Source organism: Corvus kubaryi, unplaced genomic scaffold (assembly GCF_017639235.1).
Source record: "Corvus kubaryi isolate FWS band 111438036 unplaced genomic scaffold, C.kubaryi_AGA036_p1.0 125, whole genome shotgun sequence".
In the NCBI taxonomy this organism is placed as follows: Eukaryota; Metazoa; Chordata; class Aves; order Passeriformes; family Corvidae; genus Corvus; species Corvus kubaryi.
The window spans coordinates 947530-1019618 of NW_024580660.1; the positions used below are offsets into that span (position 1 = coordinate 947530).

Consider the following 72089-nt stretch of genomic DNA (forward strand, 5'->3'; position numbering starts at 1 on the left):
CGCAGAAGACAAGATTAAAAACAAACCAAAAAACAACATATCATTAACATCTAAATAAGAAGCAGAGCTGTGAGCATCCACACCATTTTCAGGTGGGTTATTTATCTTCAAGTACACAGACTCTGGGCAAAGATTTGCAAGAAGGTGGCAGGCCAACCTTCAGTTTTTATCTGAATAATAAGAGAACTTTTATGAATCACTGGTCAATCTAACTCCTCTGACTTTGGGCTAAGTATAACGTAAATTGCTTCAGCATGAACAGAGATTGATAACTGCTAGTTAAGAACACTCCTTGAGAAAAAGGTTAACTATGGGACTAAACATTCAAAACTTCTGTCCATGCAATGCTCTTCAGAAGTGCTGGACTTCATTGTTAAGCACAGCAAAAACATACTTTCAAAAAAAAAAAAAAACCCTGAACCCCCCAAAACCACTCACATATACAAACTTACATGACACTGCTAATTCCTACCATGCAGGTTCCCTGGTTTTGCAAATGAAGGCACTTTAACATTAAATTTGTAGTTGCCACCTGCAATTTGGGGCAGGCAAATTTTATCCTCTTGGAAAAGACACGCCGTTACCCCCATGTATTCATTTGCCTTTTGCTGAGTGCAAGTTTCCAAAAATGAATTTATATAAAGTGAATTAAGGATCCTAAATTTTCTGATGTTGAAGAAAAGGCTCTGTTTATGCATAAAATTACACATTAAGGAAGGTATCATAATTCCATCTTGTATTTCTTCACGCACCTGACAACTGACCTGAAATTACCCATCGTTGTATTCATTTTTTCTTTATATCTTCCTAGATATGCATCATAGACCCACATTTTTTAATGTGCTTTAGCAGGTCTCCATTAGCAACAACAACTTACTCATACATTTCAAGGCCTGTGACAACCCTTTGTCTGTATCTGTCTTATTGCATCTGCATCCCATTTCTGCTGTGCCTGCAAATCAAGCATGCTCTGGGCAGCACTGGTTGCTGAAGCAAGGATTAAATTTGTACAGGGGTTGTTGCACCTCCCAAGAATCAGCTGCACATTCAACATTTCAAATGAAAAGGATCAGGGAGAAGAGGAGCAGCCTAGGATGGGACAGATCTGGTCATCAGAAATCAGGGATGCTGTCAGGGCATGTTAGAAGTTCAAACAAAATGAAAACCAGCACCAAATCCAGAGCAGGAGAAAGCCAAAGGCCAGGCACAAGAGAGATGCTCTGGAAAGGAGCCAACAGCAAACAGCTCTGTGCATCATGTCAGACAAGAATCCAGGGGAGAGCAGCCACCTCCAGTGGGGTTTTTGCTTCTGCATCAAAACCTGCATCTGTCCATAGCAGTACCAGGGAAGCAGAGGGAAGAAACAGGAGAAAGCAGATTTCTTAAGAGAGGCAGGTAAATAAATGCCTCACTTGAATTTCAAAGTTACAGAGATCTAACCCATAGGATATATAATTTTGATACTTCCTAGTCAGGAAGAAGAAAAGACTTTGTCATGTAAGATGTTGCTGCTAAGAAAATAAAACCTGTGTGGTAAACCAGCTCCATTTATATCAGCTGGTGTAACAGACAAATGCTGTCAGATAAGTGAAATTCAGGTTCTCTGCAACTTACTTTTTTCTTTCTGTTCTGAATACAGGAGCACACACTGAAGTAATAAACTGAGGTCTGAAATTGTGACTACCCTAATTGCTAAAAAATATTTAAAAATTTGAAACACCAATGACTGATGAACAAGTTGTTCCTACCACCTGGAGGAAGAAATGTTTCCATGAGTTATGCAGAATTCCAGCCATTTTCACACTATTTTGTTTATTTATTAATTTTTAATTCAACTACAGATTATTTGCATCTTTGGCCACATTGACCATGTGCCTTAGAATAAAGGATCACATTTGTATGAAGGATTACTATCTCTTACTGGATAAATTCAAGGGCATTTCTACCCTAAGTAGTTACTTTCCACTTTTCTGCCTCAGATTCAATCATTAGAATTCCTTTAAGAGAGTAGTTATTGATCACGTTTCCCACAATATTCAATTATTTGAGTAACAATTAGGAAATGTAAATAACTGATTGTGCTGTCAGATGAATCCCATATTTTACAAGTGCAAGACTGAAAAAAGCCCCCTATAATTGATGGGTTATTTCCACAGCATGCTGTGAGACACTGGCTATTAGATCAATGTTCACTTGTGCATTTCAAATTCTTTGAAAATCCAGTGCCTTTATCAAATGACCCTCCTCAGGCTTTACATTAATGAAAGTCTTTTCAGAACATTTTCCCACTGGTTAGATGATACCAAATCCTCTGTTCTTGGCAGAGTTTGGGTTTTTGGGGGTTTATTTATTTATTTTATAATAGCATTTACCTTTTTCTTTTACACATTTTCAAGCTTTTTTTGTCTTCATTTTTAGCCCTGCAACCCAAGCCTACACAAACTCTCTACCAGGCTTTGCACTGCTATCCCTTTTCATTCTTTTCCTTCCTTTCTTGTCTTCTATGGCAGCATTTACACAAACATAGAATCTGCAGAAGTATAAAAAAATTCAAACTGGAAGAGCCCTGAACAAGACCAAAACGGATATATGTCACCAAGCAGGAAAAATGCTAGCAGCTCACTGAGACTCACATGTGTTTATCACTGTAGAGCATTCACACTTCTCAGAGACTACTGGGAAATAAAACTTGCATCTTTCATTTTTTCTGTGTGTGCAACTGTCTCGTTTTTTATGAAGTTTTTTTATATTAAAGCCTATCCTGAAAATAGAATTTATAAACTGTGTGCAGTCTCACTTGCATAAACTTAGGGATCTAAAATCAGTGTGAGCAATGAATTCACACTCGCTAGTGGGTGAACACAACAGCCAAGGTGCCCACACGGGTGGCTCTGCCTCACACCTCTGGAATGAGCTGCCCAGGCCAGGTGTTCAGCACCTGAGCATTCCTGTTATGTGAGCTGAGCTCCTGAACATCCACATGTTAATCAGGGCATTTAAGGGGTCTAAAGGGAATTCAACAGCTTTCACATAGGAATGAATATCTACATGCACCCCCCTCCCTTGAAGTCAACCCCTGACTGTCCACAGGAGTGAAACCAAACCCACCCTTCCAGCAACTGCTATTTGTTTGTTGTGTTTTTCCTAAAGCTGCTAAAATACACACTTCCATCCACCTATGCCCCGACAGGTTAGCAGAGAAAAAACTGTAGGCACAAATAAATGAGCCATCACAGGATAGACAGAATTTCCAATTACACAGAACACAAGGAAAGCAGCAACTGCATTATATATATCACACTGGGTTCATTTATTTAGACAAATGTAACTGAAATGTGTACAAACTTTTAAATTGCAGAAGTGTAATAAAAATATCTTCTTTGTTGCTGCTGTCTTGCAGTTGGAATTCCAAAATTATTCCCACTGGGATTTTCCAGCTACTGCTGAAGTGCACTGACACATGATTGAGCTGCTTCTTTCATAAAAAAATACTATACAAGGATTTTGCCAGTGGAAGAATAAAACACTACTGAGAGATCATATTTATTGTTCCTTACAGCAAGACTTTAAGCTCATTTTTCCTCACCCAGCAGTCTCAGGTAACCCAAACCCATCTTTCTTGCTTTCCTCACATCACGTGAAGCAGCAGAATCTGATTTTGTCGTAAATCTTGGTTCTAGGTAACTTTTCCATATCCTTGTGTGTGCACACACACACAAACCGAAGAGTTTACCATTTTTGGATATTTCAAAACACTTATCAGCAGTCAAACATAGCATTTGAATTGAACACTTCCCAGACATGGACAGAGTTTCACTGAAGGCTGTAGGTCTGCTGTGCGTCCTTCACTGAAAGGGTGATGAAGAGGGACCGCGGATCCTTTCTGTTCTTGCGGACTGTGATCTTTCCTCTCAGGGCCTCTCCTGCAAAAGTAAGAAGGAAATTGCTCTGGTTACAGTATTGAATGACTCACAGTAACCAAAGATGCATTGCAGCCATGTTGCATGAGAAGCTGTTACCAATCAATCAGAATTTTAAAAGTCTACAAAAGTTTAAGTTTTCGAAGCTCTTGATAACAAACCTAAGTCAAACTAACTGCAGTTAAACGTGGAGAAGTGCTGAGTTGTGTTGGATGCTTCACTCCTCAGAGGTTCACCCAAATTGCTGATATGCCAAATATTTCACTCGTGGCTGGGGAAAGCCACTGTATCCCTTGGATACAGTCACCATCTTGGGGTGAAACCATGCAGGCACAGAAGCCTATTCCCTTCCTACTGTATGGGCCATGTGGTTTTTATTTGCACTGCATTTCATTTAAGTTCTGACTGGGTACTTTTTTTATCTGGAAGGAAACTACCACAGAAATCTCTGTGGCATTTCAAGTATATACATTATTAATTGCAGGTTTTGTTTTACAAAGTGTCAATGTCCTGAGCTGATAGGTATGTCCTTCAGTCACATCCAGAGCGAATGCTTTTAAAAACCTACTCTCAATTCCTTTTCAGTCCTTATTAAGACCTGTCATTTAAGGAATATTTGTAAATTAGGAACCCATCAAATAGAAACACGCACATTTGTAAATTTGTACATTCAGGAAGTCCACTGCTGAGCCACCTCATCCCATCATTTCATACCCAGAAGAGCTACATCCTAACAGATGATTTGCTGAACACATTACAGCAGGCCATGATCCCAAGCTACAGCAGTAAGTTCCCTGCTCCTCTCCCATCAGGCCTCCCTCGCCCCATTCATCTTCATCCCTCACACCAGCCACATCCACTGCTGCTACTTTTCTATCTCACTGGATCCAAAGTATTTTCCAGCTGTTCATTACTCACTGTGATTTTAAAAGCCATTGCTAATATCCTGCTAAAAAGCTTTCTTACTGCAAAAATGAAAACAAATAGCAATTTCAAAACTAAGCTGGTTTCAAATTCAGGAAGAATTTTGGAGGGCTCCATTTGGCAGAATTCTCAGCTGCATCCACAAACAGTAAACTGTCAGAAAGTTCAAATTATGAATTATAAATGCAGGACATTTTGTCAAAGGCTGCAGTACAAATATCAAAGAAGGCTTATCAGCAAGAATGACTGTAGTACCAAGGATGAGGAGAAAAAAATTTTTTTATCATTTTGGTTTTTTTTTTTCTCATGTGACAGTTAGCTGGAGATTCCACTACAATTCCTGTGCAGTTTTGTTATGAGGAATCAAAAGACTGACATCACACAATGCAATTTGCAGAGAATTGTGAAAATGGTTTCACAGATTATTTTAACAGAGACAGGTTTGCCAGACATAAGGACAAGATAAAGAAAAAAGGGCATTATAGTCTCACTCCAGCTAGGAAATTTAACCGAATTTGAACACACAGATTTTCAAAACTGCTACAAAATTACCTACTTGATTTATTTTAACATCCTGTGATAACAATTCAGTAAGAGTAAAGAGCCTCTGAGAACTAAAATTCTATTATTTCAATTAATCCATACTTCAATTTTCCCATTTAAAACATTAATACAAAACAATAAAACAAAGCAAAAACTTAAATGTAATTTTTATAAATAGCTGACTTCATAGGACAGAACCCCCAGATTCTGCTTGCAAAAACAGTTAATGAAACAAAGCATTCCATTCAATTTTCCCCAGCTATTCCTTATGCTGTAACCACATTAAATCTGCTTTTCTGGGCAGCCTTTTCCAAGGGCTGAAGCAAACAACAGCAGTAACAGAAAGGCAGTTCTGAACAATTAATCAATGTCATGTAGATAGAAAATGACGGATGTTTTCCCCCATTCTCTGTCCTAGGAGCTGCCTGGAGGAAGCTGTCTCTGGGACTCAGCTGCATCACCTTGCTCTTATCACGCTCAGCTGAATGCAAGTAAACCACACAGTGCCATTGCAGTTTGATTAGGACAAAACTGAATCCATTACCATCCCCTCCCTGCATTTTTATTATCCCCTGGGGAGGCTTGAAATTTTTCCCCAAATGGAAAAAGCACAAGAGTTCAGGAGAAGTGCGGTATAAGCTTGGCAAGTGCAGGAAAAATACACCCCTATGTCCATACTGACTCCCTGTCACATAATGCATGTCTGGTTGCAGGCTCTATAGTGCACGTGCTCTGGACACTCAAACCAGTTTATTTTGGTTCTGACTTTTACCACCAGTAAAACTGTAAGCAATTGCATCTGTCACTTATGTTTGTGCAATACAATCACACATGGGGCCAGCCTGCAGTCTGTGAGCCAAGGTCTCTCTCAGTGCAGAGATCCCAGGATCACCAACAGTGTTCAGGCCCAACAAATCGTGTTTTTTCAGTCTATAAAGGATTTGATCAAAACCAAAGATTCTACAGTCCCTTGCATGCATATCCATAACATGCACTTAAAGCTTGAAAAGCCCCATGGCATGTAATGTGAGGAACTACCCTGCCTTTCAATACAACTTGGTGTCTTCTCCCTCTTTGATCACAAAAAAGACTCAAAGAGTTACCAAAGGCAGCCAGCAATCAAGGTCTTTCAGGTTTCCTTCTTTTCTTCCCATGGAGGAGTTTGATGAAGCTAACAGTGGGACAAGTAAGAACACAGTACTCAAACCATTATTTATTCTGAACCCCAGAAATTAAATTCTTAAATTCTGAATTTAAGAAACTTATGAAAGAGCTCACTGGAATTGTTTCAGAGAGCCGCTAGAAAACTGCACTGGCTTTGGGCTAAAGACACCTTAACTACTGAACTGCTGGTGAAAAGTACCTTTACAAATCCCCTACACTGTAAAGAACCACTGAGTGGGTTTGTGCCCTCCCAGTCACAAAGCAGGAAGATTTGATACCGCTCTTCACAGTGAGGTTGTCCTTGCTGGAGGCTAACAATTTAAACACAATCTAGTTGAAATAACTGGACCTGCTATCTAATGCAACACTGAGCTCTAGCATGCAACAGAAAAACCAACAAGTCTCAAAAGAGTCTGGAAGAGCTGGGTAGAAAGCAGTTTCCAGATACCATCTATCTTCTGAAAATGGAAAACAAGAAAAGACTGAAACAGTTTGTGGTGGGACCAAGAGCATTTCCCTTAAACTCAGGAACTTATCCTTAATCTACCCATTCATCTTCTTAACCTGCAGGCACCTGCAGCTGTGCAGAGACTGCCACCTTCCCCTTTGGCCACTTCTACTGCATCTCCAACCCAGCGTGATCCAGCGAGCAGTTTCTGTTCTGAGCAGCAGCCACTGCCTTTTGGTACCATCCATCTGATCTGTGATAACCCTTCTGCTGGGCTGGCTACTTTTATAAAAGTTACTTTTGTTTGCCAAATCCTTTCTGTTGCATCACTGTTCACCCTCTGCTGAAACTATCCCGAGGTTCTGTCTTTTCCTTTCATGCTCTGACTATATTTTCTGAAGAGTTTTTGCACCAAACTGACGTGTTGCAACTGCTCAAGACAGCCTAGGAATGAGGCTGCTGTGAAGAAGTCTGAACTGCCAGCTGAGCAAGGCAAGGCAGGCTTGTGTGGCTGCCTGAGGTAACCTGTGTGCACTGCAGGTGACAGAGAATCCCAGACAGCTCGGGTACCACAAAGAGTTGCCACATGAATGATGAATGCAAGGTCCTCCTCAATGTAGAGCTGCAGTGGCCAAACTCACTCACCTAGAACTAGGCTTAATTCACCACCTTTTGTAGTGGAGATTCTAAACTGTATAGCCTTGTCCCAAGCTTCCTCTCAGCAATGTGACAAAATTCCGAGAAAACCAGATTGTTGTTGCTCTTTGAACCATATTCCCTTGCAGCTGCAGAACTTGCAAAGGGAGGCACACAGAATGGCATCTGTGTCATCAGTCCATCCAAGTTTTCCTGTCTAAATATGGAATTTCTATTATCTTTCAATGAGACAGAACAGCCATGGGAAGAGATTCTTTCAATTTAGTGCCTGAAACTCACTAAAACACCTAAAAATGTTTCTGAAAAGTCAGCAGGATCATTTTAAAATGCAGATTTTGATAAATACAACATAAGACTTGCCAGACTTAGTGTGACCTCAAAATTCAAGTTTTAACATTTACTAGATTTTAAAAGCCAGCATCACCTTTGGAGGTGCCACTTGTAAATAAACAAGAAACAGAATTCTATAGACACCATGTTGCAGCTGGAGACAAGCAAAACAGACACTAAAATCTTAATTAGGAACCAAATTATCCAACTGGGATGCACAATATTGAAGTATTTCAGTATAGGATCAAAACGTTCAGACAGAATAATCGTGCCGGCATTGTTTTCCTACTTTTAATAGTGCTGTCTAAGTAGACAAATCATCATTTTTTCAGTCTGTAAATTTACAAACAGCTTTCCAATTACAGAAACTGGGGAGTTAAAGACAATCAAGGATTTTACAGGAGCTTAGTCATGTGAGTTCTGCTCCAGCTTTGCCGTGCTAGCCCCTTTAACACCACAGAAAAACAAATCAAGGTTTTATTTTCACTGCAAGGCAATATCAAGAACAGGAAATGCCGACAATAGGCTGTTTTATTGCTAATAGAATTTGCCTGCATACAGAGCTGGGTTTTAACTTAATGCATTGTTACTGAAAAGATTCTGTGGGCCTTTTAAAATAGTTTTTGTAAGCATTTAATTTATTTACTAAATTCTTGAGACAACCAAACAAGAATGATGTGATTTTTTGTTTGCTTAACAGGAATATTTCAACAAACAACAAAAGGAAGAGACTCATTTTTGGACCACTAACGAGAAAAAGATATTGCTTTGGCATCTCAATTTCAATCTTCAAAATAAAGACATGTTCAAGCTATTAAAAAGGCTCTAAGAGAAGGCTGGTACTCTGTGGGGGGTCTACAATACATCACTGTTTTGTCTGAGAAAACCCAGGATATATTGCTTCTTTCTCCAGTTTCTTTAATTTTAATTGCTTGCTAAACAGTTAAAGCATATCCAACATGCTGATGCTATTTTGTTTGACTTGACTGAAAATCAGTTTCAAGTCTCTTGTCACAGTCCATGAGGAAGAAGACTGGCTTTTCAGAACACGAGTAGTAAGAGGCTATCCCCCACTCACACATTAAATCTACATTAAATGAACAGAAATTATCCATTAAATATATCCATTATATACAAAGCTATCTACCACAGGTATCAAGCTGAAACTCAGCAGCAAATCATAAGTATTAATTAGGTGTAGATTTTATTGCCTCTCTCCAGACCTTTGGACCCACAATTAACCTCTCCCACTTTATCCCAGAGATGTATAAACATCGAACATGGAATGCAGGCTGCAGCAGGACTGGCAAAGGAGGCAGGATGAGCTCCAAGGCCCATCCTTTGGCTTGCAACTGGCTTGATTCTGTTATCATTAGGATAGATCAAAACATTCAGTATTTTTTATGGCTGAGAAAATAGATCTATTTTTACAACAAATAACCTGGCATCAAACAGCTGAGAAAATTAGCTAGTTCACACTGCAGAACAAAACAATTTTGCCATGGCATAAAGGAGCATTTTCCAGTTAAATACCCAGCAGGTTTGGATATCTGTAAGCTCAACCTCTTTTACAGAGCAAAACCAAATACAATCAGTGCTTTATAACCACTCCAGGCATAGCCCCAAAAGCTATAAAGCATCTGATAAGGGACTTTTAGTCAGCCTTACTATTTTACTTGGAATTAAAAATCTGAGGGAACCATTTTTCTTCGCTGGGGAAAAACAGCCACTGCCCTATCTGAAAGATGCATTCAAAAGAAGAAAACATACAAAATGTGTTTTCTACCAGCAAATTTCTCTTTCACAACCTATTAAAAAGCTACAAGCGAATGCCATCATGGGAACACTGGTCAGATTATTGCAAGAGTCCAATTGCATTATTTCTGTTTATTTCCCCATATTTATCAGAAAAAAGAAGAGTTTATCTTGACCAATGGCATTCTGGCTTGGATCTGCAATAGGGTGAACAAAGGACCAGGGCAGTGACTGTCCCCCAGTTTTGGGCACCGCTGAGGCCCCACCTCGAATCGTGGGGTCAGTTTTGGGTCCCTCACTGCAAGAAAGACTTTGAGGTGCTGGAGCGTGTCCAGAGAAGGGAACTGAGCTGGGGCAGGCTCTGGAGCACAAGTCTGAGGAGAAGCAGCTCAGGGAGATGGGGGGGCTCAGCCTGAAGAAAAGAAGGCTCAGGGCTCTCTGCAGCCTTCTGGCTTCTCTACAACTCCCTGGAAGGAGGCTGTAGCCAGGTGAGAGTTGGTCTTCTCCCAGGTAATGAGCAACAGGACAAGAAGAAATGGCCTCAAGTTGCACCAGGGGAGATTTAACTTGGACATTAGGAAAAATTTCTTCATGGAAAGGGTTGTAAAGTACTGGAACAGGCTGCCCAGGGAAGTGTAGATGTGGCACCCAGTGACATGGTTTAGTGGTGCCTTTGGAAGTGCTGGGTTAATGGTTTGACTCGATGATCCTAAAGGTCTTTTCCAACCTTAATGGTTCTAGGAATATATTTAGTCACAAGTGCATCTTCTTTGCTGTTTCTCCCGCGGCCATAATGTATTTCTGAATCTAAGAATTTAGACAGAGGGCTGATGAATGCTGGCAAACACAGGGATGGATGTAAAGGCTTAAGGGATGCAAATGTGTTTAATCTAATACAGTTACTTTTGCCTCCAGTTAACCTGCATCGAGGAAAGCCCTTTTGAAGACAGAAAGTTTCCTCAAAAGCTCAGTGCACTCAGAGTGGAGCTCAGTTCAACACACCAGGCTGAATGAGAAGTGGTAATAAGCAGTGCTAACTCATTAACAAGGGGGACAAGAGAAACAGCTGGAAGTGCAACTTCAAATAGATTGCAAAATGAGTTTGAACAGTTTGCTTAGTTGATAAAATGGAAAGACTGAAGAAACAAAAAATACAGCTAAGCACAAATTATCCAGACGAATATTCAAGTCACTATTTTGACAAAGAAAAGAATATAAAAAAGTAAGATAGGGAAATCTGTACTTACAACAACATGTCTTGAGGGAAAAAGATTTTTGGAACAATGAAGGAGAAGGATCAGAGTCAGAGGGAATGGCTTTTCCAGAAAAATCACATAAATTAACATACATTCCTATGTAAGTATCAGGAAGCACCTTCTGCTTGATGGGTTTATGTCACCCATGAGCAACAAATATCCCACAGAAATTAAGACTGGGATTACAAAAGAAAAGGAAATTACATCAGGAGTTTCTCTCAGAGTCTTCTCTAACACTAGAAGCAAAAGGCAGACAATCCTAGATTTAAGTGGTAATTTCATAGTAGATATAAAACCAGACAGAATGGGCAAAAGGATGGGAAAGGGGAACTCAAAAAAGGACAAAGAGAAGGAGACAGGCAAAAAGAAAGAGAAACAGCTGTAACAAGATTTGTTATGGGAATAATGTTAAGAAATATGAGCTAAAAAATAGGAAGGAGGGAGTTACAGCACAAGTCATCTTGAAGGTCAACTTGGTTGTGTTCACTGCTTCAGAGCACATTGTTTCTGCAGCTGCCTTCAGAAAGTCACCACACCTAGACTAGAACTCTAGGCTGGGGCATACCTCCCAGTAATTTCACAGATCTGAAATATGTCAAATGATCTCTGTAATATGAAATAATGTGCATATTTTAACAAATGTCATTGCACTTTAAAAAAATTCACTCTATGACATTGAGATTTAATGAGTAGCAGCAAGGGGATCTTAGTCAGCCTTGTCTAGAAACAGAATCTGAAGAGAACACAAGCCAACTATGAATGCACAAAAGCACGGGTGCACCCCAAGTGACAGGACCTAAGAAAGTGCAAATAAAAATTGTTTAAGAATATAAAGTCAAAGCACGAAAGACAGAAATTATTTCAGATATCACAGACCTCAGTGCCTTTAGGAAAGAAGCTCCTGGTAAAAAGTTGTCATGTCTGATAGCTGGAAGAGGCAACTGTGGAAGTTCAACTGAGTGCAGAAGCATCCACACAACTTCTATTCCTTTCCCCCAATACGTCTGGTCTATTTATGAACTGTTCAGGTCAGGACCACTTATTACCACCACTTTATTAACTGCCCAGCAGAAATGAGCCCCATTCTGAGGCTCCTCCTTTGGTCCTGCGAGTATGTAAAGAAAAATGGCCCTCAAAGACAAGTGATTCATCACTGGGTGAGAGTTCAACAGTGGTGAGTAAATATCTAGTGGCCAACTGGACAAAAACAAAATAACAGCATAAAAATTTAATTACTTAATTTCCTTTGATTATAAAAAGACTGTGAGAGTCTGAAAGAAAGTTCTACAGGAGTAAGAGGTTAAGGCTTATAATTCTTGACTTGTTGTACATCCATCCTCTTGCATGACCATTGTATGAGGGTCATGGATAGGGGTCTCTAAAGCAAGGAATATTTGACTACTTGTATAAAAGTGCTTTCAAGACTTCACAAATAGAACTAATTAAACCACTAACAAGCATCACTTTAGTCTTCAAAACCTCACCTCAACAGTTTATCATCCGAATTCTGTTCATCCCTGATGACAACAAAAACCTTTTTACTTGCATCAAATTCAAGGTGAAACTTATTACAGTACTTAACCAATTTATAAAAATTTACAGTGTATCAAACTAACCTATTCAATACTTCAACAGCGCAAGTTCATGGCTGTGAGTTCTTTAAACTGTTTTCATTTTACAGAGTAACCCCGCCATGACAGATACAACCTATGCATATATTCATGATCCTTTTAAACATAGGACAGTTCAGGAGGGCTACAAGAAATCCTGTTCAACCACTTGACAAATGTGACACTTCAGAATATTAGCAATGTCAAAATTAAGAGAATGTCAATAGCAGTGTTCTGGTCTTACAATTTTCTGCATCAGAAATGCTTTGATACAGAACTTTTCTCACCAAATTTACAGTATGGAGCTATACAAGTATAAGATATATGCCCACTTACAGGGTACTTATGCATACATTTATGTGTAATTTTAAACAAGAATTTTGTACACAGACACTTCCCTGCTTTGCTGAGACAAAAAAATTCCTCCAAGAGCAGCTGAAAGATTTATTTACTAGTTCTTTTTGACACTTACGTAATTTTGGAAGTATTTTGTATCTAGATTTAATGGTAACAGCACTGTAACACAACCACTGTTGCACCACAACTGAATTTAAATATACCTGCTTCTACAGGAATTGGCTTCTCCAGGAGAAAAACTGTCTGTTTCCAGTGTGTTTTGGTACACTGGGGACCAGTTGAAAACAAGACCTGCAATGGGAGAGTTCAAGAGTTTGATTAAAAACAACCTTTTTCATATCATACCACATCAATCAATTACCAAACACAAATGCATATGAAGTCTTACAGCAAAACAGACCCACTGCCAAACACCTTGAGGCAGGTGAATAAAATAAAATACACCACCATCCTCATCTCTCAATGATATTTTTAAAATGCATAACCCCAAATACTCACCTTGTTACAGCAGTTCTTCTCAAAAAATACGTCAAAGTAACCAGCAATTGCCTATAAAAAAAGAGGTGAAAATGTGACACTCAAATTCTGGGATTCATATATGCACTTCCTGGAATTTCTACTCCTTTTCAAGTGTTTACCAAGAGGAACAAGCTTATATTTATGGTTTCAAGTATGCTAGTAATCCTAAGTAAAGGAAAAAAAAAAAAAAAAAGCTGCCATCACACCTTTGCTCTATTTGAGAATATTCAGCCCACTGTAACTGCATTTTATTTCGTACCAGATTTTAGTATCAGTTTTCAAAACAACCCACACACCTTAACTGCAACCAGAATCATATATAAGAAAACAGCCTTTCAGATGTGCAAACCCACAAAACTCAGTCCTTGTCCTGTCCATGACCCTCAGTAAACACACACCAAGTACGAGGGATTCTGCATGATTTGCTCACTTGCTGTGTGGCTAAACAGAATTTCCACAGGAGCTCCCTGCAAACAGAGGCAGAGCAAAAGCAGGCAGGGAGTACTTTTCTTCCTCTTCTACATGCACAGATAAGGAAAAACATTCACAAATGCTTCCTGCTGGCCCTCCTAGCAGCTAATAGTTTGTAACTCTTCATATGATTCCTTCTCTGTCCCTCCTGCCATCTGACTCCTAACCTCAAGAACCCCTCTCTTCAGTGCCTAATTTATTAGTGGGACTTTTCTTCCAGTTTGAATAGGAAAAGAAAACATAGACTGGTTTGGGTTGGAAGGGCCTTAAAGATCATCTTGTTCCAACCCCCTGCCATGGGCAGGAACACCTTCCACTAGACCAGGCTGCTCCAACCCCATCCAACCTGGCCTTGAACATTTCCAGGGGTGGGGCAACCACAGCTTCTCTGGACAACCTGTGCCAGGGCCTCATCACCCTCTCAGGGAAGAATTTTTTCCTGATACCTAATAGATACAAAATGTTCACACACAAAGCAGCATATCAACGCTATTAGTCACTCAGTCTTTTAATGCTGGACTGCTTTTTGGACAAAAAATGGCTTGTGAGAGTCCAAGAAAGCCCAGATAAACAGCTGGAAGATGCTAATAAAATATCCACTCCAGTTTCACCTGTGAAATCCTGTCCATGCTCACCTTTATTTGCTTTCTCCTGTCCTATGAAAAGGCTAAAGCACATCAGACCCTGGTGCCAAGGCCAAGTTGGGCTTTTCTATCACATCAGCCTGAAGAAATGACCCAGAACAGAGCTTTTGAGTAACCACAGCTCCACAGCTGAGCTGAAGTTACTCAGCTGGGGGACTCCCTCTGTCCCTGTGATGGGAGGAAGGGACTCTCCCCACATCAGCTGGAGAGCATTCAAACAAAGTATGTACCAGTGCAATGATGGCAAGCCTGTTCCATGAACACTCACTGCAAACAACCTATTTTAACCTCCCTCTTACTGCACTAGGGGTTTTCTCCTAGTCCAGGACCAGGAAACTGGTTGCTCTGAAGAGTTAAAAAGGACAAGTTCTGTAGCACACTCGTCATACAGATTCACACACAGATTGTGATGGAAAAAAAAGTCAAACATGCTTACAAAATTAGGGTATAGGGTTTTATCATGATGAAATACATAATATAAGTAAGTCATTCTGGTATTTTTCCTCTCCAGTATAAATCCAAACCAGATGTTGCCAACACGGTGGAGAACACCATGCGCTAAAGCAGTAAAACTGCGCTAAAGCACCTGCTTTTCAACGAAGGGCACTCCAGACAAGCCTGGCAAGTTCCAAATTCCAGCGTGGCTAAAGAGTTAAAATACAAAACTTATGAAGACACTGAGAGCCCTTCATGACAAATGAGCATCAGACAGTGGAAAGAGTGACTCTTCCAACCTTTTAGTAAAGTCCTATCACTCAATCTGAGAATCTCATTCCCAAGTGAATTAAAGCCTTGTCTCTAACATGCCTTTTGAGTAAAGACTGAGAAGGTTTTGACAAAGTTCTATTGACCCATCAGACTACTTTCATTGATGCACAATCTTTTCTGGACATTAGTCAGAGATATACCAAGTCATAAAAACATTTTTCAATCATCAGCTCAATACTGCTGGTATACTTACAAATAACACCTAGGATATGATTACTGCAGGAAAACAAGGTTGTGACAACAAAAATACATCGAGGAGAAAAAAAATCTGGCTTTCAGAGAAAACAAGACAATTAAGCTACATCTTGGATCAAAAAGCCAAAAGCTTCAAGCAGACAAACCATAGCTAAAGTGGATGCAATTATCCATACACTTGGTAACAACAGGTGACAGAAACACCCTACATGCTACCCTGAGAAAAGGCCCCAGATAACTGTTTTTTGGGGTCAAGTTCAGGTTGAAAAGAAACTCAGCTACAAGCAAAGAAAGCGTTCCCTGCTGCCTCCCCTGCGTTAAGGGAAACAGGATTTGTACCTTTTGTAAATGACTAGGATAAATAACTGTTTTATTCTTTATAATATCAGTGGTTTCCCTATCTGAAACAACCTGAAACACTGACTTTGAATAGCTAATCCACAGTAGTAATAATAATTATTACACATCACAAAGATTGCCTTAATCAGAGCTCCAGGGATTACAGAGAACAAGAGTTCTACATTGATCCATTAATTTCTTCTTGTTATGTTCTAAAATGGATAGATGTCCTTCAATATTGAACACTGAAATAATCGTTGAGCCAAAAGAAATCAAAACTAGAAAAATATTATTGCTCAAGTTCCTGAGGATATGCTCCTGTGAACAGCTCTGGGCATTCTCCAAAATTCTGTCAGTTAAAACTGGGCAGTGGAGGCACCCCAAGACCAAAACACACACTCTGGTGAGTTGTGTCAAGAGGCAACCCCAGCCCTGCTTAACTGGACAGAAATTATATTTTTAAATACATTGAGGAGAGAGTTTAAATGACATTTTGAAAACTAACTGTAAGAGCACCTATTGCAATCGAGAAATCTAATGAGTATCTTTCATTAATAATTTTCAAAATGTTTTTGAACCAACTAAAAGAACCAACCACACACACGGTTTGATGATCTTTCTGAAAACAACTATGCAATTGGTTTTTACCAACGGTGTGTTTAATCTCCAACTCTTCTCTCATATTTTAAACCTGTAGGAAAATAAGAAGTCTAATACCAAACCCAGCAGTTACTGACCACCTGCAAAATTTGTCTAATACTCCCTTATGACAGCTATTCTACAAGCCAATTACAGCTGAGGAACTACAGAAAGCAAAAAAGCACAGAATAAATACATCTCACTTTGATGCACATAGCCTGTGGCTCACCCTTTTAAAGTAAGAAACTGAAAAAGTTTAAACCTGCTGTTCAACAGAAACAGTTATTTGCATATATCCAGGTAATAACATCCATCTCAACTCTATGCCAAAGCTTCCCAGTAACTCCAGCCTACATTAACTACCTCCTTTTCCTCTCCCTGATTTCACATGGAAGATTTTGAGTGTTAGACTGCATGTGTCACCCTGCCAGTAACATCACTTTGAAAGGCACTCAATTTATCCAAATAAGACATTATTTTCATTAGGTAAGTTCAGTTTTATTTCTGAACAGACACCCTATAGGAAATACTAAATTCACCAACTGTTCTCATGTTTTGCATGGCCCTGCATAGTTTGTGTACATTCATATGCTCATTCAAACACAATGCTATGCTTAAAATTTTAATTATATTGTTCGTGTTTTCAGATATTTCTGCTTTTGAGCTGTTTTGTCCTATTTTGTGTGCCCCAGGCCAAAGGGATCTCAAGCCAGCTACACAGATGCCTACAGACTCCTTACAAAGAGCACACCCAGCCTTCCTAAAACCTGCCAGGTGATTCTGTAGAATGACAAAAGAAAGACTTGGAGGTGCTGAAGAGGCTTCAGAGAAGAGAATGGAGCTGGGGCAGGGTCTGGAACACAAACCTGATGAGGAGCAGCTGAGGGGCCTGGGGGTGTTTAGTCTGGAGAAAAGGAGGCTCAGAAGGGACATTCTCACTCTCTACAACTCCCTGAAAAGAGGCCTTGAGAAAATGGCCTCAAATGGCACCAAGGGAGGTTTAGACTGGATATTAGGAAAAATTTCTTCACCGAAAGGGCTGTCAGGCATTGGAACAGACTGTCCAGGGAAGCGGTGGAGTCACCATCACTGGAGTGATTTAAGTCATGTGAATGCAGCACCTGGGGACATGGCTTAGTGCTGGACTTAAAAATGCTGGGTTAGTGGTTGGACTCAATGATCTTAAAGATGTTTTCCAACCTAAACAATTCTGTGCCTCTGGAAAAGTACTGAAGGATACAAGGGGCAACACAGTTCAAATTATTTGTCCTCTCGGTGTTTTGCAAAAGGCTTGATACAAACCATTAGAATTTCTGGTTTTGCATGAAGCAGTGGGAGTCACAGAATATTCTGGGTTGCAAGGGACACACAAGGATCATTGAGTTCATGGCCCATATGGGATTGGTGCCTCAGCCTTGGCATTATTAGTACCATGCTCTGACCAACTGAGCCAATGGTTCAGTCTTCCTTGAAAGAGCTGTGCAAAACTAAAATCTCTGACAGCATCACACAGGTCTGTTTCAACACACTCCAAAAACCCCTAAACCAAAACAACCAGCACCACTCTTACGGCGTGTTACTGTATGCACTGCACCACTTCAGAAATGATCTGGTATCCCACACTGATGTACTGGGGAAAAGAAGACAAAGAAGGTAGAAGTAAAGTACATGCAGATGATACTTTCTTCAATTTTATCTACAATCACTAGTCCTGTTAAGTTAAAAACAAAATCTCATAAATCTAAAAACCGCCACAAATCACAGTTGAAATACTTGAAAATAAAAAACTAGCTGTAAAATGGTGGGCTTGTTTACAATCTTCTTTTAAGGAATTGATACCTTCTTTCTTTTTGTAACTTGGTGTTTTATGTCAAAATGCACAATTATGTATCTTTTATGTTTGAGTGCATTTCAGAAAAACACTTCTGTAAAAGTGAAGTCCAAAATACTTTCCTTTCATTTCACTTTTGAACACTATCCCAAACTGCAGTAGCTATAATAATCACAAGCATCTATTAAATATGCAATACTACAAACAAAGAGATTTCCAATGCTTACAACTTGAAGGAAGATTAGGTCCTCCCCTCTTGTATAATTTATCACATGCAGCAAAATATAAGGAAAAAAAATCACAAGTGGCACACTCGAAGCAATCACAGACACATGCATATTAAAATGAAACATAGGGCTGGCCAGATTTTCATTAAAGGTTTCTTTTACAAGAAGTCAAACTAAAGAAAAGGAACAAGCAAATAACTTCCCCATAAATTCTAAATGATGCTTTACAACTACTGCCTAGGATTCTTTTCTTCTTGTTTTTAATTTTTTTAAAGGATAATGGTAACAGTTATTTCTCCTTCTGCAATTTCTCTCATCTTTTTGCTACACCTTTGACAGCTCATTTACAACTTCACCTACAACTAATCAGTAAGAACTTAAATCTTCTCTGGAAAAATCTTTCAAGTGCTAGTCTCCTGAATACCATGAAAGAGGAAAACAAAAATAATGACTTCTAAACTGGTAATAAATAACTACAACACCAGCCTGACACATGCTTGAGCCTCAAAAGACAGTAAATATTGGGAAACACTACCTAAATATTATTCTTCTTGTTCTCAAATAACTTGCCAGGAGAAAAGCCGAGCTACGAGGACAAAAACTCCAACCCCAGAACAAAGCCAATCTATTTACCCAGGGAACTAAGGTGGCCAAATAAAGAATGAAGGAAACATTTAGGATCAGATATACATTAATAGATATACATTACTGAGACTGCACAGCAATATCCTATAAAGGTCAACAAAGAGTTCCCTCAACTAAGAATAAAATATTCCTGAAATTAAAATAGCAGCCATGAACTCCCACCCGATTTTGTCGACCACACATTTTGATGAAGAGTTCATGCAGTTTAAGGTCTTCATCCATCACTGAGGGTTTCTAAGGTGTCCATGCAAACATATGAAAAACCTGTAAATTAAGCAGGTCCTCCCACTAAGATTCACCTGTCTTCAAACTGTTTTTCTTCCCTCCCAGATAAATGATTTCAAGACTACTTTTCCTCCCCATTTATTTACGTAACATGCACCAAATATAATAAAACCACAAAAAGCTTTAACATACAATAAATGAGTATTAGTACATATTATTTACACTCCTCCATTCAGAGCCTTTAGGTGAAGTGCAAAGAAAAGTCTAATTTTAATTCAAATACATCTGAATGCTAAGGTTTTTTTCCTAAAGAAAATGGCTGGCTGTACGTGCAGCATTTTAACAGAACAAAACAAATGAGACTGCTCAATTCCTTATGAGAACTCACAGGCAACCTTACTAATTCACTTAGGAACCAGGAAATTAAAAATTATCATCATCACTATCACCTACAGTGAGTAATTTATCATTCTTGCTCTTCAGTAGTATCATGTACCAACAGTGAGTGGCTACAACAAATACAATTAGACAGCTGGCCACAGAAGTGGGAGATAATGTGCTTTTGATGGAGTTTATCCAAGCATGGAGATGGAATGTTTGTCATCCATGCAGCAGAGTTGCTGTGGTTTTATCACAGGGAAAAGAAACCCCTGGCAATTAAAACCCAGTGATTTTATGTTTTCAAGATTAATAATCTGGAGATCACTGCAGAGGAGGCTACAGGTAAGTAAAGAGCTGAGAAGGACTAGACCTGCTTTGTAGCATGGTAGAGTAGTATTTCCTTTACTTAGAAATCAGGCATTTGAGCTGGGTTTAACTGTGGTACCCAAACCAGATTTCTAACTTAAAAAACTTAGTTTCTCACATAAGGTTGGAACCGAAGATTCCTATGTTAATACTTCTTGTTGGCTGCCAAGTGGAAGACCAGATATTAAGAAATGAAACTGCCTAACACTTAAAGAAATTTTAACCAGCAAAGATTTTTCTATAATCAGAATAATTTTCTCTAGTCAACTCAACTTCCTTTTTCCTCCTGAAGGTTTTAATACATCAGTCACGTCCTCTAGTTCATTATCCTTCTTTCACCCCCTTCCTCCCTCCCACTTTTTATACACATCCCCTGCTCTTTGACAACATCTCCTGGGAGCAATGAAGAGATACTGCCATTTTCCTCTCAGGGGATATTGTTATTCAGCTAGGAAAGATCAACCTTGATGGACTCACAGGGGAAATGCTTGCAAACAAAAGAGAAAGTTTGTCAATTGATTTCTATACTGAGGGTAATCACCATTATATTTTATCTCAAAAGCTCACACAGTGATCAACTTAGAATACAATTAATGAAGTATTTTTCTAGCAGCATCTACTAACTGATATTAGCCAGATGTCTCATTAAAATCAGCAGTGACAAACCCTAGCTCTTTATTAGGAAAATGCACTTCTGCAGGCTAATTAATTTTTTTTTTTTTTTTTTTTTTTTTTTTTGCTATTATCTTTGTAGGACTGAAATCAAGTCAACTTGCAATAAAAGTGCTTTGGAACAATTTCATATAATGATTCCATGCAACCGTTTCACGCTTTGAAAATCTTCAATCTTTGAAAGCTAAAATAATGATAGATAAAATTAATGCTAGAAAATACTTCGTTGTGGCAAAGCATGTGAGGAATAAAGGAAAAATTCACAGAAGCAGTGTGTGCTCTGAAAAAAGCCTTAACTACCCCACCTTGTCCCAGGACTTCTAAAAGACTAACTAGCATATACAAGGTCATTTTAAAACATTTATTTTTGCTTAATCATTTTGTATTTCTTATACACTTTTTTTTTTTTGAAGACTTACTTATTTTCTTGAACATCTGGAAGAAAAAAACTATTTAGAGCCTAAATCATTTTTTAGGCTATGACTCAATGTATTACAGGATCATCTGCAATACACTCAAGATGCACCTACAGTAAGACATGAGGCTGATCTCTTATGAGCACGACTTAATACTCTGCTAGGGTGTTTTTTTATTTTTGGTCATAAAAAAATATGAGGGTAGTTTCAAATAGGTGGAAGGACAAGCAAATCAGAAGCATCAATGCTATGCTCTTAGTTTTGTGAACCGCACAGCTTTTCTATTTTACACAAGCTCACCATGATGGCTGGGAATTCAATGTCCTCAGTACACTCAATCCAAACCCAGAAAACAGTCAGCTGAGGAAAAACTAAGGACAGATTTTAGAAGAATTTAGCATTGTTTTATGTGGGCAGATAGTGCTAGGACAAGGGGGAATGGTTTTAAACTAAAAGAGGACAGATTTAGATTAGTTACTAGGAGAAATTATTACTGTGAAGATAGTGAGGCCCTGGCACAGGCTGCACAGGGAAGCTGTGGCTGCCCCATCCCTGGAAGTGTTCAAGGCCAGGCTGGTTGGTGCTTGGAGCAATCTGATCCAGGGGGTGGGATCCCTGGGCATGGCAGGGGGTTGGAACTAGATGATCTATAGGGTCCCTTTCAAGTCAAAGCATTCTATGATTTTGCCACAGAAACATGAAGTGAAGCCTCTCCTGACTGAGGAGTCCTGGGGGTGTTCCAAGTCATGATCCGAGCAAATGTGGTAATGAGTTGCTAAAACAACTACATTATGGTTCTGTCTCCTGCCAGCTTTTCCAGCATCCTGTCCTGTTAGCACAGACATGCAAACAGGCTGATGGGAAGAAGCAGCACACCCTGATGTGGCTGTTACTTCCAGAGATGCCAGCTGAGAGTTCAGCTCTTCAACCATTAACATTATGTTGCACATTCCAACCAGAAGAGCCCACAGCTCTCTTTTCTAACTGCTTGCTAAATCCCATCAGTGCAAAGCTCCTGCAAACCTAAGTTCAGCAACAGCAGCCCTGCATTCCATGCTGCTGACACACCTCAGTGTAGCAATGTCTCCCTCACACTGTGGGGCATGCACACAGTGCCGTGGGAGGGAGCATGGAAACCCACCCCCCACAGCCAGGGACACTGCAAACCAGGAGCTGGTCTGCAGTAGGATCCCCAGAACAAATAACAGAACTATGTGCCCCTACATTTTCCAGCTGCCTGGTTTCTAAGGACAGATTATTCAACAGAACCAGTCCTAGCTCTGATGGTAGCACTGCTCTGGTATTAGCAATGCTGATGGCAACACCAGGAGGAACACGACAACCAAATCTGCTTCCACACTTCCATGGCTGAGGAAAAGCTGCTTTGAAATGAAATACAAGCATATAAAGATGGATTTCCTAATTGCTGGTTTTGTGGAATATTTTTTGTAAACAAAGCGATGTTCATATTTAAACACCCCCCTCCCCCCAAAAATCGTAAGAGACAAGTACAAAATCCTAGAATTTTGGGAAATGTAGGCAACTTTCTCTTTTTGTGCAGAAAATGAAAAGCCAGCAGAACAACAAAACACATATGCAAATAAGAAAAACATCAAATATTATTTTCAAAGAACAAATTGCAATCTTAAAGCATCTCCTCAAAAATTCTCAACATAAATAATGGACTTTTATTGTTCATTTACTGCAAGGTTAGGCAGCCTGATATGATGGATGAACTGTCAACCCTCAACTAAACTTCTACAATCCATCATAGAAACTGTGGAAATTTCACTCTAAGTGTCAATAAACCTAAATTATGAACTGCAAAATACTTTACAGCATTCTGATCATTTTTTAGAACCTGCATTCGCTGCAAAATTTCAGAAACACTGCTCTTCCCCCCCTTCCCTCCCCTTCTTCTTGGAAGTCATAAAATGCAGGTATACATCTTGATTTATACGCCAATGATACCACAGAATCACAGAACAGAAATGAAGTTTTTGTAAGAGCCTAGTGCTGGGGAAAACAATATTTCTAAAATAAGCTATTTTGATTTACCCAACATCAGAAAGACAGCCAACATTGTGTAAAGATCTCTGCTTAATCAGTTACTAAAATGTGGCCATATTAAGAAAATTAAACCAGGGTTGCAGGGGAGCTTGATCTCAAATCAAATCTGACCCTGCCCTGAGGCAACTAGATTATCCTATGATATCTTAAAACAGGAGGGTTTTTTTCTGTATGCACAATAAAATATACATATTTCCATTTAATAAAACAAAAAATGTTACTGTGTATTTACTTAATTTGGTGATAACTGACAAATAAATATGAAGTATTTGTACACACCTACTAATTAAAAATGATAATGATTGTAACGACATACATTGGAAAATTCCACTTTGTAACACCAGCAGACTCTTATGCAGACTGTTACACTGCAAAAACGCTGGCAAACGCAGCAGTATGAACTAACATCCAAACCAGGAATTACATTGCCTGATGCAGGCATCCAAGATTTTGTCATCAGCCTAAGCAATTTATATCATATAGAAACATATTCTTTGTGTCCATGTCAGAGGAAGCCTGCAGCTCTTCTTTGTATACTCGTGCAAAAGCCCAATAAACCTGCTCAAGCAGACTTAATCTCAATATATTAGAAGTAAGTTTAAAATTACCCCTTTACACTTGATTTTATTATGTGACTTAAGCTTGAAACTCCCAAAAGTTTCAGAATACTCCAGACTGCAAAAATTTCAGTTTTTACTATAGATTTCAGAGTGTAATGCAAACTTTTGTCAAATTTGATTAAATTGGTAGAAAGCACTTATAATTTGTATTTAATATAGAAGCAAATTAGTGAAATTACTGTAAAAATTAGGCCATCCTGCCTTTGCTTATAACGTAGTGTTGGAAAACTCAATGCATTACTTAGCCAAGCTAACACCAGACTTTCTTGTATTTCAGAAAATGGGCTAGAGAACAAAACAGAAAGATCCCAGTGTTAAGGCTCCTTACCCTTCCCTTTCCTCAGCTACCTGTATTATCCCATAACACCATTACTGGAATTTTACATCCATCTCTCTTTATAGAAAGAGCTCATTTGACACCTCTATACTGCAGAAATTAATGTTTCAAGGCAAGGACTGATGATAAATTAAGGATAATTAATACATTGTCTCTTAGTCCAATGTGATACCGACCATGTATGAAGAAACTAAGATTGTCTTACCGTACACTGTGTGCTCATTGTAATGCTCAGGGTGAAATCTGAAGAGAATTCCAAGTCTGGAGTGGATGCAGTATTACAATTGATATGCTGTCAAAAAGGGTAATAAAATTCTGTCAGTGACAGTGAGGAATGCCACTTCAGATCTCCCTTCAGATGAAGGTTGTTCAATTGTTCTCATTATGAGACAACTTCTATACGGCAATACTATTTCAGCTTTCCAAAAAATGGGAGGAGACTAAAAAACTACCTAATCCCATGTGACAAAACACCTGAAACTCTTCTTCCTCACATGCCCAAATAAACAGACCGTTTGAGTAGTAGTGGTATGGAACTACACATAGTAGCTCAGTCTGTTCAGGAAAGTTGCTTCTTGATGGCAGCTGCCCGTTGTTGAGAGGAGCAGTTTTCACAGGCATCTTGACCTTGTTCATGTAGTCACATGGTAAACTACAGCATAAACTGGTACGGGTTAAAACTGGGGGGTTTTGATTTGCCAAATTGGCTTTATATCTATCACAGAATAACTAGTTTGAAAGAGACCTTTGGAGAACCCCCTTTGCAGTCATTCACTGGACTCACTCCAGGAGAGTCATCTCACTCCCACACTGGGTAACCCAAGATTGGACACAGCACTCCAAAAGTCATCTCCCTGGGATGCAAGAGAAGATGAATCTCTCTTGAGCTGCTGGTGATAAGTCCTCTTCCTAATGCAGCCTAGGATGCTGCTGGATGCCTCTGCCACAAGGGTGTGAGTTACTGGCTCATGGTCAGCTTGGCATCAAGCAGCACCCCCAGATTCCTCTCTGCAAAGCTGCTTTCCAGCCAGTAGGCCCCCAGCCTCTTTTAGTACATGGGGTTATTCCTCCCTCCTCTCTGCAGGATTTCTGAATCCAGCTCTGGGGTCCTCAGCACAAGAAGGACATGGACCTGTTGGAGTGAGTCCAGAGGAGGCCACCAAGATGATGCAGCACCTCTCCTGTGAGGAAAGGCTGAGAGAACTGGAACTGGTCAGCTTGGAAAAGAGAAGACTTAAGGGTAATCTAACTGTGGCCGCCAGCACCTGAACAGAGCCTACAAGAAAGATGGAGGGAGACTTTTAAAAAGAGCATGGAGTGACAAGGGGGAATGGATTTAAACTAAAAGACAGCAGGTTTAGATTTGATATTAGGAAGAAATTCTTCCCTATGAGGGAGGTGAGGCCCTGGCACAGGCTGCCCAGATAAGCTGTGGCTGCCCCATCCCTGCAAGTGTTTGAGGCCACACTGGAGGGAGGTCTGAGCAACCTGCTCTAGTGGAAGATGTCCCTGCCCAAAGCAGGGGAGTTGGAACTGGATGATCTTTAACCCAAAGCCTTTTATGATTTTTCATGCTGCCTTGTCTTTCTTTAGGGAATGTTTTCCTTCCTGAAAAGTTACATTATGAACTATACAGAACAAGCAGCACACCTGATCTGAGCAAATACACAGAAGTACCTTCTGTAATAATCATAATGATGAATTGGAACATTTTAAAACTTTCCCTACAAAATATAATCCATTTGTTCTGTGGGATAGCTATTGATTAAAACAATTTACCTATAATGCCACTGTTCCTCAACTCATTAATTTTACTGCTTTGTACTGTAACTCCAGCAAACGAGCACATGCATTGATTTTAAGTTATGTTAAAAACCATGATGGCTAAATGAGAACAAATGAGTATAAAGCCATTCAGCACAACAGTTATGCTATATTCTGCATGATGACAAAATTTGATAAGCACCTACACCTGAGCTGAACAGTGACTGCTTGCGACAGCATGTATTAGAAAGGGACATGCATGCACTATTACCAGTAAAGCATAAAGTAAATTTGGTTTTGGATAGAAGAAATCATAGAACAGAACAGTCTAAATGTGGGAAAATTACCTTACTAAAAGCTCAAAGTTGGCAAAAAAAGCAATTGATACAAACCTTCCAGTCTTAACAGCAAGAACCTTACTGCACTTCTATAATTTTGAAGATACCAAAGTTTGTGTGCCATGTGAATTTTTGCCCCTCCTCCATAAACCAAGGAAACTTCTAATCTGCCTACTAAGCATTAGGTAATATGGTACCTTAATGACACTGGCTGTAGATATCAGTGTGTTTGGATCCAGCACCTCCACAACAGCTTCTGGAATGACAGCCTTCTTCATACAAGACATGTCAAAGCCATACACATCTTCCCAGAAAAGTAGCTTGTCCACATGTTTATTCATATCCCCAACAGCTACTAGACTGATGGTGCACAAGTCAGGATAGACTGTAATAACAGAAACAGAGTAGTGGAATTTTATTTTAGACACACATAAAGAGGACTGGTTTTTTTTCTTTTGGCTTAAAGTGATTAACATCTTAAAAGAATAAATAAAAGAACTTTTTTTAGCTCTTGGACAAGACACTTTTTCTACTACTTTATTTTTTAGAGTCCCATTTGTCCATAGAAGAGACTAGACACAAAAATTTAATTTTCACACACTACTTTAGTATTTCCTATTCATGACAAAATCTCTTTGTAGTTGAATCCCACTACCAGGAAATGATTGGAAACTTGATGACTGAAGAAAATAATTTGGAACAGCCTATTCTGGCTTCTATACAGAGACTAAAAATATATTTCATAACTGGAGACAGACACCCAAACAGAAATTCAGGTGAGGGCTTTGTAATAACAAGAAGCCTCTGTGAAAAGACCTCATTTTCTGAAAAGAGCAAGTATTCTTACTCAAGAATTTTATTCCTGTTTGCTGTCAGCTCTGGCTGATTCTTAGCTTACAACCTAAAAAATTATTTCTGGGTACTGGAAATAATCACTTTTCTGTCTGCATCTGAAGAGTAGGAAGTGACCTGACAGAGAGAAGAGAACCTCATTGATTCCCTCCCTCCCACTTTCAGGATAACAGCTATCATTCTTACACTACTTTCACATTTGCACTTTTCCTTCTCCCAAGAACATTTTCAGAACAAGTAACTATTTACAGCTTTTACAAATAGTAGTGGAAGACTGACATTTGCCTTTTTAACAGCTGCCAACAAAGTCAGTCAATCTCTTGGCAACCTCAACTGATTGGAAAACCTACAAAGAACAGCTGGTATGTACACAGCTGTCTATAACCCTAACAAATAGTAAAAGGAGCTCAATTTATATTTAGCTGGGTTTCTTTTCACAAAGAAATTCCCATGTTTTGTTCTTCAGAGTTTTAAAGCCTCTAAAGCCATATACATTGAATTCTTGACCTGGTTTCAGAGCAAAATGTCAACTAAAACACCCTATTTAATTTTATTTTATATTAATACATGAAAGGGGCAGTGTTAATACAACTGAAGCCAAGTTTCTCTCTTCTTCCCCAAAATCTGGTGAACTGTAAAAATAATTTTGTCTTCAGCTCTATTTGAAATTATAGTTTATCAAAATGAATATGGAGAAATCATTGGTATAGCATGGTCGGTCAGAAAAGCAGTACTTTCTACCTTGCAAAATACCAAAGATAGAAGCAGCAAATTGAAATCAGACCTTTCATATAGTGAGAATAGCTTTAGCCCAAAGGAAATATTCTTATAAATAGTGATTATAAAGAATAACCTTGTCGAATTTTTTTTGTTATATAAAGACAGTAAAGGAAGCACACTGACATTTTTCTCACTGGCTGACTATTTAAAGCAGAATAAATAAGTATCAGCAAGCTTAAATTGGAATCCCATTGGTAAAACCATCATCACCCCTACTTTGCAGCATTTCTCCAGGAACAGCCTACAATTAACCCAGCAATACAAAGGCAGTTTGAGGAGAATCCAAACAGGAGAGCATTCAAACTGTCCTGTCCAAAACAAATCACTCGGTTCCAGCACACCTGACAGCTGTCACACAAGCACTAAACATCACCATCTGGCAGTGGGAGTATCTGCAGGTAGTTTCTGGAGCCATCACTAAGTGAAGTGTGTTTCTCCAAGCTTTCCCACTGCTGTTTAACTGTGTGTGTGTACTACACTTGCCGTTACCTCACAGCATTTCACACCTTCAACAGCAACCACTGATGCTCCAAGAATTAAAAGACAGTGTGATACAGACAACAAAAGCAAGGGACAACAGCCTTTGAGGGATTATTTTTTAGGGGAATAGGTTTCATAGGACACAATGGTATGGTGAGAAGAGAGATGAAAAGACTGGCAGCCCCTGGTTACAGAAACACACAGGAGCATTGCAGTGCTACTGGAAATGAAAATGAAACCCACAACAAAACGTGATCAACTACTTTATAAACTTCCTTCCTCTAACTAGTCCAAATTTCTGGGACATTCTGTAAACCAAAGAGAAATTTAATCACCTCTATCAAGCATAAAATATTTGAACTAGATCATAATCAGTTTTCGTTAAATCTTTGTTCTCATGGCAAATCCTTAAATCAGCACTGGAACTCATGATGGATTATACAAAGTGCTTAAGAACAAGGGAAAACGTAAACACAAAATGCTCCAATTTAATCTGCATTTTTACTATTAATAGCCACAAACATAGACAATGTCTATTCAGACTTCACAAAAAGAAATCTGTGTTTCACCAACAGGGCTCAGGCACAAGACTACAGCAATTCATCAACTTCCAAATTTACAGACCCACCCATGTCCTATACACTGTACTGAGATTTGACTGAAAACGTAAGCAAAGCTTTCTGAAGATCAGCCTAAATCATCTAAACACTGCAGAGTTTTGTACATGTTTAAAAGCATCTGCATAAATATGCAATTGCCATTTCCCCATTATCCTTGATCTCCCTGGAAATCCTCTGCTCTTTCTGCAACCCGGTAACATTTTCCTGTGCAATCCTGACAGACTTGTCATTTTTTTTCCCATTAAGCCTATAATTCAATAATTATTCCTTCTCACAGGTGAAATGAGCAAAATGCTGATTGGACAAAAGCACACACTCCTCAGAGCTCTCCCAGATTCATTGCTTTGACCATCTGTGTCCTTCTCGACTCGGTGCCCACAAGCCATCCGTCACCAGGAACAGCTCACGTGGTGGGGAGAATATGATGGGAAATCCTTCAGCCCTTAGCAATGCCTCACAAACTTCAGGACGCTGAAGGGTAAGACAGCAATCCTCCAGATACAGAGAAATTACTCCATGTGAATACCATCATCATTTTGATGTGAACGAGCATTATGCTTTGAATGTATTATGTTTTGAATGACACCTTCCTTACCTTTGTCACCCCTCGCCAATGTGAGCTGGACTCAAGTGTGTGAAAAAATCTATACTTGAGCAACAGCTCTAAAGAACAAACAGATGGGCCCTGGGCAGCAAAAATGTTATGTTCCCAAATAAAGCTATTCTATACCGTACACATTACCCTAGATAGTTTGGCATAATCCACTCCAGCATGCAAATAGGCTGAACTGAAGTAATGATGATATGACTGACTGAACACATATCTGGAAATTTGGATTCTATTCCCGGCTCAATCACTGAAAGATCTGGTCAAATTGCAGCTGCTGCTATTGCTTTTTCCAGGTTTCAAACATTCTCTGTAATAATGATCTTGGGCTCAATAGTACCAAGTGGCTTTAGACAAAATAAAGCAGATTCAGGAGTTTCTCTGGTAAGGCTTCACCTCAGAGTGAACTCTTAGCTCTGGCTCATGTGGCTTTGGATGTGCAATTCAGCTACACTGCAGAAGAGTCTGTGTTGCTGAGCACCCTTCTCATGGACCCAGGGCACAGCCATTCACCTGCTGGACAAGCTGGCAGAGGAGCAGCAACTGCAAGCGCCTTAATGATACTGTTAACAGAACTGAAAATCCTATCAGCGCCTGTACAACACTGTGTGCTTTGTCAAGAATCAATGAAGCGCCCAAGACCATTGACAGACCCCAAAGGATGAGTGTACTGCAGAACCAGGATACCCCATCTCTCAAAGGAATCTCTAGGAGTTACAAACCAATAGCAAACCTACCAACAATAGAGTTTAAACAGAGGTTGAAAATTTTTGGCCCTTCTCAGAAGGCTTTGGAAGTAGTAATTAAACATAACTACTGTCCCTGGATTTAACTGTATTGCAGTGTAAAATTATCAGCATACAGCTACACAGAGCACACACCTGTGTTCCTGATGTAGCTGGACTATTCTACATTACCGAAAACAAAAAAGCTCTTATTCTGTGACGTTGCTCAAGTGGCTACTAAATATTCTAAGACATCTCTTGCTTGTATATTCAGCTTTGTGAACAACTGCATAAAGCCCATTTTTCCTGCTCCACTCTGTAGTATACAAAAGCTCACTGCAATCAGAGGGAAGCACTGCAGCAAGCACTGTGACACAGTCATTAATCCAATCATTAGGTCAGTGTCGTGAAACTGTGTGCATGGTTAGCACAAAAGGGGAAAAAAACCCCAGACTGAAGACTACAATTGAAAAGGTCAATATGAAATACAATACTGACAAAGGAATTAAGCACATGCAGAACTCGTGCACAAAGCTGCATCACAAGAGGAATAAATATTTATAGGCATTTAAACACTGCTGAAGACGACACTATCTTAGCTACTTAAATGGGCAAAAGAACTCTACTTCAAAGCAAACCCTTTTGTTTTCTCACAACCCTGCCCTCAAGCCCTAAAAATAAAGAGCATATTACCATCAGGATAAATATGCTGAACTGTAATAGTGTAATTCCATTAGTTATTTCATGTGTTTGAAGCTATGTCCTCCCCACACAATTTCCCTCCTTCAGAAAAACACCCTATCTGCTTTTCTTCTAATCCACAGTAGCTTGCTTGAACAGTATCACATCTTACAAGGTAAAACTTATTTTCCTCTGTTCCTAGTTATGCAGAAACTTGGATTTCAGGAGAGGAAAACAAATGCCCATATGTGTGGGAAGAATTAGGGAGGAAAAATTTAGTCTGTACTTAAGAATAAATAGCCCCCTCTATTCTTAAAAACACCATTAACTTGAGACCTTGGTACCCCATCTAATGTTCTTCTATTACTCATACAGTAAATTAATGCCTTGAAGCTCCCACTAATGGAAACATTTTTCACTGAGACTGGCAACTTTCTCATCCATGCATAGCTTATTCCAAGTCTCCGAGTTCATTTAGCTTCCCCCCAGAGCTAAATTTATTAAAAGAATTGAGCACCAACCTGAGCCTCCCTGTGCCAGGTACTTGTCCTTTGCATAGATGACAGAATCCAGCATTGACTCGAAGAGAAGGAAGTAACCCTGTTTGTAGAAAAGAAAACTTAGAAATCATTGTGTTTCTTAGGCAGCCTACTTAGTCCTGCTACAGATGGACTTTATCAACACAGTTTAAGAACATTTTAAGCCCATACACCCAGAGTTTCTCAACAACAGCACTGTCACTTCAAAACTTGTTATATAAAGTATCATCTTTAATTTCCCAAACTGCAAGTATGTAGCACACAAAGACAATAAATATGCCAGCTACACCAATAATTACCCAACAAGGGTCCTACAACATCAAAAGACATTGAATTCAACTCGGACCAAGTAGAAAGCTGCATGTATTGATTTTTTAGTAATAACTGTGAAGTTCCAAGAAAAATAAAAATAAATAATGATAAAAATCCCTTCCCCTTCAGATCTGCAAGTAACAGTAAAACTATTGTCAGAGAAAGACCAAATGGTATGCACCTTTGCTTCTTCATACTTGCAACCTGGTGGTGCCCTGTATCACCCTGGGCAATGCTCACTAAGAGAGGTGGAAGTAAATCATGTACCAAAGACATCGGTTCTCTGGGTGTTCTATATCATTTAGCAGCACCCAGACTTGCCAAATTTCCAGGATAAAACTGGTTAGAACTAGATTTGCATAGGGCTTTTTTGTGTTGGAATTAATTTTATGGCAGGTTAATCATACTGCTATTGGTATTTAGAGTAACTTTATTGTAAACTTCAGTGAGTCGTTTTCTGAAACAGGGAAGCGTTCCTTATTTAAATATTTGAGACATTAAAAAAACCCATATAGCAGTATTAAATAAAACTAGCATTTTATAGAGAACATCCACTTTCTCAACTACTTCTAAACAAACTGCAGATTTATGAGATATACAGCCCTTTGTTTTCCAGTTTACTTACTGATTTTATACCTTTCCTGTCCTCCAAGTCTGAGCATCATTGTTACTCAATACTGTAACATATTTCATCTACATCCTCACAAGATCAAATCGAGACAAATACTAACAAAGATTTTGAATTTTCATTTAGCATCCTAATTTTCAATTTGCTTAAAACACAGCTTAGCCACATGGCTTAATTTATACACTGACTGCCAGTAGGCAAGAACAAAATGGACAACTGAAGTCCAGACTTCGGACCTGCAGTCCTGCAAGCCCAGTCAGCAGTAATTTAACAAAGGAAAGCTAGGAAGCTGCACCAGGGAGGTTCCAGATCGGATATTAGGAAAAATTTCTTCACTGAAATGGTTATAAAGCACTGGAATAGGCTTGCCCAGGACAGTGGTGGAGTCACCATCCCTGGAGGGATTTAAGAGTCCTGTGAATGCGGCACCGGGGGACATGGTTTAGTGCTGGACGTTGAAGTGCTGGGTAAATGGTTGGACTCAGTGATCTTAAAAAAATGCTTGAAGTTCAGAATTGCTTATAAATGCCACCATCTGCAGCCTTGAGAACGAAAAACAAAACTGAAAACCCCAGAAACCTGAAGCATGACATATTTGTATTCAACAAGAACACAGTGTGAAAATAATGGCCATGTCCTTTTCTCAGCCTGTTTCTTCTGGTAATAGTGCTCCACTGAAAACTTTTCTTCCCAGTCTTGCCTGTTCTTCCACTTTACTGCCCAACTTCTGTACATCCTTAGAATAAGTCCCAGAAGGAAGACTACTGCTTTGTGAGCAATAGGGTTGTTAGTTAGCAAGCTTTGCTTAACAGCTGAAAAGGCCAGGAGCTCCAGTTGCGTCAGGCAGGGATAATTCGATGCCCGCAGCAAGCCAAAAGCACAGCATGGAACCACAGTTTTGTTTTTTATACTATTATTCCTATCGCTTAAAAATAGAACATGTTTAGCTCACAAAAAGTATTTTTAGACGCCTTTAACTGAAAATGAGTTGTTTTCACAGTATTTTAAAACTAACCTCTAGGACATATTTAACACTACTCACCAGCAAGAGTCAGTAACTCACAAAGTGACATTTTTATGGTTCAGCTCTTTACTTCCTTCTTTCTGCCCACTAACTATGGCTGCCAACCTGTGCAAGAAGTAGAGCTAGGAGGCACTCTCTCATGAGAAACACAGAAAAATTCTCACCGTCCCTTCCCTGATCCTTCCACTTTGGTACTGTTGGCTCTCTCCCCAGTCCCAGTTCTCTCACCTCCCAATTCATTATAGCATTCCTGTAAGTTACATAAAGCATCAATGGTACTGAATCGAATCATTTACAACTTACACATTTTGCTCAGTGTGCTGTGCTCATCTGTAGTGTAAATTAGAATGCAATTTCCCAGCCTGCTGCCCCACCTGTAGGGGAGCCCTCTGGAAGGAGAATTACACCTGACACCTTCTCCCCATGATGCTATGGGAGACTCTTGCTTTGCCCCCAAAAATGGTCAAGGATTTATTTTTTCTTAAGCATGTAGTGACACCCTCAAAATCAATCAGTGCAGAGATCTCTAGGATACAAATCTGTGAGCTGCATATTATTAGTACAGTCTTGATAGTGGCTAAACTAAGGCACATAAAAGGTGACACTTTCTCTGTTAAAGACAACCCAAATGCCCAGAACACCTTAAATTTTATGCTGTCCCATTATGCATTTCCTACTAAAAAGCTGGCCATTTCCTTCTCAAAAGGAACGTGAAGATCCTTATTTCTTGTATTTGCAAAGCTGAAACAAAATGTTCTCCAGCTAACAACAAAGCCCCATGTAAACAGATCTGGACAGGAACAGACGTACACAGCATTGTGGAGTAACTCTGTCCAAGCACACACCTGCCCTGCCTCATGTCTGCCCAAAGAGACACCCACTGAATCCACAGGAATGTGAATATTGCTACTTTTCTTATATGTCCTTTATATCTGTATTCTGTATTCCTAACAGAATTATAAAAGGCTCGTAAATTTTTGATGCCTTAATATCCTGTCCTGTTGATTTTTTCCTATTATGCAAATATACTAAAGCATTCTTGTATTTATTTTCATTTTAATTCAAAGCTACATAAAAATATTTTACCAATTGATCAAAATGTAAAGTATTGCAAGTTCTTTTAGCTTTAGTGCTTCAGTATTTATCATGATAATCTTTGTGGAGAAAAAGAGTTTAAGCTCTTTCAAAGCATCAAAAAGTGGCATTAGTGTGTTTACAACAGCAAGAATTAGCAGAATTTTAAGTACAGCAGAAAAAAACCGTGTAAAGATAGAACTGAGAAGAAATGTTTAACTACTGGAATAAGCATTGTGTTTCCCCTCTGCCTGCTATCAAAGATGCATTTTATTATTTTCTATAACATTACTGAACCTGGTCTGGTTCTCCAGATTCAGTAAGCCCCAATACTGAATATATAATGAGATGAAAAACAACTATCAAATCACTGGCCCAGAGAGTCGACTTTATCTTTTTTAATCCCCAGGGGTATAAAAAAGTGCATTATTTTCTTAAACTGAAATTTCTAACTACAAGATTTCCACTGGCCTACAGAGTAGAACAAGTTACAGAAGGTATGCAACACAGATTGGACAATAGATTCTGATTTCTAATACAAAATTTACTCTGGCATTAACAAATGCACAGAACTGATGTGGCCCACTCAGTGTCATGAAAAATTACATTTTATTTAACAAAATTCCCTCCAAACCTGCAGCACATTTAAATGACAAGCAGCAGCTACACATAAATTCTTCAGCATGCTCTGCTGCAGCACCATCTCCCACATGCTAAGTTTGCCTTCATGCCGATCTCTCATGTATGATTTAATTAAAAAAAGGAAAAAAAAGGAAATAATTAATTACTGACAAAGCAAGCTCATAAATTTCAGAATCACAGTTTGACTTGGTCAGTATGCACACCCTGTTGTTTCCTTAAACAAAAGTGAGAACAGCAAATGGGAAGATGTGAAGAGCAGAAAGGTGATACCCATTACTGGTGTTTACAAAAAAAAAAGCCATGCAAGGGAATAACTGTGTATCTCTCACAGAAACAGGGGAAAGGAGGAAGGAGAGAAAAGATGGTTTCCAGTGTTTCAGATATGCTCACTTCCTTGTCCTTTTCCCTAGATCCTGAATGCCTCTGTTCACAGCCCATCCTCACATAATTTCAAAATTATTTTGAAAAAAGAGAAAGAAATAAAAAGTAAGAAAACAAAAAGCAGGAAAGAAAATATTAGCTATCTGACCAAAGATATGATTGAAAGACAAGTACCGGGTTGTATCCTCAGTGTATTTTAATCTGACAGTCCATCTCTTCTCCAGGTTTATCTTGTATAAAACCCTACTGCACATTCAGGACCATAAAGCACTGCATAAAAAACCCCAACTTATGAGTACATGTTGTACACTAACACTACATTTGAGACAACCATCTCAGGCAATTGTCTCTCACAGTAAAGCCCCTTTACAAACAAGAAATGCAGATATTCTCAAGTGAATAAAACTTGCAACCTTTAGCTTTATAGTTCTACTAGAGAAAGGATGCAAAAGCAATACTGATGGCAAAAAAAATCTGCACACAGATGCAGCTGTGCAAGAACATTCCAGTAAAGCATTACATACATTTTGTTTCTTTCTGCACTCATCTTTTCAATAAGCAGCCTATGAAGTTTACCCTGCCTAAGTATGTGAGCAGTAACACAGTCACCGTTGTATGCTGTATCTTCCTGCCCAGGAATGCATGTAAGTCGACAGCCTGAATAAGGGATTTATCTGTAGGTGACTTATTACAAGCAGACAAGTAACAAAATACTAGAGCCTGGTAGTAGTAAACAGATTTTTAGTTACACAAATTAAGGTTTTTAAAGGTTTCACACATCAGAGCTCTAGGCAGGCAAGCAGGATGATGCACCAGAAGCCCTTGCAGCCCTGATACAGACCATCAAACAATCCTGGACAGGGAAACCTCCACAAAAACAAGGTTAAGAGTGGTATTTTATATAAAATCCACACATTCTTACATCCAAATAACCTTTCTCCAAGAACTGAAAGACTTTCTCCTTAGAGAACCTGTTTGGTTATTAGAATGGGCTATTACTCAGCATTCTTGTATTCTTTCCCAAGACAATGTGGTTTGCTGGGTGAAGTGGCCCTTCAGCCCACCCGCTCTCCCTTGTGCTCCTGGCTCACAGCACACAAGAAATCCCTTGTGTCAGGTTGCAGACTTCACCAAAGTTTTGCTAAAAAGAAAGTCCAGCTGTCTTTGGAGTGAAAGTCTGAACAGCTTTATCTGGGCCTTTGGAAGTCCAACAGGCCCTCCATCTTCAGCAACCTGCCTTCTGGACAGCAAGAGAAGAGCTCACAGCTCGTCACACCTCCCACTGCCTCTCTCTGTGTTTTACACACTGGGTTTAGTTGAACACTATCACAACAATGTCCGGGTCTGATGGTAACATCGTCAAACACACATACTTCAGATGCCTCAAACTGCATTTAGTACTTTACAAACAAGTTCATTGCTCATTTCTTCCACAGGCTTAAATAAAACCACTGAAGAGACAGTTGCTCTTCATTCAGCCTCTAAACCCTGGAGCATGAAAAAAAACATATCCAGAGGAATTTAAATTGGGAAAATATTATTTTGGAAAATGGTAAGTATGCATTTGAAATATGAATTTCTACATAGACACACATGCACTCACATACACCTGCCCACTGTGTAATATTTAAGATGCTTCTCCCATTTTTCCATAATTTAAGGGAACAAATTTACAAATGAGAGGGAAGAATAGCAAGCAGTTTGTGGCAGTCATAGGTCACTTCTGCAATTAAGTAAATGATCATCAGAAACCATCCCACTGAGATGCTCATAATGCAATGCTGTACCTTTTGTAAGACACTGCTCTATGTGACAGCTTTTTCAGAAAGCCTAATCTAGAAACAATCCTGGGAGAATGCAGTATTTTTCCTCTCTGTTGCCTCATACTTGTTTTTAATTTTCTAATGTCCCAGACACAGCTCTAAACAGCAAAAAAAAAGCTTATTGTGTACTGGTCTTAAGCAGCACTCTGTACCAAGCAAAACAAAGCTATGGCTCCACAAAAGGGTTTGACATTACTTAATCTAAAAGTAGTTTGTTTTCTAAACTGCACTGCGACTTTTCATATTCTTGTTACAAAGCAAAACATGAGAATTTTTCTGCCATTCCATACAGATTCTCTACATAAAGAGACAAAGCCTGACATATACTGAATTCTTTTTTGCTCTCATGAATCAGTATTTCCAACATTTCCAAGCACTTACATTCACATAGTAAGAACAGATTTCACACTGTATCATGTAGGGAAGGAAATGAAAAAGCAAATTCACCCAAGAAAGAGAGACGAAGAGGAATCTTCATCTGCATACAGGTAACATAATGTTCCTTTCTCAACAGCGTTGGAACAGTGTGCACACTGTCCAGCTATCAATCTTACTTCCACAGAATTGTCCTCTTTATCTCTGTATTGCAGCAACCTATAACTATCCTAACATTCCTAAATATTTATAATACCTAATTAAGTGAAGTGCACATGACAATGTAACTACAACATAAAAAGGTAAATTAGCACACAAATGAAAAATATGCAACATTCAATACAACATTTCTTAGAAGAGCTGAGTTTTGAAATCCTTTACTTCACCTTAGAGGCACTGATTTACAACATGTCTTCAGCTCACTTGCCTAGGTTCCCTTTAAAACCAAATCTTGGGCTCCAGGAGGAGAAATATGATTTTGGGAACATTAATCTTGGTGCATGTATTAGGCAGCTGATCAGAAGTTTCCCTGAAAGACTATAATTACATTTCTAGTGAGGCCACCATACTGTCAGAAATCACCAACCATAATGTGCTATTTTTAAATCACTGTTTTAAGCCATTGGCTTAAACTATCCTTGAAACTAGCGACCTCAACACTAAATTAAGCTCATGCTTCAAATAATGTACATTACAGCAGTGGAAGAAAAACTGCAGATTTCTAGTTCATTGATATATGTAATATTAAATAAAGATTTAAAAAAAAGCAAACCAATTTATTTTCATCTTTCCCTGAAAAACAGGTAGATACGTGTGGATCCACAGTGAGCGCGGTCCCCCAAAGGCCCTTGTATATAGCAGAATAGCCATAGTTTGTTAAAAAAAACAACAAACCCCACAAAGAAACAAGTAACCTTGAATATAAGTTTTCATAACTGATCTTAAATTTTAGGCAGAAAGGCATTTTTAAGTCCCAACAGCTGGAATTAGCATGAAGAAAAACTGTGTTTCGAAGTGCTTTTTGAAGGCCTGTGATATGAGCATACTGAATAGCAGTTTACCAAAAAAAAGTTCCAAGAGAAGTTTCCTACCACATTTTTGATAGGAACAGGCATTTCTATGTCACTGTGAAACTCAGGCTGGCACTGGGTTTTGCAACACGGATTTCTTTATTAGGATTAACAGCAGGTAGCAAGGACAGGTGTGTAACAGTTATCAGCCACCACATGAAAAAGGTAACAGGCCAACAGCTGAAACCCAGTGGATTCCAGGAGATGGCTCATTCAGACACTGCATTTCCTGCTGTCTATCACACTTATTTTGTACTTTTAAAATCAGTGTTTTTACTGTTATATTAAAACTCAGCAATGAAAAGCAATGCTGTTTTCAAGCTCTCCCAGTATCTGCAGGTTTCCAGAGGCAGCACCTCCCTTCCTTATCACCTTTCCTGCACAGTCAGGACAGTCCCTAGCTGAATTTGCAGACTGAAGGTATTTTACCCATCAGAATGAGCTGGCTAGATGACTAATACAATATTTCTCCATTACTTTCACCTGAGCAGCCAGAACAGTAAGACTGAGTGCTTTATTTGCACTTTATTTGGATTTGCAAACCAACCACATAACAGAAATTTGGTGCACCTACAGCAGCCTAACTGTACTCAGAGAAGCTTGACTTGAAACAGCTTGAACAAGAGGGATCAGGAATTGTGTCCAAGTACCACATAATCAGGACTGCCATCCCATCTCTATCATTGTCAGTGACACTGTTGGAAGCATGATAGATGCTTTGGTTAAAAAAAATAGCATCACTCATAGAATAACTTTTCAAATTAAATTAAACACATCTTCTTCCTGAAAATAACTTTAAAAGAATAGTCATGCACCTTACCATCCACTCAGATATGATTACATCCACTTTTTCCAAAGGCAGATCAACTTCCTCGATTCTTCCTTTGACTAATGTAATAATGTTTTCAAGTTTATTTAATCTACAAGTCAAAACATAAACAAATTAGTTTCTATTTCCAATTTATGCTGTCAAGAGAGATATACTGACATCTGTATTTCACGTTTCTCCCCTCAGAAACTTTTTGGTTTAACTAATCAAGAAGCACTGGAATGTACTATTCCTCAGTTATATTTCAGGGGGAACATTTCCAAGTAGCTAAAAATTGCAGCAGATTTAGTGCCAGGAGAAGATGACAGACAATAGATCTGTATACCTCCAACATGCCATGCATGCAAATGTGCAAGCTTCAGAAACCAGGAAAATAGAGAAGAGGACAATTTAAAACTGCTGGTCCTCTTCATTTACAAGCTGCTTATTCCAATTTCTCCTCCTCTGACCTCCACAGCAATCAGAGCCTACTCACCACACCAGGATAGCAATGGAAATTAACTTCCTTACAAAGCTGTTTTGCACGACTTGGTTTTTTATTTAACCAAACCAGCTGCAAAGTCACCGAGAACAAACCTTCCCTCTAAATCAGTACTACAGTTATTTCACAATAAAGGCACCCTCCCCACTGTGATTTGGGCAAAAGCATCTGCAATGTTCAGTACCTGCAGTGATCAGGTACTACCTCATATGCACGTCATGGCACAACCATCCTGCATAAGGAGGGAGGGACTGTGACAGGACGACACGTTTTGAAACAAGACCTGCATGACAGTGAAATCACTAAGTGTGTAAATGTTTGAAATGTACTGTTTTTCTTCCTGGCAAATTATATTAGTCTTTCTTGCACTTATCTTTATTACCATGGCTATGGACAGGACAGGAAAGTATTCTCACCACAGAAATTTATCTACCCACTGCAGTTCTTATCTCTACCCCTTCCCTCCCTATCCTGATATCTTGCTCTTACATTCTGTCTGGTTTTCAATACAAACCAGTAATGACATTAAAAATTCCATCTAAAAGACAATGGAAGAACGATCAGTATGAAGGGAGGGAAAGGAAAGGGTCAAAGGTCTCCTTGAACACATGGGCTGCTGTAAAGATCAATTAAATCCTCTACACAAGACAGTCTTCTGTTAGAAGGCAGCAGTTTATTACTAATATCCTATTTAATGCTCTAAACAGAAGTTAGAGCATTTGAACCAGAAGTTCAAAGTGAGAAATGTTAAAGAGCTACCACCCACAACAATAATTTAAGAAGGACTAAAAGAGATCTAAAGATAACTTTCTAAACGACCACATCCAAGGACATGATTTAAATCAACAGAGAGGAAAAGGATTAATTTACTACATACTTGTTTTCAACTATAATGTTTAAAAAACCCCAAACCAACCAAGGCAATTTACACATTGTAGGAAAAACTGAGATGCTATTTAGGAAGTCTGCTTCAACTTTCTATTCTAGCTTAACAGTGATGAGTGACAAAAATCAAGTCACTCACTGTGCTAGAAATTTTACAGGGACTATTCACAGCAAGAAAAAGAAAAGGCAATAATTTAGTGTAAAATAAGTTTATTTTTAAGGCTACTCAGGCTATGTATTCTGGTTTACTTACACACATGGGTTGCACTGTTTCCAGTAATTAGCATGCTAGAAATTAACCTGAATTTTGGGAGGGACAAAAGCTCTTGAGCACATACTTGAGCCACAGGTGGAAGCACGCCCCAGCAGTCATTTTTTAAGCTACAGAGTTGTTTAGTGTTCCAATAAATATTTGTTACTCCACTGCAACATTGTCAGCTTTATTCCTTTAGCAAAAGTAGGTTTAACCAGACAAATATAAATTGTTTTGATGTGAACTGGAGACTTTAATGTGAATTGAACCTTTTATAGCAGAAGGTACCTATAAATGTGCAGCCTTACTGATGACTTGCTGTGTACTTCAAGTGGCAATTCATCACTCTTAAGAGTTTAAGAGCTTTGATTCATTGTTTTTCTTAGAGGCCTGCCCTTCTCCTCCCCAAAGATAATACATATTGACTGTTACTTCTACTCTCCCTTAAGTATAAATAACACTCAAAGGACTTTGTGCACTTGTTGAAAGTTGTAACAGCCCTGAATTTGTTATCTAGTACATTAGATATAGAACACTATTTCACATTTGCAACCATTCTGAAAATGTCAGGGACTCATGGGAAAAGTTCTCTTTAAGGAATGAGTTCTTGTGCTAGAAAAGCATTTTAGTCAAAATGCACTTAAGGTTTAACACGGTGCTTTTCCCAAGCAGATATTTATTTTACAGCATAATAACATAATTTTACAGCATCCAAGTGTGCAGTGCTGCACCACCAATGTGTAACTGGTACCTAACAAATTCTGCACAGACAACATTACTTCTGTACCACTTGAGCTTGCACAAAAAAAACCTGTCACTCCCAAATTCTTCAGCATCTACCTGAATTTTCTTTTTCAAAGTTGCTCTTACAAAATCAACCTAAATGAAAAAACCTACAGGCTTCAGGTATCAACAGTGCACATGTACACCTACACTCCTCCTACCTCACCCTAGGAAATCCTTTGCAAGTCTTCAGATGTCATTGCTTGCTTTTTACCTATGCTCAGCCTCCCTACATATTCTCCCTAGTCAAATTAGTGACACGTGGAGTGGATAAATGAACCAGGAGATGGGTCTATACCATAAGGTTCAAGAGTTGAGCGGAGGAGTACAAATCCTAACTGGTAGCCAGGTACCAGAGGTGTCTCTCAGGGTTCAGTGCTAGTTCTGACACTAATGAAGAGGACAGAACACACTTTCAGCAATGCTGAATTAGGGGAGAGCAGCTGACAGGGTAAGGCTTTTATTTTCTGTAACACAGCCAAAATATAGAAATTATTTAAAATTCCTAGAAAGAAACAGAAAACTAACAACCACAACTTTTCCTACCTAATGATGTCCACGGCCTGATAGATGATTTCAGATTGGTCAACTCCAATCACCTTCTTCGCGCCTGCTTTGGCAGCAAACATGGAGAGTATTCCAGTTCCACAGCCAACATCCAAAACCACCTGAAACGAATACATGAAAGCAAAACCATCTTACTTCCCTTGCTATGATTTTTCTACACCTCTTTCTACATCATATAGATATGGATACCATATTCCAACAGAAGGAATAAAGTCTTGCTGTTACATGCAGAGATATCCAAGTCAAACTGCAGTTCTAACTCCACACTCTACCATCTTTTCCAGACAGACAATGAAGCACACTAACTCCAGCTGCAGATTAACCCAGTCACATGGGAAACAACAGCAAGCAATTACGTGGGAAACACCTAAAATGTTACACAAACAGGAGAAAAAGGAAATTATAGCCTGAGCAATTTTAATCACTGAATCACTGATAATTGAACTTAGCACTGGCACTGGAGAAACATATTCTAGCTGCAGATTTTAATTAACAGTCTATTCAGAAACTTTATTTAGGAATTCTCTGCCAGACATGGCCACAGTGCCTCAAAACAGCTATGGCTCAAGATGACTAATTTTTAAAATGGTCACTGGCACAGTTTAACACCTAGAAATACTTTCTGTCTAACACTATTCATAATCAAAATAGAGCTAAAAAAATCCAGTTAAGATGGAATCCCTAGAGTTTTCATGAAAGAGTAAATTTCACCACTAGAGCTGCAAAAAGTACACTCAGCCCAGTAAGATCCATGAAAATCCCTGGGTTTTTGTATATCACATATTAGCTACTACAGGAGACTGAAAAAATGTGAAGCAACTAAGAAAAGAGTATTGAATTTATTAGTAAGTAGAGTTGAGCTGCCAGCAGTTTTAAGCTTCATCAAGAGAGATTTCACCAAGTAGCCTTTTCCAGGCCTTGCTATCTAACAGTGTATTTCTTCTAAGGGCTGGAAACTTCTCAACAGCTAAAAACACAATGAATGTGTTACAGTAGATTTTTAAGCTGAGTTCCAGGCTTGATGTTTCCACAGAATTACGGGGGCTGAAAGGCATCTCTGGACATTCTGAGGGTGTATTTTACTGAATTGGCCAGATCATCAGCGGTCTTATTGTTAGACTCCTATCTAATATAGCTAAGCTTTACTAACGGCATTAAAAAACCCTAAGCACTAAGCCAAAAAATGTGCTGAAGTCTGAAAATCAAAACAAGTTTCCTAAGCACTCATATCAGGTACAGCATTTAACCGTGAACAGAATCAGAACTGTAAAAACAGACTGCCTTTCCCATACATGAGCCCTAAATAGGAGAGTAAATACAACTTAAGTACAACTGAAGTTGACAAGAATACTGAGTCAGAATTACCAGTCATAGCAAGAATTTATTAGAAAGGAAAACTGATTTCACTGTCTCTTCTCCTCAGAGCACACAGTGCTGTAAAACCTATCCTCACAGCTTTCATTACATTAAACATTTTTCCAAAGAAGGTATCAAATCCCTCAGTAATCAATCCCACATTTGAGATCTATAACCCCATTTTACAAAATATTTCAAGGCAATAATGCACCCTGCTGCTGATACACTTTCCAGCTTATAAGCTACTGATCATTCTTGCTTTGGCCCAACAAAACCTTGCATTTCACCTGACAAAGAACAGCAAAGAGAATGTTGGAGTGCTCTGCACCTCAGGTCTGCTTGTCTTCCTTGCATACAATTTTATACATTCTGATGAAGGACACAGAACAATGATCCTGGAGCCAGCATGAATGAAACCAGCTGTTTATCCCTAGCAGTACAGTGTAAAGGAGCTTCTGCTGTGGCGGTCTGGGAAGCAATGACTGAAGAACTGACTGCCACCTGTCTTGGTAGAGCCATTTACAACCTGGAAACAGACTAAAAAGCATCAGTACGATGACTTTTTACAGCAGCTTGTGCAGAGAGAAGGGAAGTTGTGGATAGAGTTACTTGTTCCACCTGCAACTCTTTTGCAGCTATGTTTCAAAAGGAGTCAACTCTACAACTCAGAAGTTACATGAGAACATGCTATGGCTACAGAAATCCCGAAGTTGAATCTGCTGGAGACAGGAATAGAAAATAAAAATCAATATTCTTCCAGCTGCTGACATCTCACACCCCCCAACATCACCTATTCTAACATTTCACCTATGGTAGTTAACAAAATTACTGAGCCATGACAGCTGGGAGCCACAGCCAAAAATAAACCACTGTGAAAGAATGATCTTGATGTACAGTTGCATGAAAGAGAGCAATCACCACAAATTGGAAAAAAATCAAAACAGACACCACTTTGGACAGATGCCCTGGTCACTTAAAAACCCAGATGGAACTCATCTACCCTTAGGCAGGGGATGGGGTGGAGAAAGAGGCACTGGAGAGAAAATATACAAGCTGGAATAGGTGTGAGGAAGGGAAAGACAAGCAGAGTGATCACCAATTAGCCTAAGGACAAGGGTCTATAGCTCACGCATTCTTGCAGTGATCACATATGGCCTCTCACCAAATACCTGGAGCAGCTGGACTGGTGATTTGACTGCACCATAACACATGGCAGCTTCACATCCTCCTCTGCAGTCCAATCAAAACTGATATCCTACTTTCAGTGACAGAAAAAATTACTTTAAACTCAGAAAAACAGGAGGCCAGGGACTTTGGCCAATTAAATTAATTTCATCAATGAACTCTTAGTAGCACAGTGGTTTAAAAGCACATTTTATTCCCTGAATATGGCATTGATGCTTGCCTCAGACTTCAGTCCTTCAACAAAAACTAAGTATGGCAACATGCTTTACTAAACAGTTATTTTTCCACCTAAAAATAATTTCATTGTAAAATGGACCACATTTCCTTTTACTGAGTACATCCACCTTCATTACTCCTGTCAGGTAACCTGAATTGTCCCATTCTTATCTCAAATACATTTGACAGGTTGAAAACAAAGGCAGCAAGAAGGATTCATTCAAGTTTTAATAATTTATTTTGAAAGCTGACAGAGAACAAACAAATTGGCTGGCTCTGAATACAATATGCACAATAAACGATCCTAGATACTCTGTTATCATCTATCACCATGCAATCACACCTCTTTAGTATCCTAAAGGTTAGGATGCAGACTCGCATCAAAAGTGGATATACAAATTCAGCTCTTTGAAAAAGCTTCTCCTGAACTACCTCACAATTCTCCATTCAGAAAAAACCAAGCATCAGCAGCACCATGTGTTTTCTAGGGAGGAATACCATAGGAGAGTTCCAGGAAATACAGAATCAGACTTTTTCTTTTTTTTTTAATTGTAATTAAAATTGAAGGGAAAACAGCCTTTAAGTTGGAATTTTCACTCATTAGTATGGTTCTGAAAGCATTATACAATACATTAAGTTAAGCAAAGTATCTTACACAGCTCCTTCAGCAGAAGTGTGTAACAGATGTCACTTCAAAGCCAGATTTCTGCAGAAAACTCCATATATTCTCCATATCAGTGTACCAAGAGAGTTACATCATTTGGCCAGACACGGAAGTTAAGGCACTGGTCACATGGATGGGGGATACTGGGAAATCAACGCAACTGAGAATCTGCCTTTCAGTTCAACCTCAACACACCATGACGAGTTTGGATACACCATGAATTTGAGGTAACCTTGATTGAGAAACTGCTGCAAAAACCATGTTCAGAAATCAGTTTGCAGATGTTGCAATAACCGAGATTTTCTTCAGAGAAGTTGAATGCTTTTACACAGAGTAAGTGCACACACTGTCTAAGCCGTTTCCTGAGCATGTGTATCTACTCCTGGGGCTGAAGCAACATCGACTCTAACAGCTAATCTACTTTTTGCTTTGAATGTTCCCAGCGTGTCCATACAGCACAGGAGAAACACTATCAATCATGAAAAATTACTGTTCCACAAGGCCTCACATTTTGTGTAACTTCAGATCAGTCTTACCCTGTGAAAACCTGCAGTTATCAATTTTAGGGGCATCTGTGAAACTAAATTTCTCTCCGGGAAGTTTTCTTTCCTTTATTGATCTTTCTGCTTTGTTAGATGAGCTGCCCACCTACACACTCACCTGCATCCTTTAGGCAGCTGGCGGCATAATTCTAGAACACTTTTGCTTGTTCTCTCACTATAATCAAAGGGTGTAGAAAGGTTTAGTAGAAACAGGCTTATGACATGAATTCAGGCAAAAAAAGGAAGAAAACTATTTCCTATTTTTTTTTCCTGCTGTAGTTGCCAATTGAAAACTGAGGTAGAACATACAAAAAACAGGCATTATCAAACACTGAAATACTTCCTGCCAGGACAGAACTGTATCTCTCCCACCTTTCCTACCAAGAAAGGCTGAGAGGATTGGGATTGTTCAGCCTGGAAAAGGCTTTGGGGTGACCTAATTGTGGCCTTCCAGTATCTAAAAGGAACCTAAAAGAAAGATGAAGAGAGACTCTTTACAAGGGCCTGGAGCAACAGAACAAGAGGGAATGGATTTAAATGAAAGAGAGTAGGCTTAGATAGGATACCAGGAAAAAATTCTTCCCTGTGAGGGTGGTGACGCCCCAGCACAGGTTGCCTAGACAAGGTGTGAATGCCCCATCCCTGAAAAAAAACATTCAAAGCCAGGCTGGATGAGGCTCTGAGCAACTTTAGTCTAGTGGAAGGTGTCCCTGCCCAGGCCAGAAGGGTTGGAACTGGATGATCCTGCAGGCCCCTTCCAACTCAAACCATCCTACAGTTCTGTGAACTCAAAACACAATGAACTCATCAGAAACAGACAGCAGAAATACAAAAGACAAGAAGAGGATCATTACTGTACAGGGGTCATAACTACTGTAAAATCCTAGTGAAATCCCTCCTCACTGCAACTGAAATACCAGCTCAGAGTTCCAAGCCCTGTAATAATAACAGCCCAGTCTGGAGACACGAAACAGCACTAATTCAAAAAAATCAGTTACATATGAATTCTTTCCTGGGCTTCCAGGACATTTTTACTGTATCAGGCATACACAGAAATTCACTTAATCCTGGTAAAGAGCCCTCAGAGAGATTCCACCTAATATCCTCCACAAGAGAGGCCCAACTTCACCCCACCAAGATAATTAATGAACCCCCCGCCATGGCACACAGCACAATGACAATAGAGATCACCACTGCTCTTATCAGCATGCTGCACCCTCCAGCAGCTCAACAGCTCTCCACCACCTAATAAAGCCAGAGCACATTAAATCAAATCCTGGCACTGCAACTCTCCATTCCCAGAGCTACAGAGTAGCTAACCTGCAGGTTTTCTACCACTTGAGACAAAATAAACCACAGAAATTACTGTATCTTCTGAGCAGTTTTACCCACCTTGTCCTTGAAGATATGTGGGTTTTGATAGATGAAGTCACGATAGCTCTCTGTACGGACTTTATCCTATTAGTCAAAGAACAAAGAGGGTTCACTTTTTCTACTTAGGTACAGCATAAAACTCAAAAATGCTGAACACCTTGCTTTTTAACTTGGCCTAAGGATGTTTTGTGCATCCTGTACTTACATGGCCCCTGCAATCGTGACACTTCCATATGATAATATTTCAGAATTTACTGTGGCAAATGAAGCCAGTTGCCTCAGCTGGAGGAAAAACAAACTATTTTGTGGTTTCCTGATTCTGCTATTTTTTTTTTCAATGTTTCAAAGTTCTTAATACCTGTTCATCATTATCCAGGAACAGCAGTAACAGAATGAGAATACTACACCAACTTTACATAGAAACCCCCATACAATGGTGAAAATTTGAATCACAAGCTCATAAAATGTTTTGTATCATATTTTGTTCTCTGACACCCCTGTGACACTGAGATTTCTTTAAAAAAAAAAGTTCAGCATCAAATTGTTTTTATTTCTGAACAAGCTGCAAATTTGCAATCTGATGACAAGCTAGTAGTTAAAGCTGTACAGCCCATTTTATGAAAGTCCAACACAGTGTAAGTTTGACTGAAAGACAACAGGGCCAGAGAAGCTGGAATATTTTCAAGCATAGAACAAAACATATATGGTACTTAGTATATCAAAGCCAGCAGCATAGCTCGGTTTACCAGCAAGGTAATCTATTAAAACATTGATTCTCTTAACATGCATCAGCAAGTCCACAAATTGACAGCCAAATACAGGTTTTGGACTTGCTGTTGCAGTTCAAGTGTTGCAGAAAATGTAAAAAAAAATTTCAGCAATTTTTTGTCTAGAGCAAATAATGCTGAAGTATAAAATCCCAGTGCTTTTATTGAATCTAATCTTTTTCTACTGCAGCAAGTTAAGAATTTCTAGAAACAACAGAGAAACAGAAATTTTCTACAGTGAGAAAGAACAAAGCCTATTTTGATAAAAGAACGAGATCGAAAACAGTGACTGAAAACAAAGGATATGATAATAAAAATTCTGGAGACAAAAATTTGAGGCTTGAAAATGTTAAAATCCAGCTTTAGGTGTGAAAGTACTATCACACACACATGACCCAGAGAAGCAGCTGGGGTTTATTTCAGAAAATTCTACTTTAAAATCCTACATTATTAATATTAATAACAGAAACCCCGATCCTTTAAAACCATATTGCATTTGCTATGGTATTATATTCAGAGCAACTATTTTTAGTACTTCACCTCTACTGCAGTATATAATAGGATTTGCTGAAAGGACCAAAAAAGTTCAAAAATAAATAATCAATTGAGAAAGCAGCCAGCTGGAAAGCTTTCAGCCTTGCATTCTGCCCCTCACATTGTGTCAGCACTGCCCCAACTCATTGCAGTTGTAGCCACAGCCAAGCACTTCAGGTGTCTATTCATCAGTCCCCTTCTCCTACTCAACACCTCCACGTGATGATTTCTTGGTTTATTATATTTATTTTTAATTTTTAAAAATATCATTTAAAAATAATTTATTATATTTAATAAAAAAATTTATTAAGATGTCATCCACGAAATTCTCAAGCAAAAAGGTAGAAAAAAGGAAACACCAGTCACTTGACCACTGTGAAGTAACAATATTCTTGCTCCACCTCTGAAGTATTTGCAGAAAAAACCCCAAAATTGAAACTCTGTCTCTACCACTACCAGGCATAAGGAAAAAAAAAGGTTTTGAGACTGAACAGTTTCAGAAATGGGCTTACAATTCAGACAGCAAGACTGCTTTCTATAAAATGTTCATGTAGTAAGCCACTATATTTATGTAAATATGGTAAACAGGAAAAAAAAATCATAGTGAATGCCTAGCAAAAAGAAAAAATTTCAATGTGCACAGAATAAAAACAATTGTTTTCCTATGTTTTGAAAAGTCAAAAGTCTTCTTAAAAGCATTCTGACAAACATACCCTGAAATCAGTAAAATGCAATTTTGTACCAATTTCCTCATGCAGAGATGCAGATTTATTGTAAACTTTATTAGCCAGCAGAAAGGCTTCCTCATCCTATAGCCTACATCATGTCAAATGACAGCTTTATACAGCTGCAAAACCAAACACCTATCATTTTTATTTATCTTCAAGACTTCAGTTGTATTTTTATAACCAGATGTTTTGGAAAACATTCTTCTACTTCTGCAGCCATTTCTGTGCTTCTGTAAAATCCCCTCCCCTTAATATTAACCTCACACTCACACTATTCTTAACACAGATGCATGTGTATTTCTGCACTGGGGCCACTAAATGATTTACAAAGCTGAAAGCTTTATATGCTAGCTGCAGGGACAAAGTCACTTCACAACTCTGTATTCTACTCTACGTTAGACAGGAATTTTATTTATTTATGCCTTAAAATGATAGAACTGCTCATAACTTTCACAACTGTGACATTTTCTCTGAAAGGAAGCATTAAGAGATCTTAATTTACAAGTTAATTTGAAGCTGTTGGGCTTTGTGCTTGTTTTTTCTTATTTTAAAGTTAAAAGGGCATGCATAGGTTTGCCTTTGAGAAGTTTTAAGCATCATTTTTTTTTCATCTTTAGCATATAAAAGGAGCATACTGTTCCAGCTGTTCAATGTCACGTTATTAATACACTGAACTGTGCACAAGTAACAATTTCTGTTTACCCAGTGCAAGAGAAAACCGCAATATTTGAGAAATGGTCTTGCCTAACAAATTTAAATTGTGAGGAAAATATAAAACTAAAGAAAAATATTCACTGTCTGTACTATGTTTTATCCTTCATGTTTTAAACAAACAGGAAAAAGCTACTTTTGGCAAAGTAGAGCTGTGGTACAGGTATTGTAATATCAAGCATAACTATAAATGATTTTATGTTCCTAATGCTTCCTGTAAAGAAAATTTATACAAAGGAAATAAAACTGAAAAAAGATCTCTCAGTTCAACTGCCACCAAAAAGCTCTCCTGGACAGAAAGGGTTAAAAATGCAGCTGCTCTGCAGTACATTTACAAGCACACGGCCCACTTCATTGCACCTCTCCTCTTTAGTCCTACTAAGATGCAGTGGAGATGACTTTCTAACCTTTAGCATCTCTTCGTGTATCCCATAATGCCCATAGGAGCTGAAGTAAACGCCATCCTCGTCCTCCTGAAGGTCTGCAATGGCGCTGGATGACGAGCTGCTCCTGACATCTGTGTTCATCACAAAATCCTGAGCAAATTGTCTGTAATCAATTGAAATATACCCTTGAGACGTGTTTATGGGACCATGAAAAGCAGGCTGGCCAGGGGGGAGAAAGGGCTTGGGAGAGGGAAGGAATCCAGGCTGCCCGGGGCTTTGGCAACAATGGGACCAGCTTTGGGTGTGCACATCCTCCCTCTGCAGGCTCCTCGGGGCTGCTGCACCTCCGCACTCCCTCCAGCACCCTCCTGCAAGTCCTGCTTTCTGCTTACAGCAAGCAACTATTAGCAGTGAAATAGTGGGGAGTAGTTTCTATTTTTAAGGCAGAATTATCTATTTTGCACTTGCTGGTACAAAAGCCAGCACTGCAGTGGTCAAGGTGTTTCAGGCTGTGCAATGCAGATATGGACTCTGACACAAAGAGCACAAGAACTGCAGCCCACATAACACTGGGTGACTACTGGAAGGTAGAAGAAATCATTTTAAAACTGAGGCATCTGGGTGAAAAGAAAACAGAGCTTAAAATTCAATTTATTACTTTAATTTCAGGCTGCTTATTTTCCCTCCTCCCTGGTCTTGCACTCCCTACAACACATAAAGAAAGGCTGGGAGAGCTGGGATTGTTCAGCCTAGAGAAAAGAAGCCTCCAGGGTGACCCCACTGTGTCCCTCCAGTACCTAGAAGGGCTACAAGAAATATGGAGAGGGTCTTTGGACAAGGACATGGGATGATAGGACAAGGACAAATGGCTTTTAAACAGAAAACCAGTAGGTTTAGACTGGATATTAGGAAGAAATTTTTTACTGTGAGGGCAGTGAGGCCCTGGCACAGGTTGTCCAGAGAAGCTGTGGATGCCCCATCCTTGGAAGTGCTCAAGGCCAGGCTGGATAGGGCTCGGAGCAGCCTGGTTTAGTGAGAGATGTTCCTGCCCACAGCAGGGGAGATGGAACTGAATGAGCTTTAAGGTCCCTTCCAACCCAACCATTCCATGATTCCATGTTCTCATTCCTCAAAGCAGGTTTGATGACAAAATACACAAGGGGTTTATAATGAAAACACCATTAGATGTTAACAAACAGATCATACTACATCCACAATGAAGTGAAATAGCAAACACCCTTCAGCCAGACAATATTCCTCCAAGGTCTACAGTCCAATAGCAACAAAAGTTGCATCCTAGACCACTGACACTTACCTTTAATGGCAATCATACTTTCTTAAATGGGAACGTCACATACAGAAACTGTAGGTAACAGTCTCATTACCAGTACTCTCCTTATGGAACAACAAAACCAAAAATACTGTTTCATTCCTGACATTTCAAATACTTACTTCCCTGCTCAGCTAGTTTGGATGGGGAAGAGAATATGGTAAGGGATTTTGTACTGAAATTTTGTCAGTTTCAGAAACTTCCTGTGTTTGCCTACACAGAAACCGTCAGGATCTTATTTTTAATATTGCTCTTTACTATAGTACTTTGCATTTTTTTTTATTTTTATACAAATATCTACGTGACAAAATTTTAAACTTTAATAAAATAGATTCTATGAGACACAATTAAGTATAAGCACCGTGTGAGACATAAATGATTTAATTTAAAATTATTTAAGCCAATAGTTCCTCTAACCTATGCACGCAACACAAGCACCAAAGAAACTCCAGAGACAAAGCTGCCCTACTGTCTTTTTTAATCAAGAAAAAAGACAAGTTAAAACAAAAGCCATCACCTCTAAACGGGTGACAGATTAAAAAACTCAACGTAGACAAGCTGTGCTCTTACATCTCTAAGTTACATCTAACGCTAGAGGCAACCTGATTTATAGAACTGTTACCATCTTTCTTTCACAGAGGTTTACCTGAGAGCAGATGATCTCTTTCTGTGGAATAACCTCCAGCACAAACCACTGAAATACAGCATTTAGACTACTACAATGCAACTGGCTCATCTGTCCATAATTTAAAACTGTGCTGCTTCATCAGATCTACATCTGGCTATTTCTGCTGCCAACCAATCCCTGCTGAATTGAAGAGGCTGCATGGAGAAAGAAAAATTAAAGGCTCCCTCTTACAAGAGCAGATAACTTGACAGACTAACTTCAAAAAAAATCAAAATTCTGTAAGTCTCACTGATGTTTAGAGAGCTCAAAAGAAACGGCTACTGATGACCTGAGAAGGTTGGGGTTTTTTTAAATGAAAATGAATGGAACACAAGGAAGGCAAAAAGACACACAGAAAATACGCCCAAGTTTTTGAAGCACAGTGACAAACTTCTTTCATTCTTACTGTTTATGATCAATGAATGCATTATGTACACAGAGATACCAGAAAAGCACTGTATGCTATAAAGTACAATTTGCATAATTCAAACTTACCTGAAGACAAAACTGACCATTTTTAGCATAAATAATTGTTCACAGCTGAGAGGATTTGAATACATGAATTTATTCTGGTGCACTTAGTTACCTGTAGCACCAAGTGTGTACTGTCAAAATGTACAACAAACCCTCAAATGTATTTTACAACACAAGTTTTTTTGCTGATTAACTTCTCACACAAAAGAACATGAATTATTTTTCCAAGTCTCTTAAATGCCATTTCAGTTCCTCAGTGCCCAGTCAGTGTGATCCTGAAATGACATGTTTGTAGAGGATTTAAATGAAGTTTGTATTTCCATGTTATCCATCAGCATCATCAATCCATATTTTGCAGACTTCAAGATTTAGAAATTGCTAATCTAAATCAGGATGTCCTGATTCCTGACTGTGATGCACTGAATATTCTTACCACCAGAACCCTCATCTGACACTGAAAACAAAAGTAGCTGAAAAAAGTTGATTTATTAATTTCACTAACAGTTTCTCCAAAGTGTGACTGAACTCAACTAACAACTATTGTTTGAAGCCAACTCTGAACATATCTGGAGTCCTGGATTTAATTTTTCAGTCTCTCCCTCTTCTCCAGTGTGTACATCCTCAGTGTTCAAGTTCCTACCTAAAGGACTAACAGAAAGGTGTCTCAAAAACAAAGAGTAGTCTGAAGGAAAATACCTGTTTCTGAGTCATGTGCTTGCTTAGCCATCCTAAGCATACTTTGTTCTTTCAATCTGTGCAGGTTTTGTGCAGTTTTTGCCAACCATCTACAAGACATTTACTAATCACCTACAACAAACAAGTCAAACCTACAGTCCCACCACAAGGTTTGTTCCATAGTTACATTCTACTACTTCTTTCAATTTCTATTGGTCTTTGAACATGAACATCTACTCTAAAACACATCAAATAAAAACATCCCAAAACTTCAATTCAGACACTTACTTCATTTTTTGCAGATCATCTTGTGCTCTAGCCAAGGCTGCTTCTGCGGCTCTGGCTCTGTATTCCGCACGTTTTAATTGTTCAAGGAGCACCATGGTATCATTTAAACCATTAGAAGGCAAAACTTTTACAGGTTCACAAAGATCTTCTATATCTGATGAAACAAGAAGGAAAAAGAATACCTACCAATCATGTATGGCTTCACAGCAGATCATAAACATTTAATGCTATTTCTGTCTTTGGATGCTTTGTACAAGCAGGCTGATTTACAAAAAGGAACAACTGAAATTGACAGGACTAACTACAGAACACAAGACTAGGCAGAAAAAGCAAGTATCCTAGAAGCTAGCTCTAAGTTAAAGCAAATAAATCCAGAATTCAAGCTCTCTTAAATACCAGTGTTTGATTATTTCCAGAAGACGTATTTGGTTTAGATATAATTAAATTAGATATAATTAGTATGTGGACTTTCTCAGGTACATAAATCACTTGAGTAACAGTGACAAGGCTTCACATGACATGAACTCTGACAATACCACATTTATCCCACAAAGCAGGAGTCATACTGAAGCAGTTATTTACCAAACTGAAGCAGGAGATCATCTTCTAGCTCTGGTTTCAAATACTCCTCTCCTTCCCAAGGCAGTGGGCTGCTGAGAGAACTCAAATATGCTCCAGTTGGTTTCTAGACAGGAGAAGAACATGTAAGCTGAGTTTCTTTGAAAACACCAGCCCTTCAATTTCATTCAAGAAAATAGGCAAAGACCTGTTCTTACACACAGTAAAATATGCAGGGTATTATCGAAGGAGCTCTGTAGCAAAGCCTGGGCAAGCCCAGGCAGCTCCAGGATCAAGGAATTCAGGACAAGCAGTAATGCACAGCACATTGATAGATACTGAGGGATACTTGCAGGATTACACTGCTCTCAGGAACCAAGTTCACTCAGGTGTTTGGCTGTGTCAGACCCACAGTTCACAACAGAGCTAATCAATAAATCCAAGATACCGATCCTGTCAGGTGTTCTTTACATGAACAGTGCTGTAGGGACAAATGTCAGAAACACTGTATTCTCTCCTGTTTGCATCCAGTTAATACTTTCTTAGGAAAAAAGAAGTCAGATATGGACTTCAGTTTTTGCCTTATAAATAACTACTTGAGGATTTAAAATTTGAAGACTGGAGTAAAAAAAATACTTAATAAGGTAAGATGGTACTGAGTTTTAACCTAAACTTTTAGGGAATAACAAAGGAACAAAGGAACAAAGGAACAAAGTCACAAGACACACAAAATATACCAAGGCCTATCTTGAAAGTGTAGGTTCCCATTAGCTTTCCTGACTCAGGTATCATTTTAGGAAAGCTTTAAGTTCTGTAACTTAAGAGATCAGGTATTGTCCTTACTGCATAGGGGTCTGGCCAGCTAACACCCTCAGGAAAGGCTTTACACCAACACAGATGCAAGGACGGAGAAACTTCAGTTACTGAGAAGTGAACCCATTTCTGAAGTGAGACAGCAGAGTCAAAGGCCAAGAAAAACTAACAAAACAAGATGATACTACATAGCATGGACGCTTTGTGCAAGTCTCAACATTCCCTTCTGAAAACAAAACTTCACATTAATTAAATCTATTTAAAATTAAAACAGCCTCATATCTAGATAAACCAAACAACAGCTCTTTTAATTTCTGTGATTTCTTTTTCTAAAACTACAATACAAAATCTCATGCAATTATTAGAAAAGGGCAAACTGAAAGCACAGCACTTTGACTTCCTATTCTCCAGAATCAGAATACAGAAGTAGTACGTGGCACACCTACCTTTAATCGGACAAAGTTTATTAGTTTAATGTATCCATAAAAATCGAGTCCTGAGAGGGAAAAAAAAGGGAGAGAGCATTTGTATTACAGAAAAGCACACGTTTTATAATTATGTGAATACTAATTACCTGTTCACTTGGTAATTGGTTCAAACTTCCCCTTGGGGTGTACATCACTATCTAGAGCAGTCTTCCTATCTTAAGTTTCCCATCTACGTTTTTCTTCTCCTTAGGACTGAACCAGGAAATCCTCACCCTCAAAAGGACAAATACATTTGCCACAAATTAAGAATGGAACACTTTCAAACAGGGACTATGAACAGGGATTTCACTCATTTGGCAGCAAGTACATCAGGACAGCCACTCTTTTATCTCCTACTAGCTACCTGTTATTTTAGGCTGTTGTGCTCCCCTGTTCATATTCTTAGCTTTCTGCTTAAGAGAATGTAAATTGATGCTACGTGTCAAGAATACCTACTAATATTGATTTAAAATTGCCACCTTGGCCAACGTAATAGTAGTTTAACTGTGTTCTCTCCCCAGGAACAGCAAAGATAAACCCAAAATACTTTTCCCTGGATTTTAGACAGAAAACAGACCAGACCATACCTTACAATATATAATCTATAATGACAGCTTCAAGTGAAAGCTTAGCTTAAGCTTGACTGGAAAGAATTAAACCAATATGGGAGGATATGCCTTCCTGTGATCACCTGACGGACACAAGCCATGGGGCTCTGCTAAATACTGAGCCCAAGAGCAGCATCACTGCTCAGGCAAGAGCTCCCAGCAGATCAGATCAGATCAATCATAGCAGACCAGATCAATCAGGTAGTGTCTGACTCAGGTCGATCAAGTAGGCAGTGAGGAATCAGCACAAGCCAGCAGAGATCAATCTTACTTTTGTCACCAGCTGAGAGCTTAACCAGTAAAAAAAGCATACAGGAAGCAGCCAGCATCAAGAAAATGTAAAAGCATTTTTTTCCACAATAGCTCATCTTATCCAATCTTGGAAGCTTCAGCTGCGAACCAGGAAATCAGTTAGAAACCAATTAATATTTGCAATGTATTTTAAATGAGATACTTACACACAAAAGGAAGTGATAAGTCATGACAAAAACTTACCGTGTTTCTGGATCACATCACTAACATCAAACTGATGCTCTGTCTTGCAGTGGGAGAACACAGCTTCAGCAGAACTAAACAACCTGTAAATAACAAGCTGTTAAATATGCAATACTGACATGTTAAATTCCAACTTATTAGTGCTATATGCTCTGTTCTGACTTACTGGGCAATTTAGAACACATTTCCTGCCCTTGAGAAAGGATGACCAGGCACTGGCTTACATCCCTCACATAGAAGCTTTTACCTTGTTTGTCAAACATTTTGAAACCAAAGCCAATGAAGACAAAAATTTTGTTTGACAAACCCACAGATCCTGTTAACTTCCAAACACTCCTTGAGAGCAAAGACTGCGTTAAACCTGAAATCTAAAAACCACACCAACACAAGGTGGGTGGAACAGCTTGATCTGCAGCATCGAAATCAAAACTCTCATCTCCATACTGGCGAAGGAAAAAAGAGAGAGGAAAAAAAAAGAGAAAATCCTCCACAGTGCTTCAGTACGAGGGAAGGGGATTACCTTCCTTCCACGTTCTTCCTTCCTTCAGTCTGAATCTAACCCACCTTTGGCTCCACAGAGGCCGTGTAAGCGATCAACAAGATACAGAGCGAGGCTACAAGCCCGGACGGAATTCATCATCTCCCTCCCGCGGGCCGAGCCCGGGCGCTCGCAGCGCAGCGGGCTCCTCATGAGGCCCCCCACCTGTCGCAGAAGAGGCAGCGGGTCCTCTGGGCCACGGCAGTGCCTTCCTCCTCCTCCTCCTCCTCCTCCTCCTCATCGTCCCAGGCCTCCTCGCCGTCGGACAGCTCGGGCATCTCCTCCTCGGGATCCATATCCCACCACCGCCCCGCGCGCGCTTCCGGCGGCGGGGACGGAGCGGGGCCTCGCGCGCCCCCTGGCGCAGCCTCCGGCGGCAAGTCCCGGGCTGAGGGGCCCGCCCGGCGCCATCTTGCGGGAGAGAGGGGCAGCGGGACAGCGGGACGGCGGGACAGCGGGACGCAGGGACAGAGGAGAGGGACTGTCCCTCGGCCATCTCCCGGCACGGGAGGGTGCTCCTTGTTTCAGCGCCGAGCACGAATCCCGCCGTCCGCCCTTGGCAGGCGCCCGGCTTTTTGTGTCTCGCAAACGGCGCGGCTGCGATGGGAGAGTTAAAGGGGTCAGCACGCGCTTTTGAATGTCAGCTTTTAGAGAAAGTTTAGCGACAGACAGAACCGCAGAGTCACAGAAGCAATTAGGTTGGAAAAACCTCTGAGGTCATCGAGTCCGACCTGTGACCAAACACCACCTTGTCAACCAGACTTGTCCACAAAACTCGGATTCATTACCCGGTGTGCACTAAGCCAATAATGCACACTGGAGAGGTGTTGATTATTTATTTCAGAGTTCCACAAGCCTGGGTGCTCGGTGGTATTCCACAAATAAAGCACACAAACTATCAGAATTTTCGTACTATTTATATATTTCAGGAAAGGAATTAGTGTTCATTGGCTACAAGTTACATAGTTCTCTTATTAATTAGTATTCTATCTTATATTGGTTAATGATTCTCTTCCTCCTCATGTTAATCAGGCTGTGTGCTCAGTCTTTATTTGAGTTGGTGGTTTCTTGGGTTGGTGCTGTGAATCCGTGGCTGTGATCTTCCCCTTCGGGAATTACCTTTTACCCAGCTGGAACTGATTTCAGCACAATTGCTGAGTTGTCTTTATTAGTTTCTTCCTTATCTTGGGGGTTCTGCCGAATGTCCTTACAGCCCATAAGTTCTGCATTCTTTGTATCCACCATCAGGGGTACATCCTTCTTCCCAAGCTTTATTAACCTACCCCCAGGTCTGAGATCACTGAAGCACGCCCAGCCCTAAACCTTAACAAGGTAATTCTACCAACAAGTAATTTGTTTATCTAACACCTGGAGATCACTTAGAACTTGTTAGTGGCTCCCTGCTCCACCAATTAGATCTCCTTTCTTGTTGATTAGTCTTGAAAGTATGCAAAGATCAAACATTATAGAACATCCTTTCTTAAGGAAATTTTGCATATTCCACATTTTGCAACAAGACCATGGTGCTAAGTACCACATTCAGTCTTTCCTTAAATGCCTCCGGGGATAGTGACTCCACCACCTCCCTGGGCAAACCATTCCAATGTCTAATCACCCTTTCTGTGAAGAAGTTCTTCCTAATGTCCTTTATAACTGAGACGTCATTCAAATGCAGAAGCTAAAAAGTAGTTAAAAAATTATATAGAAAACCAAAGCTTGAGGATCATCACTTGAAGAACATAGTACCTGATGTTCTGGTTAGGTTACTGAAGCGCTGTCATTTTCTCTGTGTATTCTGTGCCTGACAGAAACACACATCTCTTTAGAACCAAACGGTGCTGGTTCCCATGGTTCTCCTATGCAGGATGTGGTGGGGGAAATGTCAAAGCTGGAATTTTTACAATTTGTACTCTCCAAATGTCTAAGTTCATATCTGTGCTACTACAAATGTTTCCAAAAATAATGAAATTACTATTTCACTTAGAACCTGACTACCTTATATAATGGCAGGAGCAGAGGTACGCTGTGTATCCTGCTAGAACTGCTTCAAGTCAGGTGGATAAATACTGTGTTTGTGCAGTGGTTATTCCCTAATGTGAAATACTTAAGAAACCTCCCATATTGCTGCTGTTGGTCAGCTGTGCCTCCCTAGGCATCACATATTTTTAAATGACATCTTGTACTTTTGGATCAAATTGGTTATCCTTGAGTAGGTTAAAAAGTTAGCGAAGTTTGCAGGCATCTGTGCTGCTCTTTGGTTCAGGAGGTCAAACCCATCCTTTAAAAGCTGATTTTCCAAACTCCCCCACTTGCTATGCTTTGGTCCTCAGTGTCGTCACACCACACATCAAATGGGTTCCTTTTCCAAATGAAACTACCAGGCTGCTCCAGACCTGCAGTCACAGGAACAAACTACAGCTGCTAGCCTGAAGTTAAAATCTTGAAGGTACCTGGCACTGGATTTTCAGCACCACATGTTTTGCTACACTTGTGTCACACTACTCACCAGGTCAGACATAGCAATAGTTTCCTCTCTTTCCACCTTGTTTTTCATAAGAAGCTAATCTACATTACATGTACATTAAGTAAGTTTGCTGACAGCACTGAACTGGGAGGAGCTATTGACTCCCTTGAGGACAGAGAGGCCCTGCAGAGAGACCTTGAGAAATCAGAGAACTGGGCAATCACCAACTGTGTGGAGTTTAACAAGGCCAAGTGCCAGATTCTGCACGGGGAACAGGGCAGGCCTGGTTGTGTGTATAGACTGGGGAATGAGAGGCTGGAGAGCAGCGCTGCAGGAAGGGACCTGGGGGTCCTGGTCGATGGCAAGTTGAATATGGGTCAGCCGTGCCCTGGAGCCAGGAGGGCCAACCCTGTCCTGGCGTGCAGCAGGCACAGCATCACCAGCTGGGCGAGGGAGGGGATTGTCCTGCTCTGCTCTGAGCTGGAGCAGCCTCACCTGGAGTGCTGGGGCAGTTTTGGGTGCCACAATATAAAAAAGACATTAAGTTGTTAGAGAATGTTCAAAGGAGGGCCACAAGAATGGTGAAGGGTTTGTAGGGGAAGCCGTATGAAGAGCAGATGATATCACTTGGTCTGTTCAGCCTGGGGAAGACTGAGGGGAGACCTCATTGCAGTTCAGACTTCCTCATGAGGGGACAGGACTCAAGGAAACAGCATAAAACTGAGTCAGGGGAGGTTTAGGTTGGATATCAGGAAAATGTTCTTCACCCAGAGGGTGGTTGGGCACTGGAACAGGCTCCCCAGGGAAGTGATCACAGCACCAAGCCTGACAGAGCTCAAGAAGCATTTGGACAGGGCTCTCAGACACATGGTGTGATTCTTGGGATAATCTGCATAGGACCAGGAGTTGGACTCGATGATCCTGATGGATCCCTTCCAATTCAGAATTCTGTGGTTCTACAATATTTATTTTACGAAGGCTGAGCCTGCAACAGCGCTCGATATGTAGCTCTCAATGTAAGTGAAGGTACCAAGTGTTTGTTAGTACATTATAATCGCTGGCAACAGAGTGACCATCAGCATTATCATCATCTTTGCAGCTTTTGGTCATTTGTAGAAGGGTGGAACCAAGGGTCAGATTGTCATCTCATTTTTAGAATGCAAATTCAGTAGTGTTTGCCGAGTATAAAAACAAAGCGATTTGAATTGATTGGTAACAAATTTTAAAAAATGGAGTGGGATGCACAATTCAAGAAGGAACCTGAAAGTCTGGATTACAGTCCCTGATCTCTCAGCTGTATTTGTGTATCTGTCCCATGTACCTCAATTTTCCCTTTCACCCTCCCTCCTCTCAAAGCTAACAAAGACTTTTAAGTATGGTACTAATTAAACAGGTTAGGCTTGCTTAGTTATAGACAAATCCAGAGAGACATGAAAGACTTAAATTTGGAAACTGGTTTTAGATAAGACCAGAATGCCAGATTTGAAAAAAGGGTCTAAGAGCTACTAAGTCAGACTCCTTCACAAATTTTGTCCTGTATTTTTTTAAAATCCTATATCCATTCAGACTTACTTCTACAGGTATGAGTAGATACCACCAATTGTGCAAACGCTACTTAGTGGTGTGAACTAAGTGCTCCTCATGGAAGTTTTTCCTTATGTAGCACTTCAGTTCTACTCAATGAATCAGCATTAGTGCAAAATGCTGGCAAAGTGCAGCATTCTCTTAGTGTACAGAGGAAATCTAGCCAAGTCAGATGCTTCTACCTTATCCCCCCTAAATAGGATCCGATCCCATGAAAGAAACAGAAGTGATGCAGAATGATAAAACATAGTTTCCCTCTACTCTTGCTCAAGCAGCTAGGAGCAGAAATAGATTTAACAGGCGGTGCTCTGTCAGTAGCACCCAGGCTGATAGCAGCAAAAGCAGAAACAGCAGCTTCTTTGTGTTTTACTGAAATTCTCCTCTCCCCCCCTCCCGCCCCCGAGGGGCAAGGGGTCACTGATTGCATAGTCTTTGCTCCATTGCACACCCTCAGCTATTGTTGAGTCCCCTCAGAGAGTGCAGACTGAATGTGCTGCACAGCCTTGTAACTGAGCCTTCTTTTTTATTGTTGTGTGAATTAAGATTCTCAATAAATGTAAAGCACCTGTTCATTTGGGTCACTGTATGTAGCGTGTTGGATGAGGACTGTATGAAATCTGCAGCAGAAATGTATAACTTACATTGGTACCTCTTGAAATATGATCATCTTTGTTACAATCTCCTAATCCTTGTAAAGGGATTTGCATGGTACAGGAAGATTTACAATGTAATGGATTATTTCATGATCTGGGCCAAGGGGAAGAAACTTCAAATATTTACTGGGTTTTTTACTGCATTGGAAACATTTTTCCAGTTCTGGAAACACGGAACTGGGGAGACTGCTGGAGGGTGTTCACACACAAAATATGGTAGCAACATATCACTTGTGGGCTTTGTTTCATCTGGATTTCCAAGCATGTGTAACTTTATTCTCTACCTGTGTCATTTTTTGTGGCCCCGGTGCTTGTCATTATTCAAAAGCAAAGAAAGTATGTTAATAGAAATCGTGTAGGAAAAAAAAAAAAGCATTTTAAACAAACTATTATTAAATGGCTATGACTTTACCTTGTGTAAAATAGAAAAAAAGAGAGAGCAGATTTTTAAAAATTCATGTTAACAAACCAGATTACTTCTTGTAGTCAGAGTTGTATTTTTTAAATTTTAACCACTCAAGGTCACCAACAGAGCAGCACACAACCATGAAGCTCAAAACTGAAGATAATTTTTCAAAAATATTTTCTATCCAGAAAGTCCAAACAGTCCGAAATGTTACACTACACTCCTTGGATACTAAAGCCAGTCTGCTACATGTAAGTGCCAAGAATGACACTCCCAAAAGCAAATACACTTATATTCAGTCCTCCCACCCCAGTTTGTCACATTTTTATTAATTTAATGATGGAAACTCTTCATAGCCAACAGTCTGAAAACAGATAGTGGCTTTTTCATTGAGCCTTTAAGATGTGTAGAGATGAACAGGTTCTCACAAAGCTGTCACTTCCCCACATCACACAGCAATGGAAAGCGCAGCTCCAGCGGCCTTAGGTGCAACAGAAAGAGGTAGAGAAACCTCACCTTTTGCAGAATGGTATCACAGCAAGTAAAACATCATTGATGACAGGGAGCTCTTTACCCCTTTATTGCCCTCACAGCCAAAGGATGAGCTTAGACTCTGTTAAAATAATGAAAGCTTGGAAAGATTTAAATGAAGTCTAAATCAGAAAATGTGAGTGCCAGTTTGTATACAGAGGAAATGAGCTGTAGTCAAAAGGTATTTTTTATTCCTGTCATCAGGAAAAGTTAGTGGTATCGAAAACAGAATTCTGAATTTAAATGCTCAGTCAGTTTAAAAGTTTCATAAAATGATGGCCATATTCCCCTTATTGTACTAAGATAATTGACTGAGGTTTTTTTTATCCAGCAGACCCTTTGTAGGGCTCACCCTCAAAGCAGGGTTAGGCTTAAGCTTGAGAGAGAACATAAGCTTAGATCTGGAGCTGAAGTGGAGCTGGAAAGGGCTGCCAAAGGAAAGTATGGACTGCAAAACAAAATTGTCATCTGGGCAGGGGCAGGTTTTGGGTTGTTGGGTTTTTGGTTTTGGTTTTTTTGGGAGGGGGTGGGGAACGGGGTGTTATTTATTTTGGGGATTTGGGGTTGTTGTTGTTTAGTTTCTAACAAAAATTCACCCTGGAACTAGGACTAGGGTTATGTTACGAAGTGTGCAACTCAGTATGTTACACACACACACACACACACACACACACACACACACTTATACTTCTGCAGAAGTGCCTCCATAAAATGTGCATTGTGGAGCAGCTTGAGGAAAATGGGATGGTTTCAGATGCTAAAGGTCACTCCAATCCAACTGAGATCTCTCCAAACAGGTAATGTTAAAAAAATAATTAGATACTTAGAAAATCACTGGTCTTCAGAGTTACATTGACTGTTTATGTGCAAAGGGTAAATGCAGATAAAAGATTTCATAAGCACCATGAGGATAAACCAGTGTTCACAGAGAAAGCAGCTGTAAGCATTTCAAACTTTCTGTCTCATAATACCTATGTTTCTGCAGGGAAAACGTCTGTTTTCTACAGGGAAAAAATGCCTGAACTTAGAGTAAATGATTGTACAGAAAAACTACAAGAAAAATCCTATCCCTGATTGAAGTAAAATAAAGCATTTACCTTAGACCACATCTTTACCGTGAAAATATATGATCTTTATTCACCCACAGTAAGAAAACAAGCAAAGACAGGTGGCATTCTGATTGGCTTTCAGGTCAAACTAGTGGAACTGGGAGGGCTATGCATTGAAAACAAACCCCCAAAAGCAACTATTTGGCACTTAGGTTTTCTTCACAGTATCTACAAGATGCTTAGGGTCACAAGAGTGGATGTCAGGCATTTAGCAAACTCAGGAAGGAAATGAGTAGATGAGTTACCTGGAAAAAAGCCCTTCTTGTGCAGGGATGAGCATCTGCAAGGTTATGTCCACCAGAACTGTCCATAGAGTGGAATGTTGAAGTGTGCCAGAAAAAAGAAAGGATAAAATTGTTTGAGTTTGATATTTAGAAATCAAAAATGAAAGGAGCATTAGCATATGTGTGCGTAGTTATGTAAGGAACTGGGTGCTTAGTGCCTGGATTTCCAAGGGCTTAATAAGAACAGAAATGAAATGCAGAGGAAGACTGAAATTTTGTAGATTATGGGAGAATAGGGACCAAGAGAAGCCAGTCGTACTTCTCATGTCTATTACACATGCAGTGAAAATGGTTTACCTGAGTGTGCACTAGATCACAGCTCATCCCAAAATCTCCATTTTGACAGATGTAACAAAAATACAAGTATTTATTTGTTCAGCTTCACTTTCCCTAAGTTGTGATTGCCTCAGAAGAATGAGGAGCAACATTGATGATCATGGGCAGCAAAAAAAAAGTTAGAAGTCAGAGAAAGAAGCAACCAGAAAGTAGAATCAGGCACAGTACCACATCTGTTTACCCTGCTTTTCTCATGAAATTATTTTTAATTTTGCAACAAAGATGGAAGGAGGTGCTTATCCATCACGTTGCATTTTTCAAAAACAAATTTTGTAGTTAACTGGGATGAATTCAGTTAATTGCTTCCAGCAAAGGATGTACTACTTTACTTTCATTTCTATGTCTAGAAAACCAGAGTTACTTTTACAATGATTATGACAACACACAGATTTGGAATATTTCAGGAGTTCAAGATCTTGAAAGATTTATTGCAACAGTGCAGTTTAATCTTTGTAGAGGAGCTATAAATACAGGATCTTTTTCATGTTATTACTATTGAAAAGACAGTTCCTATCTCTTGCTGTAAACCTTTAGTGAAAACTTTGCAGGAGAAGATATAAGGCAGCTTGGGAAAATTATTTTCTCAGGGACAATCTGGATACCTCAAAGATTTTTACACCCAGAGGTGTAAAGACTGTAGGAAGGAGGAAAAATAATTTCTTACCCTGCACAAAAAATGTAAGTAAACAATAGCAAAATGTAAATGTGCAATCAAAGCATTTTTAGAGCAGGTAAGCTAAAATATTATGAGTCTAACAAGAAACCATTAGGTAGCATTAGGCTAGTGTTTCCATTTCTGTGCCAGCTTGTTTCAGGTTCTCTCAGTCTAGATTTTTGTTGACAGATTTAAGCCTCATTTTCAGTTCACTTCACTGAAAAAAACACTCCTAACGTAAAAATGGAAATATATTTCAGTAAAACTGCAAATTTTCCTGATAAATATTAATTCCTGCTTCTTTAAAACGTGCTTTTTTGAGGTATTATGAGTAGTAGCTGTGTGTTAAATCTCCCATTCTTTGTACCAGCTTCTTTAAAAAAAAAAAATAAACCAGCCAATGAAAAGTGCCTAGACTGACGCTGTCTCCCTCGGTTAATCCAAGGCCAGTAGAGGGATAATTTGATTAAACTGAGACCCTAATTTATTTAGCTTTAGTTCTGGATCAACCTCTTCTTAATAGAGTGCTGTCGTCTCCAATTGTTTGATGAAAATTAAAGTGACATAAATACCATGGGACTTTTTCAATCTGATTAGTCAGCTAACTTGCATCAATACTACCCCAGCCATCAGGCGCTGGCGTCCTTCCTTTCACCAGCCTTACTAACAACTGACAAGTTCTCCTTGAAGACTGGGCACCCACGCTGCCACTCAGACCCCCACACTTAACCCATCATCCGTCCTCAATGGGTCTTGTTTGACAAGGTGCCCACACCTTTTTCCATTGCTGTTCATCAGACAAAGCTAAATATTGTTTTATTAGCAATCAATAGCCTGTTAATCCCAAACGATTTCACAAATCCACTGAGCTCTCAAGCTGATTAAAAACGTTTGGGGTTTTTTTTTTTTTTTTTAAGCTGCTAAATTTCAGATGGATTTTCTCCTCTCCTCCCATCCCTCACACTCTGATATGGCACATTGTAGCTGGCAAGCAAAGCCACAAAAGCAAAAGAGGTCTGTTGTCTTTAATGTTGCCTTTAAGCAGACATTTGCAAATGCTGAAGTTTCACAGTTTAAACATGAGCAAACCTGTGCCACCAAACCCTCGGCACATTTACTGGCTCCTCCACTTTCAATCTATCAGTTTGAAACTTAAGAATACAAGAGCTCCTGAGCCTTCCCTTTTCTTTTAACAGCAATATTGTAAATTCTTGCTTTTTCTGTGGGCTGGGGCACTAAGGAGTGAGAGAAGTAAGCCTCTTTCATTTACAATATATAAAATACTAACAAAGCAGCTGTTGCACTGTTGAACTATATTGAATTCACCTGCAAGCAAAAGACACAGGCTGAGGTGATGCCTGTGTTTGCTTTGGTGGGTCGCAGATAGATCTTCTGTGAGACACAAGGGGAATAGCATTACAAACACAGTTCCTCTTGGATTTACCCATCCTCACTCACTGTCTGCCTGCCTTTGCCCTGGAGACGTTGATTATGAGAACTGGTAATACAATGGCACTTCACTTAGGTGGTGCAGGATAATTCAAGGTGAGAGCAGACAGGCAGTGTTGGTAGGCACACACTGAGCCTCTGAAGCACCCAGGGACACAATGCTGACTTGGTGAGCTGGCTTTGCAAGTCTGGGTTTTACTCTTCTTACCCTGCTGAATTGTTCCTGTGGATGTGCTCCGTCTGCAACAGCAAGGGAGGAAGGGTTGTGGGCAACCTGATGCCTCAGCAATGTTGCACATACCCTGCCTGAAACAAGTCTTGAAATGGGTGGTCTTGACTCTTCAGTACAAAACAGTTAACTCTAAGAAAAATTCTTCCTGACACAGAAGGAGTTAATTTAAAATGAGCTAACACACATTTTATGCTTTTTGTGCGGGGACTTAACATACCCAAACAGTGTTTTAAGTAGAAGGGGAAAAGTTATTTCAGCAGATCCAATCCTCTGGGAAGTCTATTGAAACAAGACACAGATTTACTAAGTCATCGGCCTTGAGAACAGGGTCCTAGTTCTCAAACAGACTGTAAAGTCTCAGGGGCAACATTTCAAATCAGGAACTTCCAAAAGTCAGCACAATTACTGTGAGCATATCTGCTTGGAGAGTACTGTTAAAATTTGGGTGTCGAGCAATGGTTTCAAATGATTCTTCCATGTAAGCTCAGGTCTTTTACAGGTTCTTCTCAAACTCTTCTTTCAGCAACTTTTTCTGTTAGGACAAATATCCCTCCTATCAAAAATACTCATCAAAACAGTGGAACATAATGACAAAAAAACCCCAAAAGACCTACTCATAACTTTCAAAAGCGGTTGACATGTTAAATCTCAGACATTTTAAATGGAACATGTAACTTTCTGCCAAACTAAATAAAGAAGCAACTGCTTGTTTCTCTCTCTTTGGCTAATGTGCATGACCCTGTTGCATTTGCCAGTGGTAAAAAAGAGTCACAAATGTTGAAGAATGTTTTTCAATTTTGTATTTTTAACAGTAGGAATTAACAGGAAACAATACTAAAATCAATACTCAGTCAAGTAAGTATTTACTGTGGTTTACAGTTCCTCCCCAAATCCTCTGTTTCTAAGGTCAGTCATAGTAACTTTAGAAAAAGATTGCTGATTGAAGATCTGAAAACTGTCCTGCTCTTGAATTCTAGGGTAGAGCAACACATATTTTGTGTCGGGCTGGCTGTTCTGCACAGCAACTATCATGTTATTTTTATTTTGAAATTTTAATTATATCTGCAGATGTTCCATGCAATAGCCCACGCTGTTTGAAGCAGAAAAAGAGTTTGCTCCTTGTTCATAGAAATATTTTTGTGTTAGAACAGGGGGAAAATGCCATTGATACCTTAATCTTCATCTAGGTATTCTGTAAAGATTATTTGGACATCTAAAAACACACAGGGAATGAAACCTGGAACATTTTCTTTGATAGGGCAGTAAGAAACACACCATCATCATAAAGAGGTGGTAAGGACTGGAAATTAGGGAGAGCTCTTGCTCTGTGGGCTCTGGGTATGTCCAGACTGCAGCAGTCTCTGCATGCCAGCTCAGGTATTGAAAGAAATCCATCCAAGTCAGCGTGAAACTCCACACTCTTTTATTTACCATTGACAGAAAGCTTTTCAGTTCTTGCTCAGAGTACTTGTCTTGAAAGTTCCTTAATGTTTTGCTTTTAATACACGACTTTTTATAGGAAAATCTAGTGAATAATTGAAGTTATTCAGGAAAGCAGAAGGTACACTTTTTCTGTCTAATCTACATTAATGTGAAGTTACAGCCTCAACTGTATGTCAAGACTGCAGTGGCTTCATCTACCAAAGCATTTTGTTTTGTGTTGGAGCAGCACTATAGATTTGAAGTGATCCCATTTCTGGTTTCCCCTTTGGATCTGCAGACCCCTTTTGGTAGATGCACACTGGATTCTTTTCAGAAGACAGTAAGCCAGAGTCTCCACTCCAGGTGCACACCAGATTTGCTTGCAGCAGAACGGAGGGTCTGAACTGCTTGTTTAGACTGCTTCAAACCACAGGTGTGGTGCAGATGGTGAATCCAGGGCACCAGACTAAATCTGATCTGGATTATAAACCCCTTGATCTTAAAATCACAGAGTGATTCGGGTTAGAAGGGATCTCCAAAGATCATCCAGTCAAACCCATCTGTAATGAGCAGGAATATCTTCAACTAGACCAGGTTGCTCAGAGCCCCATCCAACCTGGCCTTGAAGTTTCCAGGGATGGGGCATCTACAGCCCCTCTCCAGGCAGCCTCTTCCAGTGTTCACCACGCCCATCATTGTAGGAGCTTTGGGGTTCAGTCTGGACCGGGCGTAGACGGGGACGGTGACGAGATCTCTATAAGCAGATCTTGGAACATGCGGTTCATTGCAAAGGGCGTGGGTACAGGGGCACTGCTTAGAGCTGCAGCTGGCAGCTCTGAGCAGGCCCAAGAGAGCAAGAGAGTAAGCGAGTAAGTAAGGAGAGAGAGAGCAAGAGGAATGAGAGTGAAGAAGTGATGAGAATAGAATGGAATGGAATGGACTGGTGAAGTCCTGATTACAATACAATAAATCATCTGTACTGAATATTCTAATTGTCACTAACCAATCTAATACAAGATACAAATCCTCTAGCATTTACATACAGCCTATAAGAGTTCTTATATTACCATAGAGTGTTACATCTTAACTTCTAAAAACTACTCTTTGGACCCCTTCTGCTGAGCTAGTAGGGTCTGCTCTGACCCTTGGACCTGCCTGCAAGCAGAGGGTATTGTTCAATCAAGAGGGGATTACCTTCAGTCGGCCATACCATTGTTTTCCAGTTGTTCAGTAACTAAGACTTGGTATTTCAAAAGTGGCTTTCATTTCAATGTCGCCTGTAGTTTTTATATTCCCAAAATCTTTTGTCAGGCAATCATATTTATAAGGCTTTCCTGTTTCATCTTCCCCAACACATCATAAAACATTTCTTCCTTTTACCTAGTCTGAATCTACCTTCTTTTAATTTAAAACCATCACACTTTGTCCTATCACTACAGCACCCAGTAAAAAGCCTGTCCCCATATTTCTTATACGGCACCTTTAAATATAGAAAGACCAAACTTATTGTGCTGTAGATGTAAGAATTTCAGCATCTTTGCTTCTGTTTATTGATCTGCTCCTAAGACACTCTGTAAACATAGTATTTTTTGCTGTCACAATGAGCGAGCTGTTATTCCAGAGTTCTTCCCCACAGGAATAATCCCTGTGAATCATTACAAATGGTCACAATTTAGAGTAATTCCTCTGAGGTTTCACTTGGTGCTAGGGGTCACCTGCCTCTGCAGACTGAGCATTAGTGATGCTGGCGCATTTTTACGAAACTGAGGTCACCCAACTTGTTTACTGGAACTGGCAGCCAAATCCTACAGCTGAAATCTGAGGCAGATGCACAAGCAGCTGTTGTCCAAGATATGTGAGCAGCAAGGACATTTCCTGCTTTGCTCAAGTTCTCCAAACCACTGGTTCATTTCTCTGGCAACATTCAGAGCATGCTGGAGATGACAGTTATGCAGTTTTGCTATTAATTGATCAGGCACAGGTTTGGGTAGTAACAACTTGGTATCTTTAATGACCATATTTGCATGCTGAAATTCTGTCTTCTGAACTTCAAAGCCCCAGAACTAAGTAACTGTCAGAGTAGCTTGAGACTGGAAATCTAGATCCAGATCCAGAGTAGAATTTGAGCCAACAGCCAATTCCCAAACAAATTCATCTGAATGTATAGTAATTCAATAAAACTTAGAGTGAGTCTGGGTGGTTTATTTTGACTTTCAGCTTCCATGCTTAGAAATACCTGACAATAAATGATTCTTCTATCAATATTATTTTCATTTTTGTTCCCCCCAAAAATCTGTGATTGCAAAAACATGAAAGATTCTGTCTTCAATAAACTTCAAAAAATGACAATTGCCACTTTAATGTTACCATTACAGTAAACCTGGAGCAACCCTACTGAACTAATATATTGCTATGTTACCCCACATCTGTCCTCTCCAGGAGCTGTCCTGATTATCCCTTATCAGCCACAGTTGTGTTTGGTCTCCTGTTTCCTGCTTTCCTTGCCTGCATGCTTTATTTCTGTTCTGTTAGGTGCAGGTGTCACTGCTTGCCCTTGAAGAACTCATTTTGAAGAGACATTACCAAAATATACCAGGGTAATAGAGGGAGGAAGGCTTTACCCAATATGTAGTTTGGGGTCCTTAAATGAGAGAGTGCATAACCCTTCAGGGAACCCCTGATTTGTATAACCCCTGAGTTGTATAAAGCACAAGCAACAACTTTCATAGAATCACAGAATACTTTG

At 39.5% G+C, this 72089-nt stretch overlaps 1 protein-coding gene across 1 annotated transcript; it reads right to left on the bottom strand.

Annotated features, from left to right (window-relative positions):
- Positions 1-3282: 3282 nt before the first annotated feature.
- On the bottom strand, positions 3283-58548 carry PRMT3 (protein arginine methyltransferase 3). Its single transcript, XM_042021369.1, has 15 exons — positions 58384-58548; positions 57681-57763; positions 56557-56606; positions 55322-55424; positions 54740-54893; positions 51327-51468; positions 48198-48263; positions 42822-42943; positions 39865-39964; positions 31698-31776; positions 26629-26816; positions 24535-24621; positions 13463-13513; positions 13168-13255; positions 3283-3923 (listed from the first exon to the last, which is right to left on the bottom strand). The coding sequence occupies exons 1-15, from the start codon at positions 58512-58514 to the stop codon at positions 3814-3816; spliced, it is 1554 nt and encodes a 517-aa protein (XP_041877303.1). The 5' UTR covers positions 58515-58548; the 3' UTR covers positions 3283-3813.
- Between the last annotated feature and the right edge of the window lie 13541 nt (positions 58549-72089).

Excerpts from the sequence above, each read along its gene's own strand:
- PRMT3 (XM_042021369.1), bottom strand. The coding sequence starts at position 58,514 with ATGGATCCCGAGGAGGAGATGCCCGAGCTGTCCGACGGCGAGGAGGCC. Across the intron at positions 56,607-57,680 it reads TGATGTGATCCAGAAACACG|GACTCGATTTTTATGGATAC; the intron begins GTAAGTTTTTGT and ends TTTCCCTCTCAG. Across the intron at positions 42,944-48,197 it reads CACATATCTTCAAGGACAAG|GTGGTTTTGGATGTTGGCTG; the intron begins GTGGGTAAAACT and ends TATTCGTTTCAG.